The following is a 72,089-nucleotide window of genomic DNA, read 5'->3' on the forward strand; positions in this document are numbered from 1 at the left end:
ACCGTACATTTTATTAGTGAGAGTGACTCAACTCATACAAACTTAACAATATAATCTCTACAAGCGTGCTTGAATTCATAGCAAAAGGCTTATAGAGATATTAAAGATATTTTTTGAAAATTTTAGGAGGCACTTTAATGTTTTTAAACTATTGTTAGTGGTGTTTTTTTGTTTTGTTTTAATATATAAAGTAGTTTAATTGCGTATATATTTCATAAAAAAAATAATTACAGTGATTTAGTTTTTTGTTAATAATAATTCCTCATTGATGAGATAACGTAATTATTGAACTTTTATAGATGATCCACTGAATGTATTTAATTGTGGTTTTTCCAAAGTCTTGTAATTATTCTTTAATTCTTGAAGACTATGAGGTCTGACCTAAAAAGTTGAAGTATCATATTTAAGGTGTTTTTAAAATATGATAAAAGTTAATCACCCACTATGTCTTTATAGAGAAGTTTTTCTTCTCTTTATTATATAAAGGGAACTTATGAGAAGAACAACATAAAGAGTAAGTGAAAGAGTTGATATCCATCATAGTGTGAGACTAGCATTCCTAATGAGAGATTATAAAGACTTTATATTCTATCATTTTTTGGTGAGGTTGAGTGTTATCCTCTTAGAGAAAGAGAAAAATATTGTGATCATACTTTATATAATGTAGACATATCTAGAGTAAGTTTCATGGTCGTTTACTTCTCAATTTGATGAAGTTTTCACTACGCCATATATCGTAATAAACATTAGTCATTCAACAGCGCAATTTTGAACGATGTTGTTGAAAATGAGGCGGAAGCACATCAACAATACATAATAAAGCATGCACTGTTAATTTGTATAAAGTATCGAGTTTAATTTATTGAGCTCTTTCAATTTTCAAAACAGTCTCAGATTTCATAAGGAAAGTGACTGTTATACAAGATTTGCGTGAGATGAAGATTTGTATAGAAGAGTCGAGGAAAAAAATATTTCCTTTATTGAAATCATTTTCATTTTATTCTTCATATGACAAATCATTTAGTTCATTATATTCGCATGTAACAAACCATTTAGTTCATTATAATGTATTTTGCCTCTCTGAATGAATAATAAAACAATTATTTTGGATGTTAATTTCTATTTTTTGTTAATTATTTGGATGACTATTTTCTTTAATATTTTTGCTCTTCGTTATTAAAAAAGTAAACACAATAAATAAATTAACAATACTTAATAAATACAAAAAAAATTAACAAAATGTAATGTCTAATATTTTTCTTGTTTTGTATTAGTAAACACAATATAGTAATCTATTTCATGGCAACTTCATCTTAATTAACGTTAATTCATTTTGTATAAATATTTTCCAGTTATGTAAAATGTTAATTTAACAGCGCATAACTACGAACATGCTGTTAAATTGGAAAATAAGTTCAGTTTAACAACGCGTAATTAATATAGTGCTGCCAATTAGATTCTATTCAACATCACTACATATAAGTAGCTAACGTTGTTGAAGATGTGTTAATGAATAAGTAGTAAACAGCTGGATACACAACAACAACAACGCAAATCTTAATATGCATTGTTGAAGATGTCAATACAACAACACTACTTTCAAAATGCGTTGTTGAATATGTGTTAATGAAAATAAGTAATAAACAACTGGATAGACAACAACAATGCAATCCTTAACATGTGTTATTGAAGATGTGAATACAATGGTGCTACTTTTAGTATGCGCTGTTGAAGATGTCTATTCAACAGCGCTACTGTTAATATGCGCTGTTAATTTGGTAATACAATTTAAATATCTAAAACATGAATCATTCCTTCTACGCTCTCAAACTTAATCGAAAATAAATCCTCATACTCTCATAAACCTCAAAAACTGCATCAATGGCTTCCCAAAGTGGCAACCAGGCTTCTTATATTGGTGACGAAGCTACACCGATTCCACAAGACAAGAAAATCATTGCTCAAAAATGACCTCCATGTGGAATGACTTTCATAAAGAATGTCATTCGATCAAGAAGTAAGGATGTGAAGATAGAAGTTCAATGGAACTCTAAAGGCCAACCATTAAACTCGAAGGGTGGAAACACATTGGTAAGCTACATTGGTGTTGTTGTTAGGCAAAATCTAAAGCAAACATTCAAGAAATAGAGTGATGTAGGGAATACCATGAAAGAGCTTATTTGGAATGAAATAACAATAAGTTTATTTTTCAGTTTTTGTGTTTTCATGCAATATACGTATATGTGTTATGTTTTCATACAATGTATGTATATGTGTTATATTTTCATGCAATGTACGTATATGCATGTGTTTTCATGCAATATATAATGTATATGTATTTTTATTTCAGTGAATTTTTTATGTTGGTAAGGACCATAAGGATTATATCCTTAAATCGGCTGGCAAAACTCTCCGACAATTCTGAACTGTTGTTGAAAAATTACTCAGAGATGTTGATGACAATGTCAACCTAAAATCTCCAACTAAATATGCAAATATCATTGATGAAGGGGATTGGAAGACTTTTGTCACCCTACGCACACAAGACGAGTCTTTCTTGGTAAAATCGTATTCTTTGTATTGACTTTTGTATATATGCTATTGTATATACATATATATGATTGTTGATATTAATCTTGTTTATTGTTTCAGAAATTAAGTAATGAAAACCGCAAGAGGACATCCAAACCTTTATATTCATACCGAGCTTCTCGAGCGAGGTATAGAAGAATCGAGGAAAAAATTGTAAGTATTGTTAATTTGTAAGTACATTATTGGTTATGTTTTGTTAGTTGGAGAACAAAAGCGATATACCTATGACTCCACATGGAGTATAACTCGATGTTCTATGGGTGGGTACCCATAAGAACAAAGATGGTGTCATCGACAATGAGGAAGTTCAAGAAGGGCAAGACGTGTTGTAAGTGCTCATTTTTAATTATACTTAATTTCTATACTTTATTTATCAAAATATGATTAATTAACATTATGTTTTTTTCTTGATTTGTCAGGTTGCCCTAAAAGAAAAGGAGGCAAACTCGGATAGTCGTGTAAAACTTGATAAGGAACTAGGAATGCCTATCTACCCTGGTCGTATCTGAGGTGCATGATTTGGGGTTAGCCATCAGACATTTGTACTCCATCCAAAGCGTGCAACCAAAGCCTAAATGAGCTAGGTTTAAAATCAACTAGATGGCCTCAAGCAACGGTTCAACGAATTTGAGCAATCAATGAAGGCGAAGGAAGTTGTAGCAACGACTAGCTAATAATGCTAGCACTGTTCCTTCAACCGTCAATGAGAGTTGCACACCTACACCTTACAACATTCCCATTCTGATTCTCATTCCTGAGGTAATTTAGTTAACTAATTTTAATTTAGTTGTTAACTAATTATATGTTTTAATTTACGTACATGGAATCAGTTCTTGCAAACTTTTCTTGGATACCCCAACTAGCCGAGTAGTGTGTGTTGGGAAAGTGCACAAGTCGATCGATGTTATGCTGCATAATGCACGTATCTCACGTCATCATGTGAAGGTCTCGATTGACATTGCAGTCGATGATAATGCGTTGCTGCCAATTCCTCTGGAAGATGATATCTTCACAATTGGAGGGGCTATAGACACTTTTGTGGCTTGTCTAGTAGACCTTGTTCAAGTAATTCATCCTAAGGTATGATTTTTCATCTTATGCTCACTCATATTATATATATTGATCTATAATTGATATGTTTTTTATTGAATATTTCAGGAAAATGTACATTCCACCCCAGTAGCACCCAAAAGTCTAAGCCATCTTCGGGGGATGTGAGCTCAAAGCCATCTACTGGGATGTGAGCTCCAAGAAGACTACAACTACTGTACTTAGTGGTTGGAGCATGTACAGAAGTTGGGAGATAATATGATAATTATATCAATTCCCAAGGAAGTCTTCAGGGATGATATTGATGAATACTTTGGCATTAGTGAAGTCCAGGATGTATATAAATATGATTGTATAGGTGCAACTGTTGTATGTATATATGAGGTAAATTATATTTTCTTAACTTCTCACTTTTGCATGATGGTGTGTTATAACTAACTAACATTTGTGTTATATGTATTAGGTACTTGTATGAAAATTTTATTAAGGTAAATAAGAAAAATGTGATGTTCATATCCCCACACCTTACTGCTTTGGTGTCGGGTGACAAAAATGAGATTGAGGAAAAAACAGAATCAATTACAGATAATGTTCTCCATCATAAAGAAGATGCAGATTTATTTCTTGCACCTTTTAATACCGGATGAACATTTTTTAATTGTCTTTTATATTTCTTTATTTAGTATGTTTGTTGTGTTTAACATTTCCTAAACATGTACATATGTTTTGTTAGGAATCTTTGGGTTTTGGTTGCCATCAATTGAGTCATTGTAGAAATATATTACTTTGACTCATTGACATATGGTGATATGAACAACTACCCGCTATGAAAAAGATGTTTTCTAGGTAAGTGGACTACTCATAAACTTTTAGTTACACTTTCACTTTCTTTTTTTGTTTAGTAATTAAGTACATTTTCTATTGTTTAGTGCGATGAGAGATTATAGAAGCTATAATCGTGCTAGAAACAAGATACCAAATCTCAATATATGGTGGACTCGTATAAAGATATTGGCACAAATCATCTCAAACAATTATATGTGTAATGACCAACTAATGTTATACTTATATGTTTACTTCATTTTAATTGTAAACTCCTTGTCAAACAAACTAGGTAGATTGTGGCTATTACGTGCTGAAATTCATGAAGGAGATCATTCAACAATGACCAACTAATACAATCAAGATTGATGACAAATCATATACAGATGACGAAGTCAACCAAATTAGAGAATAATGGTCAAACTTTGTACTTATTTCTGTTGACAAATCATAGCTAAATGTATAGTAGATTAGTTTTGCACATATTGTAGCTTAAGGAATTCAATGTAAACATTACAGTATAATTAATATTCAATATATAAATTCGGATGCGTTCATATATTCATTTTGTTGTTATGTTCTATTTTTGTATGCATTCAGGTTATTTTCTGTTGTGTGCGTAACTGTGTATAATTAGGAATAATGGTCTTTGACAGCGCTTTTTTTATTGCGCTATCGTTATAACCACACAATAGCGCTTTTTTACCAATACGCTGTTGATTACATTGCATTCAACAACACATTCACCAAACAACATTGTTAATAACATTGCATTCAACAACGCATTCACCAAAAAAACGTTGTTGAATACTTATCTCTATTCTCTTTTAGCTATACAACAGCGCATTCGGTAAGAAGTGCTATCGATATGATCAACAAAACTATTTCCTTTATACGTAATCGCTTAACACAGTGCTTAATCGATTAATTTTTTTAATGTTATTTATTGTCATTATTAAGTGTTCTATATATTTAATTAATTGTCATTAATCGAATGTCATAATGTAATTATTAATTTCCCAGTTCTGACTTATTTAGCTTACATTATGAGTTAGGGTTCCCCCATATTTAATTACATAATAATGCATTTGCTCTGCTTGGTGAGCTTAACTCCAAGCTTTAGGGATTTATGCTCATTATATTTTTTTTCTTAATAGAAAATGGGTCGAAAATGGATCGAAAATGGATGAGTAATTGACGAATGAGTATGAAGAATGAGTGAAATCATTTGTTAGGTTTGCAATTGAGAATGTTGAAAACCCTAACAACATTGCACGTTATTGCTTAAGATTTTGTTAATCTAACTGAATTACTCCAAATGAGTTAAAAGTTCATTAAGTATGTCATAGTATTGATCAAAGTTACCCATGTTGGACAAGACATGATGAGATTCATATGAAATAAAATTACACAAATGCATATGAAGACGATTGTTTCGAGGAAATGGTCAACATTGTTGAAGAGCATCTTCAGGATTGTCCTGAGATGTTTTAGTGATTGATAAGTGATTTTGAGAAACCATTATATGATGGTTGTACTAAATTCACAAGATTGGCAGCAGTTTCAAGGTTCTATCAGTTGAAATCTATTAATGGATGGACTGATTAGAGTTTCACCGACTTGCTGCACTTCTGAAGAATATATTGTCGGAAGATAATGTGCTCCTTTCTCGAACCTATGATGCAAAACAAATGTTACGCTCCATGGGCATGGACTACACCAGGATACATGCTTATGAAAATGATTGCATCTTATTTTTTTAATGAGTATGCTTCATTAAAATTTTGTCTTAATTGTAATGCATCACGATATAAGAAGGAACACTTAATTTCCAAAAAGATTGTATGATATTTTTCCATCAAAGCAAGATTCAAGCGTATATTTAGCAATGTCAAAGATACAAAGAAGTTGACATGACATGATGAAGAAAGGATTAAAGATGACAAGCTTCGACATCCTGCAGATTCTCTTTAATGGAGAAAAATTGATCACGACTATCCTAGTTTTGGCAAGAATCGACAAATCTACGCATTGCATTGTCAACGGATGGAATTAACGCACATAGTATTCAACGTTGCTCCCATAGTACATGACCAGTGATGTTGGTGATATACAACCTACCTCCTTCTCTATGCATGAAGCGCAAATATGTGATGTTTTCTATGTTAATTTCTGGATCTAAACAACCATAAAATGACATAGACATATATTTGGCTCCATTAATTGAAGACTTGAAGCAAATGCGGGAGACAAGTATAAATGTATATGATGAATATAGGGAAGAAAGCTTCAACTTGAGGGCTTTGTTGTTCGACAGAATCAGTGATTTTCCTGCATATGGTAATCTGTCTGGATATAGTACAAAAGGACATTTTGCATGTCCTGTATGTGAATACAATACTCATTCAATGAAGTTGGAACACTATAAGAAGAATGTCTTCATTGGTCATCGTAGATTTTTGTTTTCAGATAATCATTATCGATGATGGATAAAAGCATTTGATGGAAACAATGAAGAAGGTCGTGCTCCTTTGTCGTTGACATGTGACCAATTATTTCAAAATCTAAAGGGTTTGAATACTAACTTTGGTTAAACTTTTGCAAAAGAAATTGTCATAAGTGGGTGGAAGAAAAGATCAATCTTCTTCGAATTGTCATATTGAAGTTCATTATATGTAAGACATTTCCTTGATGTTATGCATATTGAAAAAATGTGTTTGAAACTCTCCTTGGTACCTTAATCAATATCCCTGGTAAGACCAAAGATGGCTTGAATGCAAGACTGGACTTGGTTAGTATAGGAATAAGAAAGGAATTGAGGCCGATAATGAAGGGAAAACATACCTTTCTACCTCCAGCAGCTTATACTTTGTCGAGGAAGGAGAAAATGGAATTTTGTAAATTTATTCATGGGGTTAAAGTTCCAGAATTGTACTCTCCCAACATTCAGAACCTCGTATCAATGAAAGACCTCAAGTTAAAAGGTCTTAAGTCTCATGATTGTCATGTACTTATGGAACATTTCTTGCCTATTAGAATACTGTCAATTCTACCTAAAAAAGTTCGAGAAACCATAACTAGGTTATGCTTATTCTTCAAGTCAATTTGTAGCAAATTGATTGACCCTGAGAAATTACCTGCATTGCAAAGACAAATTATTTTTAATTTGTGTGAGCTTGAAATGTATTTCCCACCTTCTTTTTTTGACATAATGGATTATCTAAGGATTCATCTTGTTCGAGAAACACAACTATGTGGCCCTTCCTATATGAGATGGATGTACCCCTTTGAGCATTATATGAAGACATTAAAAGCGTATGTGAAGAACCGATCAAGACTAGAAGGTTGCATTGTCGAGCGATATGTTGTTGAAGAAGCTCTTGATTTTTGTACTGGAACCCTTACTGATGGTGATTTCATGGGCATTCCAAAGCCTCGATATGCAAAAAAAAACATTTGGTGAAGGTATTACTGGAATAAAATATTGATTATAACAAGAATCGAATTGGAGCAAACGCACTTATATATTTTACATAATGCCGACGAGGTTGAGCCATATGTTGAAACACACAAGGAGATGCTAAGGAAGTGTTACCCAAGTAAGAATGAAAATTGGATTTCCAAAGTGCATAATCCGTGTTTCGTAAAGTGGCTAAAAAATCACATTGATGAGGAGTTGAATATAAATGCACACCCGGTCTCCGAAAGATTGAAATGGTTAGCCAATGGTCCAATCCTTAATGTCTTATCCTACACTGGTTACCTAATTAATGGGTTCACATTTTATACAAAAAAAATAAGATGATCAAAGTAAAATGAAAAATAGTGATGTGACTCTTGTTGCTCGAACTTTACACATGTCAAGTGCAAAATATATAAACCCAATATATGCGAACATGTCATACTTTAGAGTGATTGAACGCATATGAGAATTGAATTACACAATGTTTCGGATGCCAATTTTTTATTGTATATGAGTTGATAACAACAATGACTTCCAAGTTGATGAGTTAAGGTTCATGCAAGTGGATCTTAATAGGCTAGAATATAAAGATGAGTCATTTATTCTAGCATCACAAGCTCAATAAGTATTATATGTTAGTGACCCAACTGATATGAAATGGTTCATTGTTCTTTTAACTAACAAAATAATCGTCAATGATATTGATGACCAAGAATATGAAGATATTGATGAAGATGATCTTTTTTTAAGACATATTAATCGCGTGAGAACGAACCAACTAAGGATGATGATTTATATACAAGAGATGATCACGACGAAGGGCATTGGGTAAATCAATATGCTCCTCCAAACATGGATGACCCTACAAGACAAAAACAATCAAAGAAAAAGAAAACGTAGATGCAATTAGTATTTGTATAATTATAGCTTAATTTTGATTGTTTGTAATTTGTATAATATTGTTTCTTTGTAATTTGTATAATATTGTTTCTTTGTAATTGTATAATTTTTTATTTGCAATTATGTACTCTATCAAAACATAATTGGCATGATATTCATTGTTTGTATTTTGTATTGTATTGATCTTTAATAAAACAAACTTATGGCGTGTATTATTGTGTCTATGTTGTTCAGAATGTATAAATGTCTATATTGTTGAGAATGTATGTTCTGTTAATAAATGTATATGCAGGTATTAATTTATACAAATCAACAGTGAATTCTAGGGGAAGCCCTGACATATGATGTTATAAAGGATAACTACAACAACGCTATGTGTGTGATGCGATGTTGTATTAAGGTGTTGTTTGAGAATATTTATGAATAATACAACAACGCTTTTCTGTTATTGCGCTGTTAAATATATGAACTTCAATAGTGCAATCATAAGCGTTGTTAATAAGACCTATAAAATGCGATGTTTATGTAAGACTATAAGACAACGCTTTGTGGACGACCCGTTGTTGTATTGAAGAACTATATGACAATATTTTTTATGTGTTGCACTAGGGTATATAATCAATACAACAATGTGTGTGAAACGTTGTTAATGATGACCATATACTACTGCGGTAAAAAAGAAAGCGCCTGAAAATGCTGTTATACATCTAAAATAAGCGTTGTTGAACGACATCTCTCGTGTAGTGTTTTCTTGTTAAAATTATTGGTTTCATTCTTCTACTTTTGCTCTATTTTATTTCTCCACTTGTCACTTCTCATGTGCCAATTTTGCATCACACGTAGGATGAAAATTGGTTCTAGATTTTGGAATAGTGATATTAAAGCTCATAGATTCATCCAAGGAGCGTCTGTAATCCAAGATGGAAGAAGTCACTAACATCTCATTTGGTAATTGACAACTATTCTTATTCAAAGTCCATTATATAGGATGACTTATACTGCAAGAATATGCATGACCTCATTTCTTGCAAAGAGAAGGCAAACGCCAAAAGGTAAGATTAGCAAAGATCATGAGCTTTCAAATCGATTTTTGTTTGCAATGAGTCAAAAGTATATTAATACAATTTTTTTTGAGCATGTGTCCACAAACACCAATACTTATGAGTTGTGGTCAAAACTTAAACCTATAATTCAAAACAAAACTCCCAGAAATAAAACATATTTTGTCCAAAGGCCGATAAAACTCGACTACATAGATGACAGAGTATGATAGAGCACTTGAATCCATTCAAGGGTATTGTCAATCAATTAAAAAGATTAATATGAAGATAGATGATGAACATCAAGTAATTCTACTACTCAGTTTGATGCCTAAAAGTTGGACACATTTGTGGTCATGCTCAACATCTCAATTCGAGATGGGAAGGTCTCAATGGATTTTATTTTGGAAAGTCTATTAAATGAAGAATCGGGGAGGAAAGAACGAAGTACATCATTTTAATCTGAAGCAAATGTTATGGAGAGACGAGAGAGAATGAATCTCGTAGAAGGAGCAAAAGCAATATCAAAGGTCATTCTCAATCTCACATATTGTCACTAATGTGTTATTATTGTAGCAAAGAAAGACATAAGAGATATGGATGCATGTCCCTCAAGAGAGACAAAAAATAGAAAATGTCCATGAAGACGTAGTTGACCAAAAATATGAGTTATAAGCCTACCATAGTCATCGTGGTAGACGATGATCTTCTGCTCGTTGGAGAATACAAATACCTCAATATTGCATATAGTGATTGCTCTTAGGTTGTTGATTTTGATGCCTCTTTCCATGTATGTTCAGGTGAAGGTTTCTTCTCAAATTATAAGAAAAATAATTATGGTACTCCGAAAATGGGAAATCATGTTACAAGTAAGATTGCAGATGTTCGTGATATTGTAAAGTTAATAGACACAAGAAGCAAGCTTGTACTAAAGGAGATGAGACATGTCACAGATATGTGTCCCGATCATATCTCAACATCGAAGTTGGATGATGTCGGTTTTGTAAGCCACTTTGATGCTGGAAAGTAGAAGCTGACAAAAGACAACCTAATCATTATTAGAAGTTCAAAGGAACAATATTTATTATACATTTTGCAAGAAAGAATTTGTTCAAGAGAAGGAAATATTGTTGACTCCAAATTTCTTCGGCATAGACGATTAGGTACATCAGTGAGAAAACGCTTCTAAGCGTTTTCCAAAGATGACCTTCTATGTATAAAATGTCAAATTTTAGAGTCTAGTATTAATTGTATTTATTGTAAACAAGAGAGAGTCAGTTTTTCAGAGATCAGATAATCCTCCTGGGAGAAATGAGCTACTTTAACTTATTTTTTCATATGTTTGTGCACTATATGCGATATCCATTAGATGAACCTATTACTTTGTCGCATTCATTGATGATAAATCTGTTGGGATATAATGTATGCCCAAGAACCAATTTGTCATGTTTATAATAATAAAGTTATATGTATTATCATCTTAATATAATATTCATTATTTATCAAAATAATTAATATGAAAGATCCTTGATTAAAATTAGAGATTTATTATTATAATTGAGATTATAATAATGAGAAATAAATCTTTTATAATTTTAATCCAAATCGTTCTTGATCATAGGATTATTGAGCTTAGGATACTATTAATATGGATAGATCAATATATGTGTAATGATCTTTATTAGATAATGATTAATATATCTCATTTATTAAATAACACATATAAATGGTGCATATAGAGATATGACCATTGAACTGACTCAAATGAGAATTCCTAATGGTTAATATATTACCTTTGAATTGTCAATAGGATATTCTTGTGAAGAAATATATATTTCCTTAGACTTGAGATCATCATAGTAATTAACAAGTTATTTATTATATTTTGATATCGGACACCTAATGCCTTATGATATTAGTTGAATGATTATTGGGTATAATTAAATCCTTGTAGAATTAGTGACTAATCAAGAAAGAATCCATCAACTCGTGGTAATGAGTTTGAACTCTATAGAAATAAAGACCTTGGCCAAGGGAAATTGAATGAATGAAGAAATGAGTTTCTTAAGTCATTCACTACGAGTTAACTTATTAGAATTTGACAATTATACCATATTCTAGAGTTAACATAGAGTTGTAAAGATGGAAGGAAATATTATATTAATCTTCTAATGGTTCTAAAGTAAAAGATATTACTTCATTTCTATCCGGTCGTTAAGGAGTGTTACTAGATGCCAACCTTGATTAGTAAATTAATAAGTTAATTTACTACTAGTTTAATAATGAACCTACGGAGTCACACACTAACGAGTGTTCTAATTTTTGTTGGACAAGAAAATATTATTGATTAAATTAAATAGTTTAATTTTGTATATTTACTTTTAAGTGGAATATTATTGTATTTTTTCTAGCACCGAAAATACAAATAATATTATTCAATCATCTTTAATATAATTAAGTGTGACTTAATTGTAATATTTCAAATGTTTAAAACTGATAGTCAATTTTGAAAACCAAAAACCAAAAAATTATGCTGAATTGATGAGTGATTAATTGACATTAAATGAGTTCCTGAAGTTTTGATTTTATGCTAAATTAATGTGTGATTAATTGGCAATAAATTGTTTGAGGGAGATTTAGGTTTTATATAAACCAAACCTCATGTGTGATTCAAAACACAAACACAAAGAAAAAAGTTTGTATCCTAATTTTTGGGTTGTTTGAAATATAGTAGTTTTGAGTTGATTTTTTTTCCACAAATCAAGTGTTGATACAACAAAGATTGGTCTCGGTATGGATACGCGTGTAGGACCTTCATACTTTTGAAGGATAATTTTCGAAAGCCATCGCAGTCTCCTGAGGTAATTTTACAAATCGTTTTGTCTAAACTATTATAGTGTATGTATATTTTAACACAAATAAATCCATAATTTTTCGCAGTGTATGTTATGAACATGCATACTAACCTTCAAAATCAAGAAGAGTATGTGTATATTTGTTGAAAAGCAAAAATTAAGTACTATCATCGATCAAAGAATTTCATGCACTAGTGGAGCGTGAGACTAGGAAGAAGATGAAGTGTCTAAAAGCAAGCAATAGTAGAGAGTATAGTGGTTAATTTGAAGCCTATTGTAAGACTTATGTTATTAGACTGGAGAAAACACCACCAAAGTCTCCTCGACTTGATGGAGTATCTGAGATGATGAACTGAAGAAAAAATCACATGTTTGTTGCAACATGACAATCTCCTTAAGTCCTTATGGGGCGATGTAGAAAAGATTGCAGTACATCTCAAAAACGTAATACCTTAAAGACCTCTGAACATAAAGATTCTAGAGGAAGTGTGATACAAGAATAACGCATCCTTCAACTACTTGAGAGTATTTAGATGCAAAGTCCACATTCACATTTCAAAGATGAAAGAAAAATGTTAATGTTAATATCAAGGAATGCATATACCTTAGGTCTCCAAAAGATGAATTTTAAAATATGGGATTTGATAAACAAAAAGTTTGTGATAAATAAATATGTTGTGTTCTTCAAGGAATGGACGATAAAAATATTCATAAGAAAAAGTACTGTAATTCCATAGTTCACATTGATTTATGTGGAGAGAGAATCCTCAACAGTCAAATCATGATCATTAGATAGATCCTGAACAAACAGATCTTGCTCACACACAACATACAAAAGTTGACCACATTAATGAACATTCAAACGTGAGATACATAAATGCATCAAGAACCTTAGTCAATAGAGCATTAGATGTAAATTGAACTAAGACACTCCAAAAGAGGCAAAATACCTTCTTCAAATTATAAACATCAAGAATACAATTTTGAGCCTTTGTAGTTTGAAACTAGAGATAATGGTTGTGATTTGCTTCACAACTCTAATAAGGTGCAAGGACAATAATTGTGTGGGGAATGAACTCATACCTATTTGCGATATTTAATAGGTTTAAAAGTTTCCAAATTTAATTATATATTTTGTAAATAGACCCAGGATGAGCTAAATAACAAGATTTGTAAAGTGTATAGTCAATCTTGGAGTAGGAGGGGAAGTAAGATCATAAAAATAGTGAAACATAATATTAAACATATGTCCACCTAAAATAGAGAATTATCTCATAAACAATATACTATAATAATTAATAAACCTAGAAAAATAATATTTATATGTATATGTATATACACATTTTTTTATGCAATTGTTAGGGTCACTTGAGTGTTTTATTGAGTAGTGACTTGTGAGTAAGGCTGAAAATTAGTATTTTGCAGTGGGCTGCCGGCTGAGGATAAGTAGGCCTGCAATTAGATTAAAAGGGTTAAAACCTGATATGAAAAATTAGGTTAGAAACATTGGAATGGGCAAGTTGGGCCTAACATTAGGTTATGTGTTAAATCTGGTATAAAATTATGTTAAAAGTGCTTAAGTTGGAGGATGGGCGAATTGGACGTACAATTGGGTCAATAACCCGAATCAGATGATAATTGACATGGCGCTGCAACTTGTCTTCTCCAGCACGAAATGAGCCATGATTCTGCGCTCCAAAGTTGTGCAAGCCTGCAAAGATATTAAGCATTAGTCAATGTGTGCAGTTGAATGAGTTTAAGGGGTCTCTGGCTGTTGGATCTAATTACCAGAATTGCGATTTGGTTGCTTACTACGTAGCAAGATATAAAACAAAAATATTGAACATATGGATGTGCCAATATCACAGTATCCAAAAGTTCTGCATTCAGTTAAAGCAATATAGTTTAAGGATATATATTGGAAACCACAACCATTGTTATTATGAGAAACTAGCATGTGAATACAATTCGTGGTGTCTGCCGACCCACATTTTTATTTTATAATATTAAATATTAAATTTATATTTTTTATTTTAGAGAATTATAATATTTTCATATTATAATTTTTGTATTTATTATAATATTTAACTTAAAGTGAAATGTATTAATTATAGTTATCTAAAATTATATGGTAGTTATTTCAAGTTTTAGCTTTATATACAGTATATATAATAAATAATTAATATGAAATATTGGATATTATTTAAAGGAGTTTGCAAAATCACCCCTTTCAATAAAACTCTTTAAAAAAACATTAAGGTCTAAATCACTTGGTGTACAATGCTAACATGTACTTACCTGGAAAAAAACATTCATATCAAATCCCTTATTAAAATAATTAAGATTAAAAAATAAAATGTATATGATATTTGCTCTTTTTTGCTTAAAACTCAATGACTACCAATCTTTAGCATTACTAGATGATATCAGCAGAAAATAATCTATATGGGCATCAAGTATGTTGAATTTCAAAAAAATTAAGTGGAGTTATTATGGGGGTAAAAGAAGTCCAATGTTAGAAAAAGAATGAAGAAATTTAAATGCATACAAGTGACAAAACTCAGAGAGATAAGGTCCCTTCCCTAGTTGTGTTTTAGAGATAAAGGAAGGAAAAAATAAGACTTGAAATCTTTTTTATTGCTCTCATCCAAAATTCAACTTACAAATGTTTATTGGTGTCTTAAGATTTTGAGTCAAGATGTAATGTAAGGTTACCTTTAATTTTTGCTAATTGGTGTAATGACCCAAAATCTTGTATTATGTTTTATTCTAAAAAAAGTTCATCTTATAATCTTTCTTTTGTATTGGGTTAGCACCTCTTATGTTGATTTTAATGCATTTTGCTTAGGAAAAAATGTCACACATTCGGCTCTCGTGTTCTTAACATGCTCACATATTGATTGCAATGTTATTAAACTCAGTTTGGTCTTGTCAATTTGACTAAAACATACACTTGACTAGTCTAAGTTTCTCAATCGATCGGTCATGAACTACAACATGTATGAACTAGTTCGATTCGACTATTTTACACATAAAATCGGTGACTCGGTTAGTCAAATCGACCGAATAATCAATTTTTTAAAATAAATGTCAAAACAACGTTCTCTAGGGAGAACAAGTTTTGTGTTCTTTATATCATTGTTGGAATTTTATTTGTCATTTGTTAGTTTATATTGTAACAAAACTTTAATTGTTTAATTTTAAACTTATTTATCTGTTTTTTTTTTTGCATTTAAAACATAAAACATATTTTATTTGATAATATTTTCAAGTTATACTTAATTTTGTTGTAGTAAAACCTTATTTACTAATTGTTTAATTATCTACTCGTCTGAATTTGATAACACTGATTAAATTGTCCAAAATTTATTAGAATAGAACAACATAGTGACATTGGTGTGCACGATTATATAACTAAGAGATGCAAAAATATGCACACCCTAATATGAGAGTGGACCCACAACGCTAAACAAGTAGTATTAGACCAAAGGTTTGACCAAGACGAGTAAGATGGATCCATGAATGTGTCGTCCATTATGTTGTGATTGAAACTAAGGTTTTAGGTGAATATATAAAGTATTTATTCACTAAAGTTTATTTGTCTAGATCTTCCATTACCTTCTTTTTACTTCAAAGTAAAGACAATGTTGTTATACATGAAAATTTGTAGTTTATGAAGTTTTCTTGGATTTAAGTAGAGATCCGTGGGATATGGTATATCATTTATGATTTATATCATAACCCATGACCTTAGCGGATGCGCAGCCTAAGGAGTGGGGTGGGGATATACGCTATCGCCTTATTAAGCCTTCTTCATCATGTTATTAATTATTATTACAAATAATGTATGTCCTGGTCTCCTCACACTCATTCATTAATTGACACTTGTCATATTTTATTTTTTGTTTTTTATTCATTTTAAAAATAGCTAAAAGATAATTACATGTCACTGCCTGATTGGTGTAAGGAAAGAACTTATCTCCTCACACCAGGAGATGCTCCATCCTCTTTAATTTTACTTCACTTTAATTTGCATGTAGTTCTTATTTTAGGTTTGAGTTATACAAATAAGAAATTTGACTCTTACCTTTTGAGCAAAGAGATATAGAACTTGTTTTCATACATTTTTGTAATTAAGTGTAGAGGAAGTCTAAAAATGACAAAGCATTCATTATAAAATTTTATAACATTCATGCATTATTTCAAACCATATTCGTATACCCCTTTTCTACAAAAAACAACAATGCTGAGATCTTATGCTTTATTTATACATGGAAAATATTTAGCACGTTTTATTTTTGACATAAAGTATTTTATATATTATTAAACCAATATAATCAATGTCAAATAAGTGTGAAGTTAAGATTAAATGTTCCAGCAGCATTCACTGGAAGGTTTTGGTTTCCATATATGTTCATTGAAAGCATTCATTATGGTCGAGTAAGTTTTTTTTCATTAAGGGAGGCTTAGATGTATGTTCACTAACTTCTTATATATTCATCATATAATAAAAAGAATGGGAATATATAAATATGTTGATCTTAAATAACCATTTTAGTAACCGACCACCAGCCATAGAAGGACACTCCAAAAGAGTCAAAGACATTGTAAAATAAACAATATTGAGCTTATCCTACAAGCAAAGCTAAAATCTTAATATCAAATCCAATCATTGATGGTAGTTGTAACTTGTAAATGATCGAGTATCTTTTTTTTTAGCATAACAACACATGATTATTTAAATGGTAGGAGTCATGTTTGAAATCTTCTTGATGAAACAAGAAAGATGAAGAAAAAAAAATATTATTCATTGAATATTAAATAAATGGATAAGCAAAATTACATTGAATCATTTATATAAAGGATAGAAAAACTAACTATCATAACCAAACTAACTAACCAACTAACAAAAACTTAATTTTTAACATTCCTCTGCAAGCTAGAATGTATTAAGCATTCCAAGCTTGAAATAATTGTGTTGAACACAATGATATACTCTAATACCTCCTTTTGCTGGTGAGTGAATCTTCATCTCCCAATCTTGAAATCTGAATGTGAAGCAACATTATCGCTTAACTACCATAGGCAGAAGCAACTTCATCCAAATCTTAACCATCTATTTGACAGAAGCTTAACCAACCAAACCAACCATAATGGATGAAAGAGAGAAAATAAAATAGACTTTAATCTTGATCCCAATATGTTGCTTCAAAGAAGAAAAAATACACACTTTAACAATATTGTGTGCTTAATGAGAGAGAAGGGTAAAGAAAATACAGTGGTAAAGAAAAAAAATATAATATAAGGTAAATGATAAAGAATATGAAAAGAATGTATGTGCACTAAAGCCAAGACTTTTCTGACAAATCAAAACCATTAGGCGGGTCAAAGGACTCAATGAACATCAGGTGCACGAAGCAAATGCCAAGATTTTCACTTTTGGGTCATATATGCATGGCCCTGGAACAGATATAGACACTTTGTGTGTAGGACCTAGACATGATTCCAGAGATGAAGACTTCTTTATTTAGCTGCATAGGATGCTATCCTAGATGTCAGAGATAATAATAGAGTTGCACTTTATTTCTTGATGAAGTTCTTGAATGGGTCTTGATAGTCCTATTTCTTATTAACTCTTGATGATATAAACTTGATTGAGCATTCTTCAACATATGATGAGAATTTAACCTCCAATGTATCAAGGAAGAAGAAAACTATTCTTTAAAGAGGAACATGAAGAGAAAGATGAATATATTCGAAGCATAAGTTGCAACTAGAACATAACATCCAACAGTACATTGGCATTAGAATGCAGTGAAAAATGGATTGATGAACTATTAGAAGGGTCTATGAGGCTTCTTGATATTTGTGGTACAACCCAAGATTACTTATCACCTTCTCTAACTTCTATTCTTATAAACAAATACTATATGAGAAGTGATATCAAATGCTACCATGTCTCTGGCATTGGGTGCAGTGCTCTATGTCTTGACATGGCTAAAAATCTTCTTAGAGTTGGCAAGAATCTAATGTTATCATTCATTGCACAGAGATTTTATCAACATGTTGATATTTTGGAAATAAAAAAATCCAAGTTGCTTATCAATTGCTTATTCAGGATGGGAAGTGCAACTATTCTTCTCTCAAACAAGAAAGAAGCAAAGCGAAATGCTAAGTACAAGTTAGTTAAAACACTCATAACACAGCTTTTGACGACACAACTTATCTTCTATGAAGGAAGAAATAATCAATGAGTTCTTTGTGAGGGTTGTGAACATGATGATGAATTTTCCTTGATCAAACTCCAACTTTTTTTACTTTGATGATTGATGTATGGTGATGATTTTTCATGAATCTTGGAACGGTAAAAGCATAAGCGAAAGCGATCAAAATAATAATTATTGCTTTGATACCATATTAAAATAGTAGGAGTCAATTGAAATCTTTTTGATAAGACAAGAAAAATGAAAAAAATGAATATTATTCATTGAATATTGAATAGATGGATAAGCAAAATTATATTGAATCATTTATATAAATGATAGAAAAACTAACTATCCTAACTAAACTAACTAATCCACTAACAAAAACTTAACTACTTTACCAATGAATGAGTTCAAATCATGGTTACATTAGAAAGCATCTCCAGGTATATCAATTTTGACCTTGAAATATATCGATATATATGGCATGTTATGAGATTAGGAATTAAATATCAACAAAAGCATTAGATTATAATTATGTTCAGCTGACTTCTAATTTAATCATTAGGCCACTTTTTCCTCTCTGCTACGGTTTTGACATACCTTACATCAATATAATTAAGGTAAAATAACTAGCCATGCCAGAAAATAGTCTATGTATCAGCCATGCCAGAAAATAGTCTATGTATGTATTGATACATTAATAATTTTTTATAATGTATGCACATCATTCATCATTGATATATTAATTATTATTGACTATTAAATAAAATTAATACACGACGAATGATTTAAATTTTGCATTATAAGAAAATCAATTCAAAAATTTTTATGAGATACTCCTAACCGACAATTTGATTTATAAACTATCAATGGTGTCACAAACAAGTAACAGGTAAGGGGTTTGTTATAAATATATTTATAGAGACGTACTAAATCTAGTCTTTCAACAATTAAATTATTATCCTAAGCTACTTTTGAAAGAGTTTTTTATGATGTTTGTTGTTAAGTGTAAAGTTAGAATAACTAAAGGTATTGGAATTTAGTTGTGGGATTGACTTTATATTCATTTTCAGAAACTTTGGAAACAATCAAGCAAATAATTCAAGAATAACTCTTATACAATGTTTGACCTAAAAACTACTAAAAATCAATATCTTAGTTAGCTCTATGTCTAGTAACCTTACACATAATATCAAGAATCATGACTCATATCACACCTCTATATATAGTAGTCTATGAATGTAAAGTTGAGTTAAATGAACATCTCAATTATATTACTTATCAATATTTTGGTCTATACTAACATCATCTAAGACAAACTATCTTTTATTTTCTAGTGACTGGTTTCTTTAAGCATCACAACTTTTGATAGTGTTCCGTATTTTCATTTGTCAAAAATGAACATATAATAGTCATGATTTGATAAGTTTCTTTTGTGAGAAAATTTCGCCATTTTGTGGCCACAAGGATTTAAATTGGCATCTTTTAGCAAAGTCTTCAAATTGGGATGCTTTTCAGGACAAAATTTGAAAATTTTATAATGTCTAAAGAACTTAGCTAGGCACCTCTTAGCAGCATGAGAACGAGGATAGGATGAGGATGAACATGAGGAAGAGGAGGAGGATGAGGACGAGGATAAGGATGAGGATCAGGACGAGGATCAGGATAGGAGATGGATGGGGATGAGGATAGGGGGAGGATGAGGAGGAGGATGAGGATAGGAAGAGGATGACGATAAGATGAGGATACTTTTCTTTTCATGGCTTTTACCACATTTTAACATGGTATCAGAGCATAATTATCTTTTGATAGCTTCCACTTATGGTTCCATGAAGGATTTCATGGAAAACATCAACAATCAGGAACATGGTGGTGCTTTCTTTTTCATCTCAATTGCCTTCATTAGTGTTATTTAGCTTCCAATAGGTGACAATGCTGCATGTGGCAAGACTATCTTAATTTCTTTGATTGCTCTAGCGTTGTTCTTGCATCCAATGTTTCTTTTCAACATATGACCCTAAATGTTTCACTCACCAGCTTGAAGAGGGATATTAAAGATATATGATAAGTTATTTTTGAAGATGATAGTTGGTTAGAAAGTTAGGAATTAGCAAGTTAGATTTATGTTAGTTACTTGTTTTACAGACTTTCTTTTCTCCTTTTTCTCTTGTATAAATAAATCATATTGGCTCACTTCTTATTCAATCAATTCAATTCATTCAATGAAATATTATCAATCTTTGTTTCTCATTCTTCTTTCTTTAAGCTTTCTTTTATACACTTTTTGATTCATCAAGAAATTTTCTTTTCATGGCTCTTACCACATTTTAACACAAGTCAAACATTGCCTTCTTCCAAGTGCAAAAAGGAAATAGAAAAGTGAAAGAAAGATGAAGAAAAAAATGTTCAACTCTAAATTATTGACTTTAGAAATCATAACTATTTGTTCCTAATGCTCAAATATAGAACTACAAATAGGTTGATTTCTTCACATGCATGACAAGGGCATGACAAATATTAGGAGTTATAAGGTGATTAGATGATTGAGCTGAAATATTTAAGAAATGAAATAATAAGGAGGTTAAATGTTTGAATCATACTCAATAAATATTAACATATTAATATTTACCTATAAAAATGGCATGACAAGTAGAGTACTAAGGTAAAAGTAAATAGATATCAATTTTAGTGTGTTTCAAAGTCAATTTTGATTTAGAAACTGAACATACAAAGTTAGAAAAGACTTGTAATAAAAAAGCATCATCAAATTGATATAAAAACTCTCCCCCAACATGGTTTTTACCATTTTGTGGAAAAAATATACAAGACTATTGAAATCATCATCACCTTTTACTTCATATGAAGGTTATGATCAATGATTCAATGAGATATCTCTCAAACTTAAAGAACTATATATTATATATTTAGTCCTAGCGGGTGCCATATAGCCACCACAGCAATTAGAGGCCATGTTGGTCAAAACTCATTCCTAAATCTACCTTTTTCTTTTCCCAACTCTAACAAGAGTGACAATAATACCATATAGTATACAATACACAAATTTTCATCTTATATTGGACCTTTAGGACTCTAAAACTGTCCTCCCTGAAATGTTTGTCCAAATTGCCAATTAGCAGGAGCAATATTGTTACTGGTGATAGTCCTTCCATCACTTGTAGTAACCTGAAATGAGAGACTTTGACCATTGAGATAGGAGTTGCTCTGCCAGTTCTGGCCCCAGTTCCTTGACATGGCTTGCCATCCAGTTCCAGAACCCTTGATGGAAACAGAATGAACATCTCCGGCGCCGCCGACATTTGTGATCAGGACCAAGTTGAAGTAAGAGTGACCATTTATTGTGAACCTGATTCCTCCTTTCTTCACACAGGAAATCCTGATTTAAGACAAAAACAAAAAAACATGTTAATGCAGGTTCCTTGTCCAAAACATACACCTTATGGTTTGTTCGCTAGTTGGATTTTCAAAGGTAAAAATGGAAAAAGAATGATTGGGAGCTATGAAATACACTTATGAGATGATTATGATGTCTTCCCTTTTCATTCCTTCCCCTCCAAAACTCAACTCGCAAACGGACCCTTAAAATACTTTATCCAAATACACATTTATGGAATTTACCTTCTGAATGAAACAGGAACAATTCCAGCTTTGTATTGAGCAATTTGCAAGAAAGCAGGTTCAGCCAAATCAAAGTGTTGTAGTGGAGGGTTGCACCATCCACCATTGTCATTAGACAAAGCAAAATTAGGGGGACAGAAATTTGTGGCAGTAACAATGATGCTACCAGGTAGACACCATCTAGCATCATTATCACATTTCATCTCATAGCAAGAACCACAACTCAAACCATTGTTGAATAGAGCAGTGCTAAGTGCTGCAGTGTTAGTACCATAACCTTGGCTATAAAGATTTCCATAACCACAAGCTCCTCCTGTAATAATAACAATATCATGAGATAACTATATCTTTGACTTGTAATAATAATAGAACAAAGAGTTAATGATTAGAGCTTAGGATCTCTTTGCAAGTTGAATTTTGAAGAGAAATGGAAGACTTCAGAACAATCTCACAAGTATATTTCATGGCTCTCAGTCCATTTATTTTCATTCATTTTCCTCTAAAATCCAAGTGGCAATCAAACCCTTAGCCCCGATATGCTAAAATAATAAGGCATAGTAGATGTTTAAGGGAAAAGGGTGATGTGGTGACAATGTTAATAAATTTTATATAAACAGTGTACACCAATTAAAACATAAAACTTACCCATTGTGCCTGTTGCATCTCCACCACCATAAAATGTAGCATGACCACCTTGCCATCCACCATCATAGTCACCAAAAGTGCCTTGAAGGCAAAGATTAAGAACAAAGAAGAGAAGAGAGAGGACATAGGTTGTTGCAATTGCCATTGTGTGTTACTAGTTCTTAGAGAAGCTAGCAACTAAGGATATGATAAGGTAGGAGAAGTTTGTTTTTCACTTGTTTGATGCTAATACTTGGCTAGGGTTGGTTTGCTTATATAGGAAAGTTTGGGGCATTAAAGACCTTCAAGTGGGTTCTTATACATATTTACATAATTCTCTAATTTATCATATATATCATGAACGAAATTCGTCACATTGTATATCATACATTATACTGAATTTATCATAAAAAATGTCTTATAAAATTGTATAAAAATTGACGAACTATGTACTTAATTAAACTATGTACTCATTGTTGTATAGAATTCCCTTACTCTTATCTTGGAAAGAGACAACTTAGTTATTCTCATTTATCATGTATAAGAGAAAGTAAAGATTCTCTCTATTAATGAAGAGACAAATATCATATAATAATATATAAAGAATAACATGAAATAACACTTTTATCCTTTTATTTACTATAATATTATTTTTTTGTCATTAAAAATATAAGAACACCTAACTTTCTATTAATAGAGTGAATCCTTATGAATTCATAAAAGAGGATTAAAACCACAAAATGGATTCACATTTTCAGAATCACTAGGCGCACATGCAAATGTTTGGGTTACACTACCAACTGCTAAATCTACGGTCCCACTCAGCACATGCATTTCTCAACTGTTTTATTATAAGTCCTAGGAAAAAATATTTTATACTCCTTGTTACTAGTAAGTAACATTCATTTTCTTAAAACAAATTTACTTTCATAGAAAAAGGAGTGATACAAATTAGAATTTATGAGTATAAAAGATTTATATTCAAGTTATACGCCCTTAATTTTATACCCTTTATTTATGGTAAAAAAACAATTACATGCTTATTTCAAGTGGTAGTTACTTATGAAAGTGTGTTGTTTTCTTAATTTTTCCTTAAATCATGCTAATCAGACTGCAGCAGAAAAAGGTCACTAACTTTGGGTTATCATACTTTTACACCTTAGTGTAATATTTATTTACTTTTGGTGAAGATTAATACACAGTTAATATATTATTATTTGTATTACTTATATTTGAGTAAATAATAATGAAATATAAATAGTGAGTGATAAAAAACTTTGAAGCTATCATTACATGCATTTCTTTTCTCCCTTCAAGTTCGTCCAACTTGGTGTGCACCACACTAGTAGAATGAATGAGATAATTGTCCAACCATAATTTTTTAATTGAGTTTATAAATCTTTTCTTTGAAGGAAGTTGAGTTGATACTGAAATATTAATCATTTTCATTTTTTGATTAGTTTGATTAGAAATTGTGAAGTGAGTTAATATGGATCCTTTTCCACCAAGAATATAATATATATATATTGTTATTGTAAATTTATATTCAATTGGTACATTTTGGATATCCGTATATAATTTTTATCACTTTCACCAATTGCATACTTTTTCATGAGGCCGTAGGCAATTTCCTCCATAACATATACCTACATTTTTTTCCTCAGAAGAGGAACAGTGTCATCTCTGCCTTCTACTTAGTTGTCTTATTACGAATGAATAGGACAAAACAGTTTTCGAGAGAAGGATTCTATAATGCACAAGATCTGAGCAAATAATAACATAAACTGTAGCAATCCACAGAACCAAGAGCTCAAATATTTTCATACACGTGTGTCACATACTGCTATAAGTTAAGAAGATTTAGAAAATCAATATTGCTTAAAAGTTTTGCAGTTATAACCAAACTTTAATAAGAGGAATAATAAATTTTTCTTTGTCCTTTTCTTTTGCATACCTAACTCCCCTAATAATCTATAGCATATATAATTAGTCCCTTCAAATTACTAATACTTTAAAAGAATCCAATATTTTATTTGTCGGTTGGTTAATATAGACAAACCGTATTCTAATAAGAAATTATATGACTAACAGCAAGTACTGATGTGATATTATATGCCATTAAAATAAATTAGATAATGCCCATTCTACAATGAAGGTAATGAGTTATTTTGATATAACTGATGATTCTCACTATAACAATAAAGAATTAATCCCTACGTACAGTGTTCTTCCCAAAACAATTTGCTTCCCAGGAATATAACGTTTGAACATTTGGCATAACATAACATGATATATGAAGATCCAATGTAATATTACAACAATGCATAGTTCACGAATCTAGTTGTGTAGTTGTTTATACTAGAAAACCCAAATACATTTAAATTAGAACTTAAAACAATTTACAGATATAAGTAATGTTGTGAAACATGAATCGGTAAACGAGAAGAGATCTTGTATTAGGTTTAATCGATTTAAACAGTTAAATTATTCTGTCGGACCAGATGATTTCATATATAATTATATATAAATATAAACTTGTTATAATACACAACTATATCGAATTAATATTTCTCTATTTTTGTTTGGACCGGAGCAAAACAAATATTAAATTAATATATTATTTTTTAATTTTAATTAAGATGTTTTGCATTAGGTTTAATTAGTTGAAAATTCTAATAAATTAAAACCTTATCATCTCATAATTGAATTAATAATAAATTATATTTATTACTATTAAATAGTATAAAATTATTTTGGGACCTTCAATGATCATCATGCCCTAGACAATTGTCTCAATTGTGATGTCACAACCTGTCTAAGTAATAAATATAATTCTATTACTGAAATCTAGTTTATTGTGTATTTGTGTAGGACCAATTTGATATAAACATTTTACCTATACATTCAAGTTGTTAAATCTAAATGTCAAATGGACACATGGTCGCGTTAAATCTATGGACTTTTGAAGTTTAAACAAAGACCATATTAATTAAAACAACATGAGGACACTTAACTTTTTTGTTTAATGAAACAACCTTTCAAAGTTTTCCAGCAATCACTTGATAATGTTCCCTTTTGTATGCATGTGGTAATTGGTAATTAATATGCAAAAAAAAATTGAGTATAAACTGTAAGTGTAAATATTTTTATATTATGCTTATCATTCATCATTCATTTATATTAATTTTTTGAAGAGTTAATAATATTAAACATAAATATTAGATAATATAATGATAGTGTATAAAATTCATATGGGTCATTCAATACATCTTTTTCTCAAAGAAGTTTTCCAATGTGTTGCAGAAAAATGGTGAGGAGATATGAAATTGGCCCTACCATGTTACGAGCACATGCACGTCCCGTTCTTTGTGCCCATTTCATTCAAGCGTCATTTTCAGAGAAAATTAAGAGGTCAAGAAAAGAAAAAGGAGTAAGCAATTTCAACAAATTTAGATATTATAATTCATAAATAAATCCTCTAGTGACTAATAATATCAGTAATGGGCATGTATTGTCACCAATAAATGGATTATTTTACTATTTGCTTACTTCCAAAGTTCGAATAAGTCTAATATTTGTTGTATAAATGTTTTTATATGGTGATTTAATTATTCAGGATCTTAAAGCATTGGTTATTTTCCATATTGAGAATAAAAAAGTGAAAATAAAATATAGCCCATCACAATTGGTAACTATGTTAAGGGAGGAATCTCGAAACTATTGGAGGGAGAGCCGGAGATAACATAAAATATACATAAATATAAGTAGTTGTATAAAATATATTTAAAAAAGTCAAACATATACAATATATATATAGTAAATATTTTAGAAAAACATTCTAAAAAAATTCAAAATACTACACCTTCTCGCCCTCCCTTAGATTCATCTATCACTAGCTTGTACGGCAAAATGAGTTTTATCATAATAAGAGAAATTAGACTATGAATATATTATGCACGGATAATATAAGACTTTTTAAAATTATCAATATATCATATATCATGTGCATGTTAATAATCGTTGAATAAATATTAAATTCTAATATAGGAGAGGTTGTATCTTGTAGACAACTCCATAATCTCTCACGAGAGTGATTAGTATCTGCAACTGTTTGGTTATTTATTTTTATTATACACTAATTTGCGGCGCATTACTCGTGAGATTTATTGATTGATCTAACTTTTGTGCCTGGAATCTTTATAACAAGGACATGGATGTAATAAATATATACTACTTCAATGTAAAAGAAATATATAATATTTGAAGAAGAAACCTCCTCTTGATACTTACTTAACAAGTTAAATAAATTAAAGTATAGTAAGAACAAAATGACAATTGAGATCTGCCATACTTTTGGCCACCAAATCTTTTTTTTTTGTTCCATTAAGACAAGCTTTGATTCGGACATTGATAAACGTTCCTTTTGAATCAGAGTAAGAAATTCTTTTTTTGAAGTTTTCAAATTTGTCTTATGAATTTTTTTGGGTATAATATTATCATCCTATAGTAAATGAATAAATTTATTTCAGGTGTGTAGCAATCCTATTCAACAAATATTGTTATCATCAAGTAAACCTTTGATCTTTGGCCTAATTTGATAGTTAAGGTTATCTTATAATATGAAATAAGTGTTTAATGAATTAGTGTCCTCATAATATAATACGTGAAGCTGCATTTTCTCACATCTTCCTTAAGGGTGTTATCACCTTTCGCTTGTCTCATCGTTATTACCCTTCAGATTTTCTATAACATATATAAAGGAGTTAGGATCTTCTTCTCTATCGGATAGAAGAATGTTGTTTTTTCTTTTAGATTTAAAAATAAAAGTATCTTCTTAAAATATAAAGAGCATGTGTAATGTGGATGGGCACACTATTTTAATTAGTCAATATTTGTTGTACCTTTACCATAAACTAAAAGATTGGAAGGCAACATCAAAATGGAAGGCTAAATCTTGTCATTCTTTTTAGCTGAAAGTTAATCTCTTTTTAAGATATAGAGATGAATACTAAAATAATTTTTGTCTCTAACAACAATGTATTTTTATACACACGACATATATTATAAACCTGAAAATTATAGTTGAAAACCTTGACAAAATCTGTCATTCTTTGATAGATAATTGGAAAGCTCCTGTCCAAAAAGCTTAAAACCAAAAGGGAAAACAATAAAGACCTCTCACAAGCCGCATCTTCTCTCTTAAAGTTTATACTACTTCATGTATTACTTGTTTTTGATTGGTTAAAAAAGTAAAATAAGAATTAAATAAATATTAACTTTATATTTTCTTACTAATAGTAATAAGATGATACATGGAGTGTTAACATATTGAGACAGAAGATGTGTTCCCGAATGACCTCGCAACAATCCACATTTTATTCGGATCACGCATATAAATGTTCAAAATGAAGAGATGATGTGAAAACAACATGATTAAAATGAAGGCAAAATTCTCATTATTATTATTATTATTAGTGCTTGAAAGATCAAACAAAGGGACATTCAAAGAATCTCCTGCAAGGATTAAGGGCATGTGGATTAAGGGACCATATGAATGTGCCCTTCACTAGGCTTGTCCCATGGTCCCACTTGAGAAACATGCAAAAACCTGCATATGGATTGAACTTGAACCACTGGGGTCACTTTCCAAGTGTAGTTAATTGCAATGGTCATATATGAACCATTGGGGAACAGGGTTTTTTGAAGGGTCACTTTCCTAGTGGTAGTTAACAGCAATGGTCATATGTAGAAGGGAGATATATACAATCTTCCAAATATTAAGTTTCTTGTATCGTTCATACTGGTAATACTAACTACATGTTCCAAACCCTACCATGTGCGTGTAAATGGGGTGCTGGGTTTATATAGCCTAGTAGCTCATCCATTAACCTTTGCAAGCTTCACTAAAATTGGAGGTGTCAATTCGTTCATAATCCACAATTTATCTAAATTCAAAAAAATTATATGCATCTAAATTTATCTATTAAAGTGAATGGACTTAAATGAGTATAATTCAATGAATAGTTTTAATAATAAATGAGTTCAAATTCATTCATTATACCCAATGTATATTATATCATTTGGATGGATATTCAATTCATCTAAAAAATAAACATTCACAATTCATTCACTTTTTAATTTTCTCCATTATCTTCACTTTCACTTTCTTACATATGCTTCTCATTCTCACGTTAGGATGTGCGAATGTGGTTCATGTTAAAGGTTTGTTCTTAAATACATAAGATATAGAAATATTAGTTAAAAATATTGCATGTAGAAACTTTAAACAATGCATGTTTATAGCATGTTGCAAAAATGATTTTTTTAAAAGTTCAAAAATCATTTTTTTTAAATGTTTCTTAAAAGAATAAAAAATAAACACAGTTTTTAAATGGAATTCATTTTCATAGATAAATTGAAATTCATTTTCATACATAAATTGAAATTCATCTGTTAAGTTTGGATATAAATAAATTAGATAATTTAAAATATCATTTAATAAATTTATATGCATTTGTGCATGATTTTTCATCCTATTAATTAGATCCAAATCTATATCCATCAAATTCATCTATTTGTCACTCATATCTAAAATTGATTATACAAGTTTGGTGTCCATGTATCTATTGAAATGATATGTTATCAGAATTTAATGAGGGGTTAACTGCTCTGGATTGTATTGGCTGTTTAAGAGCTCAGGTAGGTATTGTTAATAAGTTTAGAATTAGGTATGGGATGCGGATACAATCTTCATCCACATCAGAAAAGGGAAAAGGGAAAATGGTTAGGGGTTGCTTATAGTGAACAATGGCTATCCATTGTAGTCTAAAAACAACCCCTTTGGTCATTTGTCAAACAAAAAATTAACTTGACTTTGAGTGCAATCAGAAGTGCTTCCAAAAAGTTTCTTTGGACTCATGAGTGCATTTTATGAAATTAGTTAGGTCTTTTCTATAAACTCTTTCTTTCTTTTAATTAATAAAGGTTTAAATGAGTTGGAGTTTGATTCCACAAGCTCAATATAGTTAGGTAAGCCTTACAAGTCTATATGTCTTAGAAATTACTTACCAAATAGGCCAGTGAGATTATAATAAGCTCACTAAATAAGTATGAAAATAAAAGAAAAATTAGCTTATTTCAAAAAGACTTATTAAATAACCACTTAACTAAGTTGTTTAGGCAAACATACCCTTAACATGTACTTTACTCAATATACACACCAATCAGGTGGTCAAGATTCTGAGTTTTAGATTCTTTTCCTTGTTCTGTTGATCTGCTTCTGGCTTTGGATAAACATAATGCAACTCTTTCCTGCAACCTTATCAGCAAATGTGACATAGAAAAATGCTGACCAGGTTAAAATTGAAATGGCAAAAGAAATAAAAAGACAATAACGGATAAAAGAAAAGAAGGGACCATCTCAATAAGAAGTGTTTGCCATTCATTTCCTTCATAAATCATACATGAGGCCAACTAGTAAAGATATGAAAACTGGATCCTCTCCAGTATTGGAGGAGATTGTGACATGTGGCATTGAATTTTTTTAATGATACAGACTTTAAATTGTTTTTAAATAAAGTTTTTTTTTTAAATCATCAAACCAATATAGGCCTTACATCCAATATTGGACTGTCCAGTACCGGAGAGATCGAGGCATTGGAGGTGCTCATTCACTTGACTTCTATTGAAGTAACAGGAGAATTAACCAACAAGACATGTCTACTTTATGTATGGATATAAATAAAACATGATGGTCCATCCATTCATGGAACACCATCTCCATTTGTATAAACTGTTGCAGCTGAAATTAATGACAAGTGGTTCTCAATGCAAAGGGAAATTGAGAGCTGCTATAAATACCTGCTAGTCTGGGCCAAGTGCAAATAGGTGTACACACAGAATGAGAATGGTTGTGTTATTGAATAAAGGGTTCAATTAAGTACATGTTTTCAGAGTAATAAATAATGTGCAAAAAGGGCCAGAACAGATCATGTAGCTTGAAATTACAACTTCTCTCGCATTTTGAGCTCAATACATTAATTTGAACTCTAACAAAACAAAAAAGGAAAGGGGGAAAATAAAATAGCTCCCTTATAAAGCCACCAAAAATGAAATTTAATCAAATAAAAAGTTGAATAGAAGGAAAAAATCAATACCTCTAGCTCTCTCAAGCATGTCAGTCTATGAACAATTCAATAAACAGGTCGGTGGTGACATGTTGGTCAGTCAACTTTGCATCAAAAGGCATTGTTGATTTTATTAACAGAAATGGAGGGACTATCATGCATCAGATTGTGAGAAGCCATGTGGCTTATGTCCAGCCCTTGAAATTGGTCAATAGAATCACTCGACAACATTTCTGACAAATCATATGGAGTGGCTGGATCAAGCACAGGCCGATGGGAAGTTGACATATTAGATGAGGGTGCATGCATCTGTGGCATTTGCATGGCGTGATGCCTGCCCGGCCACTGTTGTGGCTGATGTGAGAAGAACAGAGTTGGAGAATACGAAAATTGGTGCATTCCAAAACCATAGGTATCAGCATGAGTTACTGTTTCCCCAGTAGCCATCTTCAGCCCATCGACTTCTTTCTTCAGTGCTTCATTTAGAGCTGCAATTATGAATTTTTAAGATGGGAGGGGCAAATCGTGCAAGTGAATTATAAATGACAATATATTAACTGAAAGTTTAACCTACAGGCACGCACACACTAGTAGTAGGTGCGATGGTCCACAATCTTTCATATATTTTTTTCTGGAGCACATGCAACTTAACAGTTCTAAAATAGCACTTAAGAAAGCACCAAAACTTTAAAGATATTTCCAATAAATTCTCAGAAAATAACAATTCCACTAGGCATGCAAAAACCAGTAAAATTTCTGAGTATCAATTTAACTGGAGTCTAAGATAAACTTGTATAGCAAGTAACAAGTGGAAACAGGGACATTAAAATCAGCAGATTTTGTTGGTATGGTTGAGACGTACCATCACAAAACTTGGCTTGTTGCTCCATAGCTTGTAACTGAAGCTTAAGCTCAGTGTTTTCAGATGAAAGACCAGTTGTATCTCTCTGAAAAAGATGTTTCAGAATGAGTAAGTCTCAGGTAGAGCATAATATGAAAGCCTGCCATTACATACCAGAAATTTGACAATTATAAACCAAGTGCAATTAAGTAAAAAAAAAGCATATTTATTTGAAGAAGAATAATTGACGACAAGAAACAAAACAAAATCAAACCAAAAAGCCACGAACATAGAACGAACTGGATCCTCTCTCATTACATATGAGTATATGACCATCATGTTGGAAAGAGAAGAAGCAAAATAAAGCATCTAAAACCCAGTGTTTCAATTAGAAAAGCAGGCATTTTCTGCATGAGAGGAAGCAGTCCCATCCAAACTATCATAAGTAATGACTTTTCAAAATTTTAAATATCTGCATCGAGCTAGGTTTGTATGTGTGATTGTGTGTATAACATAAATACGTAGTAACATGGCAATCTGTAATGACTTGCATTGACTCCCTGTCCCCAGTTCTAAAGCAAGGGAGCCAAACATTTCAATCAGTGCTGTTGGAAATCTAAAAGTCCCACGTCGTTGGAATAAGAGAAAGCTTAAGGTTATATATACGCTTCAGTGTTATGAGACCAAAATAACTAACAAGAGCCTAAAGTGAAAGCCCGGTTATATAAACTCACTAGCTCACTCTCCCATCCAAGACATAAACAGGCCCCCTTCTCAAATTCTAATATGGCAAATCACAACTAGATCAATGTTGTGTATACGAGTCCAAAATCTCATGGTATTTTGGACAAACAAGCAACTCAAAGTTAAAACCGAATAATATAAATTCATTAGTACACTCTCCCATCCAAGACTTAAATGGGGCTGCCTCGAAAATTATAATAATTGCATATTTTATTGTAGGACATTATGGCGTCGTTTGATCAATATAGCTGACCTCACCAAGTGGGAAAAGGCTTGGTTCCTATTGTTATTGTAGAAATTGACTGACGTGATGTGAGAGTTTTTGCGATATTATATGCAAGACATAAGTCATTCTTCTGTTCATACCAACATACATATTTAAAAAAATACAACAAACTATATTGATGAGCATGAGAATGACCAAGAGAAGTACATCTATTATAAAAATATTTCTTAGGTGTAGTGCAGCCAGCTAGATTTGTTCAATGTAGTCATTTACAAATCAAGCAAGGCAGATTTATGCTTCAATAATAACCTGGAAAAGATTTAACTGAGCTGAAAGAGTAGTCGCCTCTGTTTGAAGAATTTGAATTTTTCTTTCAAGCTGTAATACATAACCAGCCTTTCTTTCTTTTGAGCGTGAAGCAGATTGTCGATTGGCCAAAATCCTGCATCAAATGCACAAGCCTCCTTAACTAACTTCCAACGATATGAATAAATAACTACGGAATAAAGGAAATATTATGAACAGAGTAGCTCAACCTACCAGTGTGCTGGATGAGCAATGCAAAACCCCTCATACCTACCCACAGTTACTAGGAATGGCTACAGCCCTACACATACATAGTTCCTCACCTTTTACATTATTATTAGAAGATTTACTCTAAGGTGAACATGATAAGTGGTATGCAAGGTTAATGACAGAATCTAGTAACTATGTGCCGCCTACCCAGAAGAGGCTATGACCTGTCGCAATAAGGCATACACAGACATTTGTTTGGGCTAGAGTGCAGCAAAGAGTGTCCCAAGAATGGGGCCAAACATAGTGAACCCCTTTTAATTTTCTAAGAAGCAAAGGAAATCAAAATCTGTCCATCATCTAAAAATTGATTTTTTCTCTTCCTAATAACCGGACAAAGGTAAAGAGCTAAAGCTATAAGAGCAACCACAATTCGACATTCGTTCGAAAATCGACTTGTTATTTAGCTCGATAAACTTGGTTTGTGGACAAAAATAGTCAAATTTGAACTAAAGATTAAGATTGTAAAATAAACGAGCTGAACTTGAGTCAAGAACAATCCGACTCATTAGCTTCATGTGTTGGCTTGATTATGTACATGTGTATAAATATGTATATATACTGTGTATATATGTGTATATAAATATGTATGCATATATATATATATATATACGTGTAAGGAATATTTAACTTTATATATTAAATAAATAATCATCATTTGAGCTAAGGAAGTGAACCAATCAAGCTAACGAGTTAAACTAAACAGTTCACAAACTCTTGACGAATCAAACCAATTCGAGCTGATAAGTTGAATCGAACCGTTCAATTGAGCCAATTCGAGCTGAAAACATAACTAGTTTTGTAACTCGAGTTGAGTTTCGAGCCGAGCAAATCCTAATCGAGATGAATCGATCTGAGCTCTAATTCGATTTGGTTCGGCTTGTTTCAATACCTATCCACAATGGTTTCTTTTTTAAGAACGTCTCAATGTCGTTCACCATTGTGTTAATGCTCTTATTAAGAATTAGTTCCTATTTCGCAACTAGATCTCACGTGTGTTCCACAACGAACGACAAAGGTTCACAATTGGAGTTAATGTTATTAAATTATTGGAAAGTTTAAACAAATATAAAAAAGCAGCACTACCCATCTAAGAACGGAAAAGCCGTTCAACACCGTCGATGCTCTAAAAACGCAATGCTATATATATAATATACGAATGAATGATGAAAATGGAAAGAAACCTCTTAGCTCGTTTAGGATCAACGGTCCACAATTCAGCGAGCTTATCAGGTGACATAGCCTTCTTCGCCTCAATCCCTTCCATTAACGAAGACAACGATCCATCATCAGAATTGCTTCGCCGGTGACCGGCCCTTCCGGTTTTGCTACTCGACGCATTACCCGTTCCGTCACCGGTTTCTTCCGGTTTCGGTGGTTGGACATTGGATCCAGAATTATCGGAATCAATGTAAGCGGAGAGAAGATCGTGATTTGAAGGTTGATCTGGATGTTGAAAATGGAGCGAAGGAGAATCGAAGGGATCGAGTTCGAGATCGAAGTCGTCGGGGATTCGGAAATGGAGCTCCGATTGAGATCGACGGTGGTGGGATGGAAACGACATCGTTTTAGAGGGATGAGAAAGTGAATGAGCCTGTTTCAAGATTCAAAATTTGAACGGATCACAGCACCATTCATCCTCTATGTTCTGTCTCTCTCACACACTCGCCTTATTCGCTACTACGGTATCTCCCTCCCCTATAAAGGAAATCCTATATACAGTTTCTATTCTATACTATCAAATGAATTTAAAGTAATTGTGTTTTTTATAGATAAATAAATTAATGTACTTCAGAAATAAAAAAGTTAAAAATATATATACTTTAGATTTTAGCTAAGGAAATATAATAATTTGGATTAAAGGATAAATCTGAATTACTAAATTTTCCTAGAATAGATAGCTAAGATGTGAAGTAATTTTTTTTAACTTATTTCTAAAGTAAGTAGATCACCTCCAATAAATTAAATAAAATATTTTTGTTGTCTAATTATTTTTTAGTATGTTATTTATTTCATAATATTCACATTACTATTTCCAACTTGAGATTAGAGAGGAGAAAAACCCGATTGTATTAATAAAATGTTGGGTTTGGATTCCGTGCATATGTGGAGAAAGACTTAATTGGGGAAGTCTATTTGTTCCACTTAATCTAATGAGTAGGAGTCAGATGAGGCAATAGAAAAGTGAGAGAAGTTGAAAGAACTCAACCCATAGGAACTCATAGCAGTTGTGTGAAATTTGAGAAAAGTTAACCGTTGGATCAAGCTAAAATTTGGACAGTAGGTTCACAACTTCTAGTACTTCATTCTGAACGGTTAGATCGGTGAGAAGTTGTCTGAAGTGGTATAAAACGAGCTATAACAGTGGTTATTTTTTTTTTGGTTTTTTCTTCAACTTTGTGTTCTCATTTTCATGCTTGTTACTCTATTGCATGTCGTACTATTGAGCACATTTTGTGCTGTATTTTAGAGACACACTTGTATTCATATTTTGATCATAGTGGAACTTGATTGACTAGCTTGCGCCCATGGTTTTTACTTCTCAAATTGGGAAGGTTTTCCACCTTAAAATTTTGTGTGTCCCTTGTGTGTTCTTAGTTACTGCATTATTTGTTATTACTCCTTATAGATTCTAGCAAGTTGAGGAAATTATTATCCGCTACATATACTCTGTTAGAGTTTTCATTGTTATTATGTTGAATTTTCTATCAGAGTGGCATTAGAGCTATTTGGTTTGAGGTTATTTGACTTGCTTGAATGATGAAGACAAATACACATAGAATGATATGCACTTGTGGAAAGGAAAAATGAAAGATTTATTATTTGTGAAGAATTTGCATATTCTTGTGTTTGTTAGTGAGAAGCCAAAGTGGAAGTCTGATGAGGGCTGGAGTTTTCATCATCAACAAGTTTGTGGTTTCATTCGACAATATGTAGAAGACAATGTCTACAATCACATTGAATCTTCGTATGCTTCTAAATCATTGAATAATAAATTATACTTGTTGAATTCCTTGATGAATTTGAGATACAATGAGTGAGCTTCTATTTCAGATCACTTGAATAATTTTCAAGGGCTCTTAGATTAATTATCAAGAATGAGTATCAAGTTTGACGATGAAGTGTTGGAACTATGGCTACTGAATAATGTACCAGATTCTTGGAAAGCATTTCGATTTTCAATTACAAATTCAACCTCTTATGGTATTGTCACTTTGCAAAGCATAAAAGGAAATATTATTAATGAGGAGATGAGAAGGAAGGCACATGGTACTTCATCTTATTCTGAGGTGTTTGTCACTGAAAACAGCAGGAGAAGTCATAGAAAGGAACCGAAAGGTGATAGAGAAAAGGACAGAAGTAAATCCAAGTCCAGATACAAAAATATGGAGTGTTACTATTGTCACAAAGTAGGTCACATAGAAGAATAGTTTTCAATGAAAAGGGAGAACAAAGACAAGAAGGGCAAGCAAAACGATAAGAATTATGGTCATGATGATCGTGTTACTACTATTACTTATGACAATCTTATTAGTTTTAATGACCATGATTCAGTTAATCTTGTATTAGATGAGAGTATGTGAATAATTGATAGTGGTGCTATACTACATGTTACACCAAGGAAGTAGTTCTTTATATCTTACACTTCTAGTGATTTTGGAGTGCTGAAGAGGAGTAATGATGGTGTGTCAAAGGTAGTTGGCTCCAGATGTTCGTTTCAATTTAATCTCTGTGCAGATGCTTAACGATGGTGGTTATGATAATCACCTCGGTTATGGAAAATGATGTGGTCAAGAATAGAAAATTTCTAAACTGTATTGGACAAAAGTTTTGGTTGCTAAAGAAAGTCTAAATGCCATGGATATGCATGCTTCTTTGTGGCACCGTAGACACGGTCATATCAGTGAAAAAGAGGTGGATTATTTAGCCAAAAATGATATACTTCAAAAAGAGCATAGTTGGAGAAATGTTCTCATTGCATGGATGATAAGCAGACCAGGGTACCCTTTAAGAAGCATCCTCCCTCAAGGACGTTGGAGTTGCTTGAATTGATGCATTCCGATGTTTGTGGTCCATTAAAGATAAAGTCATTTGGTGATGTACTTTATTTTGTTACTTTTATTGATGAATGTTCAAGGAAGCTTTGGTTCTATGCTTTGAAGACAAAGGACCAAGTGCTTGAAAAGTTCAAACAATTTCATGTTTTGATTGAGAGACATTGTGGCAAGAAGCTGAAATGCATTCGTACTGACAACAGTGGTAAGTATTATGGACCATTTGATATTTACTGCAAACAACAAGGTATTAAACATGAAAAGACTCCTCCTAAGACTCCTCAACTTAATGACTTAGCGAAGAGGATAAATGGGACTTTGAGTGAAAGATTAGGTGTGTGCTTTTTGAAGCAAAATTACTTAAACATTTCTGGGTTGAGGCTTTATACAAGGCATTGCATGTTATTAATCTTAGTCCTACAATTGCTTTGAATGTTGAGGTTCTAGAGAAGATTTAGTTCGACAAGAATTTCAGATATAATCATTTGTGAGTCTTCAGTTGCAAGACATTTTCCAAAGGATAAAAGGTCCAAGTTGGATGCGAAGCAAGACAATGCATCTATATTGGTTATGGTGATGTGCATGGCAGATCAAACCATTAAAGACATTGATAAGATGAAGAAGTCTATACCCGATAAAGATAGTAGATTATCTGATATTGATCCATTTTGGACGCCTATACATTATTTGGATACAGTTGAGAATAACATTCAAAATGGTGAACAACATGATTATGTTGATGATCAGCAGCTTTGAGATGATTTAGATATTCCCATTGATATTGGTAAAGATGAATATGAGATGTCACAAGATGAGAATCTTGGTGATGCTCCTAAACCACCTCAAGTTCAATTTTAGAGGTCTAATAAGCAGAGGAAACCATCTACCAAGTACTCTTCTGATGACTATGTTGTTGTGACAGATGGAGGAGAACCTGAATATTAGCATGAAGCCATGGAGAATGAAGAAAAGAAGAAGTAGTTGGATGTAATGCAAAAGGAAATGAAGTCCTTGCATGATCACACTTTTGATTTGGTCAAATTGCTAAAAAGGAAGAAGGTTTTGGAAAACAGATGGATTTACAACGTGAAGCCACAAAATAATTTTATATCTTCAATGTATAAAGCCAAATTGGTTGTTAAAAGTTTCAAACAGAGAAAGGGTATTCATTTCAGTGAGATTTTTTCTCCCTTGGTGAAGATGTCATCTATTAGAATTGTATTAAGTTTTGCTGCTACTCTTGATTTGGAAGTAGAGCAAATGGTTGTAAAAACTGTTTTCCTTCATGGTGATTTGAAGGAAGAGATTTATCTGAAACAACCTGATGGTTTTCTTGTTGAAGGGAAAGAAGACTATGTGTGTAGGTTGATAAAGAGTCTATATGATTTAAAGCAGGCTCCACGATAATGATATAAGAAGTTTGAGTCTGTTATGTGTGTAAGGCTATAAGAAGACTACCTCTGACCGTTGTGTCTTCATTAGAAAGTTTGTTGATGTTGATTTAATCATCATGTTATTGTGTATTGATGACATGCTTATTGTTGGGAAAACTATTTTCACGATTGACAGGTTAAAGAAGCAATTAGGCAAGTCATTTGCCATGAAAGACATGTGAGCTTCTAAGCAGATTCTTGGCATAAGAATCATGCGAGATAGGCAAGAAAAGAAACTTTTGTTATCACAAGAACACTATATTAAGAGAGTGTTACATAAGTTCCATATGGAAAATGCTAAGGTGGTAAACACTCCTTTTGCTACTCATTTTAAGTTGAGTGCTAAACAATGTTCTTCAAATGAAGTTGAAAATCAGATATGCAACGGGTTCCTTATGCATTTGTTGTGGGCAGTTTGATGTACGCAAATAGTGTGTACAAGATCAGATATCGCACATGTTATTGGTACAGTTAGTAGATTTCTATCAAAACCAGGTAGAGAGCATTGGAATGTTGTGAAATAGATTTTGAGGTATCTTTGTGGTACTACTAGTTTGAGGCTTTGTTTTGGAGGTGTTAAACCTACTCCTGTGAGCTATACTGATTTCGATATGGCTGGAGACATTGATTCCAAAAAGTCCACTTTAGGCTACTTGATTACAGGGGGAGCTATAACATGACAATCTAGGTTGCAAAAGTGTGTTGCATTGTCCACTACTGAGGCAGAGTTTATTGTCATTACAGAAGCATGCAATGAGTTGTTTTGGGTGAAGAAATTCTTGCAGAAGCTTGGTTTTGTCCAAGACAAATACTTGTTATTTTGTGATAGTCAAAGTGCAATTCATCTTGGGAAGAATTCATCTTTTCATTTTAGGTCCAAACATATTGATCTGAGGTATCATTGGATACATGATATTTTGGATGCTAGGTTGTTGGAATTGGCTAAGGTTCATGCATATGATAATGGTGTTGATATGATGACTAAGGTTGTATCAAGTTGCAAGTTTGAAACTTGTTGTGAGATCGTCAATTTGGTGATTCTCTCCACATCGTCTAAGGAGAGGATTTCTTGGGTTTTGGCTCCTTTTCTATGTGGAGAAAGACCAAATTGTGCAAAGTTCATTTGTTCTACTTAATCTAATGGATAGGGGTCAAATGAGGCAAGTTGTAAAATTAGTTTAGGCAAAAGGAGATAATAGAAAAGTGAGAGAGAAGTTGAAAGAACTCAACCCATAGGAACTCATAGCAACTGTGAGAAATTTGCGACCGCGTCTTCGTTTACCATTGGATCGAAGTAAAATTGGGATAGTAGGTTCACATCTTTTGGTACTTCATTCAAGCTTGTTGCTCTGTTGTATGTCATATTGTTGAGCACATTTTGTGTTGTATTTTGGAAACACACTTGTATTCATATTTTGATCATGGTGGAGTTTGATTGATTGACTTGTGTCAGTAATTTTTACTTCTCATATTGGGAAGGTTTTTCACGTTAAAGTTTTTGGTGTTCATTGTGTGTTCTTAGTTACTGCATTATTTGTTTTTGCTCCTCATAGATTCTAGCAAGTTGAGAAAATTATTATCCGCTGCATATACTATGTTAGAGTTTCATTGTTATTGTGTTGAATTTTCCATCATAAAATTCATACAAGTATGGGCAGAGGTCATAAAGAGTACCTACAGGTTTTAGAAACAGACTTTTCAAACTACTCGCAATATGTATGAGCAGGTACCCGTAATATGTATGAGTAGGTATGGATATAGTGATACTCATGCTCGCCTGTACTCGTGTAATATAGGAAATTACTTTAGTATCTTATTCAATTTGAATTTTTAAATTTGTATAACTTTTTGGGACTCCACATTGCACACTTTGTTGAAGAAGTAATGTTGTTTCCATTATCTTTTTATTCAGCTAACAAATAAATGACTTACAAAATGTTCAAATTTTAAAGCATCTAACATATATTTGTGGGTACACGTTCTACACGCAAGTATCTGTCAGAATTCGCAAGCAGGTACCATGCAGATATGGGTAGGTATGGATAAATTTTGTAGTGTATAGAGTTGATAGTGGATAGCTGTTGTTCGTGCCCGTCTGTGACTGTTGGCAGAATTATTTGGGATAAAATTTATGGGGTATATGTGAAGGATGAAGAGTAATCGTCCTAACCGTTATCCCCTCAAAGTCGCTGTTTTTCTAGTGGGTTCCAGTTAGCTTGCAATAGAGTTTGAACTAGATTAGATTGAGCTTATAAAAGTTAGATTATAATTTATTTACACTAAATTACTATGTATATTTGCATTGAGTGGGTCATCGTTGCATAACATTCATAAAAAAATGTAAGTGCTAAAATAGTAAATTGCTACAACTGGTTATCCTTTATAACAAACACAATTCATAATTTGATTATTAGTCCTACACCATTTAGCTATAAAATATTTTTAAAATAAAGTTCAATACATTGAAGTCCACAAGAATAACCATCCATTAAAGTTTAAAAGCAAACTCAAAACACCACGATAATAACTATATGATATTTCAATAAGAACCTAAAGGCTAAAGCCCAAATAGAAAACATAAGTAGTAAAAAAAAGACAGAATAATTCAATCTTTCAGACTTTCCTCTATTATTATCCTTCAGACTTTCCTCTATTATTATCCTTCAGACTTTCCATACTTGTAAAATTGACAAACATAAGCATTTTAATAAGGTAATATAACTAATAAGTTATTCCTGAAACTTGGATCACTTCAAAATAGAACTAAATAACACTTATCACAAAATGGACATATTTGTCTCGTTAATTAATCCTCCTTCATTGGCGTCTTCAATAACGAATTCTAAATTTGCAAGAGGAAGCTTTATATCTTCATTGTCGGTGGCATCCTCTCATTATCACCATCATTTTCATTATCGTAAAATTTGATTATGTTAATAAATTATCAAATAAAGAAAAAGCTTATTTGAATCCTGAAGATGATTACACTTGCTAGTTGTGAAAAATAACTTACTTTATAATTATAATTGAACATTTTTTATTCTAAAAGTTAAAGAAATGTTATTCATACTTTGCATCTTAATGATTTATTGTATAAATTCTATCATAAGAATTTTTGTTGGAATTCTTTATGATTGATGAAATATCAATCCTAGGATTTTGAATCTTGTGATTCTCATACACATATGTGAAACAAAGGGTGTAGTGTCATAACTAAATCCATGTTCTTGGATGTACTCCCGTGATCTGTGTTTTCTGAGATGAGTTTCGAGTTTTGGTATAATGGTCTTCCTCAACTAAATCTCTGATTCCTCTTGGGACTTGCGTTTTCACTCTGAAAGGGAGAGGAGAAAACTGAATTTTTGATTTGGTGTGTTGGTGACCATAACCTTCCTTATGTGTTAACTTATAGGGTTCCCATTATCCCCTGTAGGTTAACCTGATGGGTATCCACCCATTAAGCCCATATCTACTATCATCTTTTAGAAATCTATGGGGCGCCATTAATTAGATCACTTATAATGTAACCCAAAATAAATAGTTGATATCATTGTATCAAATATATGATGCTCACCTTAATTAGAAATTATAAATTTCTAACAATCTTCCACTTTGGCTTCATATCTTCCTGATACACTTATATCACAGGTTCTTTAGGCGCGCATCCGTATGCTATTTACATTTAGACTTCTCCTTAATACAATTTGGTCCATCTTATATATCAACTATGGAACCACTGCGACTTTCATCACATGCAAGTGTGACTTGACCACGATGATCACCATATTAATATACTCAATGACATAGATCAAATATGGATGAGTGACATGGAAATTTCATGCAATGTGATCTCAAACATGTCTATTTCCAACTGGTCATTTTTTATTCTTTAGTTAGATCAATCCAATTGCAACACAATAGTTACAATGCACAATTTTTTAAAATGGAACAATAAACCATCAACTTTATTATGCATAAAAAATTGTACACAACATCCAAAGTAAATCATAAAACATATAGACTCTCACTGAACTAAGGTACCCTAAGGAACAATATCCATATGAGAAACATGCTCATGAAAGACTTTAGGTACCAAACCCTTAGTTAGTGGATTAGCTAACATAAAATTTGTCCCTATATGTTCTATATAAAATTTTCCATTTTGAACACTTTCTTTAACAATCAGGAACTTTATGTCAATGAATTTTGACTTTGTTGAACTCCTATTATTGTTGGAGTAAAGAACCGTAGACTTGTTGTTACAATAAATTCTCAATGATCTTCAATACCATTGACCACACGTAAGCCAATGACAAAATTCTGCAACCATATGCCATGGTCTTATGTTTCAAAATAAGCCATGAACTCTGTAGCCATGATTGAAGGAGTTATAAGTGTCTGTTTCACAGACTTCCAAGAGATAGCATCTTCAACCAATACAAACACATATCTAGAGGTGGAGTGTCTACTGTCTAGACATCCAGCAAAATTAGAGTCATAGTACTCAATGATCTCTAAATTCTCATACCTCCGATAAGTGAGCATGTACTCTTTTGTTCTCTTCAAGTAACGCACAACATGTTTGACCGCCTTCCAATGATGCATTCCAGGATTACTCAAATATCTTCCCAAAACTCCCACGACAAATGCTATGTTGGGACGTGTGGAAACTTGTGCATACATTAGACTTCCTACTGCATATGCATAATGAATCTTTTGTATCTCTAATCTTTCAAGGTCATTTTTGGGGCACTGTCTTTCATGTCAAATCTATCCAGGACTTTATCTATATAGCTTTCTTGTGATAACCTTAGGATACCTTGAGAGCGATCTCTCAGTATCTGAATACCTAGTACAAAATAAGCTTCCCCAAGATCTTTCATTTCGAAATTCTTCGTTAGAAATCTCTTGGTCTCATGTAATAGTCTCATATCATTGCTAGCAAGCAGTATGTTATCGACATATAATACCAGGAAGATAAATTTACTCCTACTGAACTTATGGTATACACAATCTTCAACTTTATTTGCCTCAAAACCATACGAGGTAATAACTTGATGAAATTTGTGATTCCATTGACGAGAAGCTTGTTTAAGCCCATAGATGGATTTCTTTAATTTGCATACCATAGACTTTGAGCCATCTGACACAAAGTTTTCTGGTTGCACCATATGGATCGTTTCCTTAATGTCACCATTAAGAAACGCAGTGGTCTTAACAACCATCTGATGTAGCTGTAAATCAAAATGAGCTACTAGTGTCAATATTATTCTAAAAGAATCCTTCGAAGGTATTGGAGAGAAGGTTTCTTTATAATCAATGCCTACATTTTGAGTGAAACCTTTAACAACTAGACGAGCTTTATATATGTCAATATTAACCTTTGAATCCCTCTTGGTTTTAAATATCCATTTGCAACCAATAGGTTTCGCACCTTCAGGTAATTCGACAAGATCTAAGACGTCATTATCATGCATAGACTTCATCTCATCGATCCACTTTTTAGAGTTATAACTTTTCATGGCTTGACAGAAGTTTAATGGATCATGTTCTTTTAACCCAATGTCATCCTCATGTTCTTGAAGAAATACAATATAATCATCAGGAATTGTACTTCTCCTCTCTCTAGTGGATCTCCTTAATGACACTTCTACTTCTTGAGGTTGTTGAATTTGTTCTATAGGTAATTGAGGGAAAACCTCATTGTTGTCTTGTTCTGGAATATTGTCCGAGACAATATTCAGAACATTATCTTCTATTATTTATTCCTTGAATGGTAATGGACACAAGAACTTGTTCACTATCAGTGACATGTTCTTCCTCAAAGACAACATTCCTTATGTTCTCTTCCTTTCCAAAATCAACTTCCCAAGAAATCTTGCATCTCCCGTCTCAAAAAAGTGTCTTGAAGTGGGGTCATAAAATTTATAGCCCCGAGAGCGTTTAGCATAGCCAACAAAATAACAATTAACTGTTCTTGTGTCTAGTTTTCTTTCATGCGGTCTATAAGGCTGCGCCTTAGCTGGACAACCCAAAATGTGCAAGTGTTTTAAGCTTGGCCTTTTATTAGTCCAATGCTCATATGGGGTTTTGTTACCTGCTTTACTTGACATCCTATTAAGGATGTAAACTGCGGTCTTTAAAGCTTTCCTCAAAGAGACTCTAGTAAGGAAGAACGACTAATCATATTTCTCACCATATCCTGAAGAGTTCGATTTTGTCGCTCAGCAACACCATTCATGCTAGGTTTGCCTGACATAGTGTAGTGCGGAACAATTCCACACTCTTTGAGGAAAAGTGCAAATAGCCCTAGACGTTGTTCTCTTGATCCATCATATCTGCCATATTATTCAGCACCACAGTCAGATTTGACAGCCTTAATTTTCTTTCCAAGTTGAAGTTCAACTTCAGCCTTGAAAGACTTGAAAACGTCCAAGGATTGGGACTTCTCATGTATAAAATCTAGGTAGTCGTACCTAGAGAAATTGTCTATGAACGTAATAAAATAATGTTATCCATTCCCAGAAGCTATAAGGAAAGGACCACATATATCCATATGTATTAGCTCTAAGACATCTTTAGCTCTTTCGACACCTAATTTCCTTTTGTTTATCTATTTTCCCTTTATGCACTCAACACAGACTTCAAAGTCTGATAAATCTAAAGGGTCAAGAATTTCATCCGACACAAGTCTTTTAATTTCATCCGACACAAGTCTTTGAATTCTTTTTTTAGATATATGACCTAAACGCTTGTGTCATAAGGTGACAGAATTCTCTTTTAATTTTTGTTTTGTACCACGTAAATTTTTTTGCAGAATTTCATTAGTGGGACTAGAAACATGAAGCATATATAAATTATCAATTAAAGAACCATAACCAACAAGATTTGAATTTTGATAGAGACTAACTTTATTATTTCCAAAAGAACAAGAAAAACCAAATTTGTCTAAGCTGGAAATACTAATTAAATTCCGCCTAAAAGACGGTACAACAAATGTTGTTTCTTAAACATAATCTAAATGTTCCAATAGCCTCAACTGCAACCATTTTTTTGTTGCTTACAAAGATGAATCTTTCATCATCACTTGGATGTCGGCTCCAAGGCAACCCTGCATAGTGATACTAATGTGAGTAGTAGCACGAGAATCTACACACCAAGTATCATTGAGTAAAAAAGCCAAATTAATTTCAGAACAAACAAAAGTGAGAAATTTATCCTTCTTTACACGCCATGAGGCACATTTAGGACACTCTTTCTTCATGTGTCATTGCTTCTTATAGAAGTAACAAGTAAATTCCTCATTACTCTTCAATTTATTTTGCTGAGAAGACCCTTTTGCAACACCCTTATTGCTCTTACTTTTCTTATTTTGAGGGGTCATAACCAAGTGAGCACTTTCAGTCTTATCTCTTTACAACCTCTCTTCCTCTTGCACACATTGAGTTATAAGCTCATTAAGGGACCATTTGTCCTTTTGAGTGTTATAACTCACTTTGAATTGCCCAAAGTATGCAGGAAGAGATATCAAAACCAAGTGCACGAGCAGGTCATCACCAAGCTCTAACTTAAGTGACATGAGTTTTGATGCGAGATTAGACATCTCCATAATATACTCCCTTATGTTTCATTTGTCTTTATGCTTCATGGAGATGAGTTTAGCCAAAAGGGTACTTGCCTCCGCCTTTTCATTCTTGGCAAAGAATTGTTATATTTCTTCAAGGAACTTCCTTGCACTTTCACCCTGAGATATAGAGCCCTGAAACGCATCTAGAATAGAGTGTTTCATGATCATCAGACACATTCGGTTATAGCGTTCCCATTTCTTAATTTTAGCCTCATCGAGGTTTTCCACAGTGGAAATGGGTTTCTCCACACAAAGTGTTATATCCAAATCCATACAGCCGAGAATAATTTCTACGGCTTCCTTTTAGATCTTCAAGTTTGTCCCATTCAGCAATGGGATGTTACTGGTTTGAGTAGAAAATTTTGCAGCATTTGTAAAAGACACTGAATCTACAGAAGAAAGAATTAATAACATGTTCAAATCTAATCAAACAAGTCATGTAATATATATAAAAACAAGACATGTTCACATAATAGATCCATCACAAGATACCTAGCACAACATCAATTTCTAGTCTTTAGACAGAGAAATTAATTTGTAAGTGGTACTCTTAATGTAATGATCAAATATTTACAATTAGTTCTGTCAAACAATAGTCTTTCTTTGGACCGACTATTATTCACATGAAAAAGAAACTATATAATTGTTACATATTTATCATCACATGTATGTTATCATTTAGCCAAATTGTGTCTTCCTTTGGGTCGAACACAATTCGCATAAATAATTTCATACTCATCTGTGTAATTTCAATTAATTTCCATAATAGAGGTTACTTTGGCAACATATTATATTAATTAATTCAAAATAATTATCAGACAGAAGAAAAACACAATATGAGTCAATTACAAAAAAATACAATCTTGGAATTAAAACCTTCAGATTTGATATCTTTTATAATTACTAAATTTAATCCCACAATATAATTTTAAATCAATTATGCTCATACATATTTTAAAACATATAAAGCATAACTAATATATATATATATATTTGATCAGACCTTGATAATATGAGTAACATATATATGCAGATCAAAACATAATACCCAATTACATCAATTTAGATATTCCCATTTTTCATGACATTACAACGAAAGCAAACAAAAAGTTCTCAAATTAAATTTAGGGTTCATACAAAATTTGGAAAAACACTCTTTATGAATAATCATAAAATTCAGAACATATGCTCTCATATCAGTTGTTGGGAATTCCTTATGATTGGTGAAATACCAATCGTAGGATCTTGAATCTCATGATTCTCACACACATATATGAAACAAAGGGTGCAGTGTCATACATGAATCCATGTTCCTGGATGTACTCCTATGATCTGCGTTTTCTGAGATGGATTTTGGTATGATGGTCTTCCTCAACCAAATCTCTGATTTCTCTTGGGACTTGCGTTTTCACTCTGATGGGGATAGGAGAAAACTGAATTTTTTATTTGGTGTGTTGGTTACTGTCGCGCCCCGATTTTAGCTGCACGACTTATTTAGAGTCGCCACTATATTTTATAGTTAAAAATGTAGCAAAATATTTTAAGTCCAATTACCTTGGGCTTTTGGATTTTTTATATTCAGGTTCGGGAGTCGGTTACAAGTTAGGTAAGGTATTAGCACCCTACTCGCCCGCCTTAAGCGGTACCCTTCATTAAAATATATGATTTTATTATTATTATTATTATTATTTTATTATTAATTTATCTGGTTAATTAATCAACTATTAAAAAGAAAAAAATTATTTATTTTTATTATTGTGCGTGACAAGATGGACGTTGGTCCTACTTATCCTTATTAAGGGAATCAAGGCTTACGTAGTTCTTTAGGTAGAAAAAGTTTTGTTGGTTGAGTGCATTTTAATTAAAGAAAATATATTTTTTAGTCAAAAATATCTATTTTGCAAGTTTTGTTCATTATTGAAAAAAAATTTTATTTGGTTAATTTTTGTTATTTATTTAATTAATTTAATTGATTTTGAGATTTAATTGATTGAAATAGTATCATCCTTTCTTTTGGACTCTATGAAGGTTTATTGGAAAACTACCCTTTCCCTAGGTTCATAGTATTTTTAAAGGTGTTTCTTTCTAGAATGAACTTTTTTCTTGTCATCTTGGCTCAAAGGGGTGACTAGGGATATCTTCTAAGTGTATTAGAATATCAAGAACACCTTGTGTCATCAAGATGACCTGTCTGAGGTATACACCATATGGGTTTTATTTTACATCATTCTCCCTCGCGCAAAACGGTAAATACTGCAACCAACATGAATGTTTTTTTATTTTCTTTTTTGGAAGTACCCCCTAGGCATAATACTTCTTCACTGAATCTGAATTTATGGTGAGATGCAGATCTTCCTCATCGATGTCTGTTAAGATTAGGGCTCCACCAGAAAAAGCTTTCTTGACTACATAGAACTCCTCATAATTTGGAGTTCACTTCCCTCGGTTGTCCTTATGGATTAGTAAGATCTTCTTTAGCACCAAATCTCCTTCCCTGAACTAGCATGGCTGAACCTTCTTCGCATAAGCCTTCATCATTCTCTTCTGATATAACTGTCCCTAACAAATGGCAGTTAGCCTTCGACCATCTATCATATTCAATTGATCATGTCTAGCTTGAACCCATTCCGACTCATTCAGACCGACCTATGCTAAGACTCTTAGGGAGGGGATTTCTACTTCAAGTGGAAGAATAACCTCCATACCATAAACCAAGGAGTATGGAGTAGCCCACGTAGAAGTGCAGACTGAAGTACGATAACAATGTAGGGTGAATGGTAGCATTTTGTGCCAGTCCTTGTAAGACACCACCATCTTCTGGACTGTCTTCTTCATGTTCTTATTGGTTGTTTCAATGACTCCATTCATTTTGGGTCTGTATGGCGAGGACGTGTGATATTTTATTTTGAATTTTTCACACATCTCGGTCATCATCTTGTTGTTCAGGTTGGTCGCATTGTCGATGATGATCTGGTCCGGTAACCCATATCGACATTCCAAATCCCTCTTTATGAACCGATGTCCATTAGAGGCTTTCAGTTCTATGGGTCCGATGACATCCATTCCCCATATAGAAAATGGTCAAGGTGACGTTAATACATTCAAGGGATTCAGAGGTGCATTGATGTTATCAGCATATATCTAGCACTTATGGCATTTTTTCACATGGTTGCAACAGTCAGTCTCCATTGTCAACTAGAAATAACTCGCTCTCATGATCTTCTTGGCCATAGCATGTCCATTCGCATGGGTTCCAAAAGTTCCCTCATGTACCCCCTTCCACTATTTTTTGAGCTTCGTTGGCTTCCAAACATCGGAGAAATACCATATCATAATTTCTTTTGTAAACGACATCCCCACTCAAAAAGAAGTTTATGGCTAATCTTCGCAGTGTTCTTTTGTCGTTTTCTGAAGCATTGCGAGGACAAGGTGGTCAATGCATCAACCAACCTATTATCTTCTCTAGGGATGTGATAGAAATATAATTGGTCGAACTGGTTAACCAACTTCAGGATGTAGTCTCTGTAAGGAACCAATTTATTGTCACGAGTTTCTCATTCTCCTTTTATCTGATGGATTACTATAGTGGAATCCCAAAATACTTCTAGGATCTTGGCTTTTGAGTCAATAACGGCCTTTAGTCCCAAAATGCATGTTTCGTATTCTGCCACATTGTTAGTACAGTCGAAACATAGTCTAGCAGTAAAAGGAAGGAACTTCTCGGTTGGAGATACCAAAACAGCACCCACTCCATGTCCAAACGCATTGGAGGCCCCATCAAAGACTATGGTCCATTTTTCTTATTCTCTTGATTTATCGGATAAGGGCATGATATCCTCATCTAGAAATTCATACCTCAAATGTCCTAGTTTATCTAAGGGTTGGTTGGCCAAGTAGTCAGCAATAACACTTCCCTTTATCGCTTTTTGTGTCACATAGGCAATATCATACTCAGATAACAGCACCTGCCATTTAGCAATTCTTCATGTTAGTATGGGATTCATGAAAATATACTTGATAGGATCCAATTTTGATACCAACCAATTGGTATGACTCAACATGTACTGTCTTAGTCGGTGGGAGGCCCAAACTAAAGCGCAACATGTTTGTTCTAACAAGGAGTATTTTATCTCGCAAGTTATGGATTTCTTGCTCATGTAGTATACGGTTTGCTCCTTTCTTCCACCCTCATCATGTTGCCTTAAGACGCAACTCATTGATTCATCGAGTACAGTGAGATATAGAATCAAGGGTCACCCTAGAACTTGAGGCATCAATACCAGAGGTTCTGTCAAGTACTGCTTTATCTTTTCAAATGTTGACTGACACTCATCGTTCCACTTCACAACATGATTCTTCCTTAGGAGCTTGAATATAGGTTCACATGTGGACGTCAGTTGGGATATGAACCGGAAGAGTAACTCAGTCTCCCTAAGAATCCTCTCACTTCATTCTCTGTTCGAGGTGTAGGCATTTCAATTATGGCTTTTACCTTTTCTGGATCTACCTCGATACCCTTCTAGATGACTATGAAACCCAAGACTCGGCCTGATTTCGCTCTAAAGTTGCACTTCGTTGGGTTCAACTTAAGGTGGTACTTTCACAATCTCTCAAACAAGCGCCTCAAGTTGTCTACATGCTCTCCTTTTGTCTTGGACTTATAGATAATATCATCCGCATAGATCTTTATTTCCTTGTGCATCATGTCATGGAAAAGAGTTATCATGGCTCTTTGATATGTGGCCATAACACTCTTTAATCCAAATGATATAACTTGGTAGCAAAAGGTGCCATATGGGGTAATAAACATGGTCTTATGTACATCCTCTGGCGCCATTTTGATCTGATGATACCCCAAATACCCATCCATGAATGAGAAAAGAGCACGATCAGTAGTGCTATCAACCAAAACATCTATATGTGGCACCGGAAAATCATCCTTCGGGCTGGCTTTGTTGAGGTCCCTGTAGTCAAAACATATTCTCAACTTCCCTCCCTTCTTTGGCATAGCTACCACGTTTGCTACCCAATCTAGATATTCAGCAACTTTAACGAACGTGGCGGTAAACCATTTTTCTACTTCCTCTTTGACCCTTAGGGAGATATCTGGCTTGATTCTTCGCAATTTCTGCTTCACTGGCCTAAAGTTGTGCATTAGCGGTAGTTTGCGATCCAATATACTTTGATCTAGTTTTGGCATCTCTTTGTACAACCAAGCAAAGACGTCCTTGAATTTGTGTAGGAGTTGAACTAGTCGTTCTCGTTCCTTACCATCCATTGTGGTGCCCACTTTCACCTTTTTCTTATCTTCCTCAGATCCTAGGTTGACAAGCTCGACGGGCTCTTGGTGTGGTTGAATTTGTCTAGTTTCTTGCTCTACCAATCTGAGCAGCTCGGGGGAGGCCTCCCATTCATCATCATCACTGTCATCCTCCACACGGTGGACAGGTTGATCAGGACTTGACGAGGGCTCAATAACATGGCCCTCAGTTTTAGAGTCTCTATCGGATCTACAACGTGGGGATGACTAAGTCAGCTCCCCATGGATTTGGTTTTTTTATTTTATTTATTTTTTATTTGTTTTATTTTGCTCTGATCTTTCAACATGCAATAGATAAAAACTGCAAAACAGACACATGGATATGGTCGAAAAGATTGATCTTTATTGATTTGATTGGAAATACTTAAACAAATGAGCCATTATTATTGAAAAACATAAAACGAAAATGTCTAATAGCCTTGGGCATGGCTAAAAAAACTACATTAAATTATTACTTTGGTCCTAAAGTAACTGATGCATGTGACTCCTTGCACCATTTCTTCAAGCATGTGCCTGGGTGAAACTTGTACACGAACCCATACTCTTCCTTCATTCTTTCTTCATCCATGGTGGCCACCATTCCTGAGGACGGGTGCAACCGCTGATAAAGCATTGGCTGATATGTGGTATAAGAAGCCTTGCCACATTCTCATGTCCAAATTGCCCTAGCCGAGTCAGACGCTCACATTTCCTTGCTTTTGTGGTTTGGAACTTATCTTCCCGTGTCGGTCTATACCCTAAACCACATTTACCTTTATTAGCCTTGGGCATTATGATTTCCCTGCAGCCTTGTCCATACTTTCCCAATCATTTCCCGGATTGATATCTTCCGCGGATCATCACTTTTGCCATCATGAGAGAAACATCTGATGGATATGGGTTTAGCAATGGCGCACCTTCCATCACAAATATGGTGTTTGCAATCTCGAGGCCCTGGAATGATGTTTCCAATGCCTCCTCAGTCACTTCTATGTAGCAAGCGTCAAACAGCTGAGACACTATCACATCATCTTCTCCTGAAACCGTAATCAGCCTTCCGTTCACTATGAATTTCACCTTTTGATGCAAGGTAGACGGTATTGCTCCTGAGGAATGAATCCAATGACGCCCCAACAAGCAGCTATACGTTGGATTGATGTCCATCACGTGGACCAATATGTTGAATATAAACGGCCCTATCTTGATGGGCAACTCTATCTCCTCCATCACGTCCCTACGAGATCCATCAAAACCTTTGACAATCATTGAGCTAGCCCTCAAGTACGAGGTATCCACCGACAATCTGAAGAAAGTTCTATTTGTCATAATATTCAGCAACGACCCATGATCTAGGAGGACTTTTCCAATCACACAATCATTACACATTACCGAGATGTGCAATGGACGAACATGTCTGGTGCCTTCAGAAGGTATCTCTTGGTCACAAAAAGATATATAATTGTCTGCCACAATAATGTTGATTATGCCACCTAATTTATAAGTTCTAATGTCGTGGCTGGCGTGAGCTTGATTCAATACTTTTAGTAGCACATTTGTGTTAACCTCAAAGCCCGTTAGTAAAGATAACAAAGATATCCTTGTTGGAGTCTTATTAAGTTGATCCACTATTTTGTACTCATTTTGCTTGATGAACTTCACGAACTCACATGCCTCTTCGTTCGATATGCCTTCAGGTAATGCCACTTCGACATCCTCTTCTACGTGCTTTGGAACTTTTTCTTTACCTTTAGCGCCCTAGATGGATCCCTCTCTATATCTGGTGGAACATAAATACGCCCAGTCCTCGTAACCCTACTATTTCCGGCAATGTTGGTAACCACAGAAAGACTCATCACTATCTCTTCTTTGTAAACCCAAGGCACTGCCTTCTTCGATTCATAAGGGAATGGGGTCCCCACTCCTGTTATCATGGGCTCCATCTACCGGATGAATGGTTCCCATTGTCAATGAGAAAAATATGTCTGAACACCCCCGCGTGGATTTATGACGGGTTCATACGTGCATATGAATACAAGTATTTCCTTTTGACTCTTCTCTATGACATTGATCCCATAGCATGAGGACCTTCCACCTATGACAATCAGTTCCAAGTCCATCATTTTCTGAAGAAGCGACTTGAATTATTTACACTATTCTAAATTGTGACTTACACGTCCATGCATTTCACAAATTTTCGTGTCACTATCATCTGTCTCATGGGTAATAACATCTACCAAACCTTGTCTGCACATTTCTCGGAAGATGAACCCCATGGGCATCTTTATGTCTTCAACCTTGTCGATGACTGCAGCCCCACTCTTTGTTTGTATAGAGTTTACCTCTTGATTTCCATGGTTAAGTAGAGGATTTCCATTTACGTTGGGTCTAGTTTCCCTAAAATCAATTCGCTTGGCATTGATGAGATCTTGAACCTTAAATTTGAAAGCCCTGCAGTCTTCCACCAGATGTCATGCTGCCCCAGAATGATAGGTGCAATTGATGTTTTCATTATACCATGGTCCATGGTTTTCAGGTATTTTTTTGGGGATCGGTGTGATCAAACCTTGTCTTTGGAGATAGGCAAACAAATCAGTGTATTTCATTGGGATCCGGTCAAACACTGACATCCTCCTTTCTTATTGATAATAGTTGTTGTTTCCGGGATATTGTGTGTCACCTTGTCTAGGCTGATATGTGTTGTTATTTTGGTTTGGTGGGGTTATGGGGTGGTCTTTGATTTTGTGTTGGATTTTAGTTTTGTATGTGGTTTTGTGCAAACCGAGAGGGCGCATGATAATTGTTTTGGTTGTTGTTTCGGGAAAGGAATCTTTTTTATTATGCAGCAATGAAATGGGTCTCTGCATCTTTCTTCTTCATGAAAGTAGGCTTCTTTCCGGAGACTGAACCTTCTTCAGAAATTTTCCCACTTTTGATTCCTCCTTCCAACTTTTCTCCTACTTTAATGAGAGCATTAAAGTTGGTTGTCACGTTACCCATGAGACGTTCATAATATGGGCTTTGCAGGGTGTCGATGAAGATCGACAATTGTTCCTCTTCATCCAGCCTTGGAAGGACCTGAGATGCTAGTCCTCGCCATCCTTGAACGTACTCTCTAAGACTATTTGATGGTTTCATAGCCATGTTCTGTAGTTGAGTTCTGTTTGGTGCAGCATCCTCACTGTATTTGCATTGTTTGACGAAAACATTAGATAGATCCAATAAGGTTTGGATCTGAGTTTTCTCTAGCCGGATGTACCAGCTCATAGCTACCCCAACCAAACTGTCTTGAAAGCAATAGATCAAGAGCTTATCGTTTCCATGGTACAATTGAGGAAATATTGAAAGCTATTGAAGGAGCCAATTGTTCGGACCTCAAGAATGCTTTCGAGATGTGATTGGTGCCCGATGTGGTACTCCCACCCAAGTTCAAAGTGCCTGAATTCGAAAAGTATAATGGGACTACTTATCCTAAAAGTCATTTGCACATGTACCGACTCCTTGATTGGGAGTTCCGGAACCTGAATGAGGTTGTGGCCTAGTAGTAGCATTCTTTTATTTTTCGTTATGGATAGCTTTTAGGATGTGAAACATCTCTGCCATCTGCTCTTTCAAACCAACTAATTCAGTTCTGGTGTTCTGGCTAGATTCTGTAGAGTCAGCCATCTGTCTAGCTCAGAGTCGGGTGTAATAAGGGTGTTGTAGAGCAATGCTGGTCTGATGAATGAATGCAATTTATTTTAAATTACCGATTTGTAACAAATGACAAATTTATAAGAGAGATCATTTTGCATGTTTCATATGTATGACCCCCACAGTTAGAACTTAAGGAGTGTAGTCCATCAACTTAATATGTGGTTGATGACAACCTTTAGAGTAAGAATTTTTAGAACAAGATTGCATCGTTAATTCTAGCAGCATAAAACCCCTCTTAAAGTTATAAACTCATGTATCCTGCTAACTAAGGAGCATAGTCTCTTAGTTTGTTTATGTTTGACAACAATCTTTAGAATATTGGAAGACCAAGGTTGCGTCCTTTGAATGGTTTAAAAAAAATTCTTTTTTTTTTGTACTTCTTTTTTTTTTTTTGAGTTTTACTTGGTTGAGAGAGACATTATGGAAAACAAACCCTTTATTATGAAGGAAAATATCTTTCGAGGAAGTGGAATCACATATGTCGATTTCCTCCATTCCTTCTTTTATTCAACAAGAAATAAAAATGAGAATAAATAAACAAAACCACATAGTCTTAACTAGAACACCCTATTGCACTCCAACCTCCAACGTCTGAGCTTCTTGGCAACCTGAGTGCAGCTACTGAAAATGGTTCATGTAGCTGGACGTACATCTGTATTAAGATGCATAAGAAACTCTTGTTGGGCCTCTTCGAATGTTACTAACCAATTATCTGTGATGTCCCTGAACCCCTCAATGATATTGTGGCATCTTTCTTTCAATTAATCTTTTTCTCTTTCGCATTCTCCTAGAATATTCCTCCAATTGTCATCCCATATCTGTTGATTCCCTTTTAGGTGCTCGTACGAGTCTATTAACTTCTTCAGTTGATCCATTATTTAGGCTTCTTTGGCGAAAGCTTCTTCCTTCACTTTCTCTAATGAACTTTTGTAGTCATCATCTTTCATGTGGGACTGATCCAAGGCCTTTTGATAATCTCTTATCGTAGCCACGGCTTGTTCTAGATCCAGTCTAGTCATCCTCTTTGACTCTGTTTTATTTTTCAAGGCTTGTCCCTAACCCTTGAGTCGTTCCTTCGAATCTCTTATCTCTTCCCCCATCCTTTGATGTTGTCTCATCATAGCCATTTTACTGGAATTCGGGCACAAATCGACATAATCTCTCTTTAGGCTTTTGATCTCCTCCCTGAGTGCAGAGGTGATGTTGCTAGACTTTTCTAAGGTTATGTCCTTCATCTCGTTCTGATCACTAGATTCCTAAAGTCAGGCCTCTAACAGTTTGTTGTTTGCCTTAAGCGTGACTTCCGCTGGTGTGGGACCTCCCTTGACTTGTGGCATCACTAGCGAAAGTCTGTTAATGCCCTTCATCTTGTTCGCTCTCCAAGACTTATACTCATCAGAATAAAAAGTTATGTGTTCTCCAAACTCTTGATGGCCACATAAATGAATATCTTTAAGAGCTCTCCTTATGGACTGGACCATTTTCGAGGATGCCCCCTCATCTTTATACCAAAAGTAGAGACCTTAAAACTGCCTATCAAATATGGGAGCCACTCCCCATTTCAGTTGGCCAATTACCAAGGCATGTGTGAAAGAGATACACCTTCTGGGATCCATCAATACTAGATTCTGGAACTCCCCGCATGAATACATGACTTGTTGATGCCGATCATATAGACAACACTTCTCAGCGAAGTTCCTCGGAGTGACATCTTGGAATAATTCCTTCCATTTGAGCAAAGTCATGTCCTCGATATAAGTGTTGAGAATACATAGAAATTAAAAATACATAGAATAATTCCTTCCATTTGAGCAAAGTCATGGTCTCTCCTTTAATGTAAAGTGCACATACTAAATTAAAAATACATAGAAATTAATTATTTATACACAAAATATGATAATGCATGAATGAATGGATGTATATGAATCCGTTTTCCAAAGCCATGAGCCACATTTTGGGATAAGGTAACCATCATTACAATTAATGAGTATATATATATTAAAATAATTTATATTGTTCCGGCTAACTTATGGCAAAAGTGGATTGTCCTATTTATCTTTGTAACAATCCCCTTGGTGGGGAACAAGACTTCCCCTCAAGGATGCAATATTTTAATGATTTTTATTTTATACGACAAAATTCTAAACAATGTGTTATAATACAAACATTACACACATCACAAAATTCACAACAAGTATAACGTCCTAGTACAAGGTTCGAACATATAATGGACGCCCTTGGCAAGTTCTAGACTCCCTATAAAGGTGTCCATATTGTATCTCTCTCAAATAGAGAAAACCAAATATTATGATGTTAGAAACAGGAAACCAGCTCGAGCGGCTAACTCATAATAAAAGGTAACAATATGAGTGGTCCACATCACCAACACTTAGAAGCAGCAAAGACCGCGACATGTGAGGCTAGTGTCACTTCTATCCAAAAAGGTATCACTAATACACACGGTGTAGGGCATATGTGTGTGCCTAAAATGTGTACATTATATATCACATAATAACAAAAACATTACATACATGTACATATAATTCATATACGCAACATATAATTAATAATTAAGCATGCAATTCCTACAATTAATAACTAAGCATGTAATATATATCAATATATACAACTAATAATTAAGTATGTAATTCATACAACTAGTAATTAAGCATGAAATTTTCATATTTATAACATATAATTAATAATTAAGTATGCAACTCTCATATTTTTACATACAGTTAATAATTAAGCATGCAATTTTTATATTCATAATACATAACTAATAATTAAGCATACAATATTCGTGTTGTTGGAAATTAAATAATTAACCAAATAGAAAAAAATAATAAACAAATAGTTACACGTTGTATTGATTATGAGTCAGACTCTCTAAAAAGATCCACGGTAGAGTCGCCAACTATCACGCCCCGATTTTCGGTTGCACGACTTATTTAGAGTTGCCACTATATTTTATAGTTAAAAATGTAGAAAATTATTTTAAGCTCAATTACCTTGGGCTTTTGAATTTTTGATATCCAGGTTCGGGAGTCGGTTACAAGGTAGAGAAAGTATTAGCATCCTACCCGCCCGCCTTAAGCGGCACCCTTCATTTAAATATATGATTTTATTATTATTTAATCTAGTTAATTAATCAATTATTAAAAAGAAAAAATTATTTATTTTTATTATTGTGTCTGACAAGATTGACATTGGTCATACGTATCCATATTAAGGGAATCAAAACTTACGTAGTTCTTTAGGTAGAAATGGATGAGTGTATTTTAATTAAATAAAATATATTTTTAGTCAAAAATAACTATTTTGTAAGTTTTGTTTATTATTGAAAAAAGTTTTTATTTGGTTAATTTTTGTTATTTATTTAATTAAGAAAATGAAATTTAATTGAGTTTGAGATTTAATCGATTGAAAGGAAACAGCGTAACGTCATCTTTCGAACATCATCTAAGAAGAAAGAGGCATCCAGGGCGACCTTCTCTCCATCTTTGATTAATTCTCAAAATTATTTTCATTTCAAAAAAATATTTTTATTTATGTTGGATGTGTCTTATTTTATATAAAAAATCACAAGTTCATTAATAATGATTTTGATTAATTATAGAATGAAAAATAAATTTTATTTGGTCAAATTATTTAATAAGATTTTAAATCCCTTTTTATAACGGTAAAAATAATTATGGGAGGTTATTTAATTAGAGGATGGATTCACTTAATCCAAGAGTAAGTTTTTTAAATTTACTCATCATCTTAGCCATCAAAATCTATGGATATCTAATGGTTTAAATCTACTCACTAATTCAAATCATTGGATTTCCCTAGAATTGGATTTCCCTAAAAAACTTACTCTTGGAGTAAGTGAATCCCTCCCCATTTAATTAATACATGCACAAGATGTTTACTAACTATTATTAATGTCATAATATGTGAGTATTAACAATATAAGTATGGTTCAGATTTATAAATAAAAGTGTAATTTATGTGGGATTGATAAAAAAAATACATTGATGGCAAATGATACACTTGAATAAGAAAATATACATTTAAATAAGGCTATCAGCACTGTGCAGAGCCAAGAGAAACGTTGGGAATGCTTGAGGACACATGGCAGCAGCGGGTTGGATGAGGCGCTCCTGCTGGACGTCGATGGAAACGTGTCGGGACGTGATTGGCTAAAGCAGGCGGGTGCAGGGTACCAAAAATGACCTGGTGCGCAGGGGTTCCATGCTGTTGTCAGTGACGCGGATTGGGTGTAGGAGAGTGCAGGGAAGCAACATGCACACTTCGGTTGGGCAGAGGCGAGGCTGCATAGACAGATCTGTGTACGATGCTGTAGGGGAACCTGTGTTCCTGTAGGTGCAGCGTTCAGGTGTGGACGGCTTCACCGAAACCAAACTTGTTTCGTGACGTGATTGGTTGGTTTATGAAGTCAATGGAGGGGCATGAAAAGTATGCGGAATGGGTGGCTACGATTCAACCACGCTGCAGGAGAATGGAATGGCTATTAGGCACGCCCGTACTGGATCATAGCGCTTGGAAGTGGTTTTTTTGACAAAATTTCTTTTATGTTTTTCAGTGTTTTTAGTGTAGTTTTTATGTTCACCCTAGGCTCTATTTATAATGAACTTTCAATCATCCAATCCCAAAAATTCGGTTAACAAAATTTAAATTTCGGATAAACTTAATCTCTTAATTCTAGGAGATCTTAACAGAGTGGTTTGTTCATCTTATCTTAACATTTTTTCATAATTTTCTATTATTCCCTTTTCAAATTTAAATTAGGTTGTTAGTGTATTTGATTATTTCATTATTTAAATTATTTTTTTATAGAATATGGACAAAAATAGAATTAGTTATTTCCTATACATTAATATTAAAAATTTCTAAAAATAAAAATAAATAAATAACAAAACATTTTTTCTCTCTCTTTTTTAGAAAAAGAGTATGGACTCATAGTGGTCCATTCCTAATTCAAAATTTTTATTTTCTAAAATCATTTTCTTAATTTAATTTAGTTTTGAACCTTAGGTTAACTTAACCCCTTGGATTTAGGAACTCTAACAACAATAATTTATTATTATTTTGAATTTTCGATCAGTCTAAACACTTAGATTTAGGAACCCTAACATCATTGATTTATTTATTATTATTCTTTGAATTTTCAGTTAGTCCAATCACTTAGATTTAGGAACTTAAGAACTCTGATTTGTTTATAATTACTTTTTGAATTTTCAGTTAACCTAATCACTTAGATTTAGGAACCCTAACAATATTAATTTAATATTATTATTTTGTTTTGTTATATTTTTTATTTTTGAAAATGAAGCATCTAAAAGGATATTATCAATAACTTAAATTTAATTAATTTAATAATTTCGAAAATAATTATAAAATTTTATAGAAATAGTTTAATTATTTTTATTCATTCAACATTAAGATTTCGGAAAATACCAAAATAAATAAAATGAAGCCAACTTATTATTTTTATTTACAAAGTTTTTGGACTTTTTTTGAGCTGAACAAAAATGGATGTTCACAGTAACCATAACTTTCCTTATGTGTTAACTTATAGAGTTCTCATTATCCCCTATAGGTTAACCTGATGGGTATCCACCCATTAAGTTCATATATGTTATCATATTTTAGAAATCTATGAGATGTCAGTAATTAGATCACTTATAATGTAACCCTCGAAATATATAATTGATATCATTGTATCAAATATATGATGCCCACCTTAACTAGAAATTATAAATTTCTAACATTTTCATGTCATTTCTGAATTAAAGAGCAAAAATTGGTGTCATGCAGCTAAAGGATTAGATAAGCATACCTATGCCCAAGGCAAGAGTCACGCTTAGCACATCCATTATAAGCAGAGAAGTTGCGTCCAACTCATCTTCACAAGCTGAAAGGTTGAGGTCAGGTGAAGAGTTATGCTTAGTATAGCTTCCAGGCGTCCATTGAAACGTTAAAAAAAATAGAAATGTTAAAAGGGGATAAAAAATCAGGGTCCAAAATTGTTTCCTTTAATTTAATTTTCGGTTAGAATTATAATGTTTTCCATTTATTATATTTCTAGGTTCGTTTAGGCTAGAAATGAGATGTGAACCAAGGGGGAAGATTATAAGAGTTGATATATTTTTGGATACAATATAGGAGTTGATATATGCTTATTATTGAGTTAATCCCTTCTAATATGAGTTGTATTTTCTCTCTTTTTATCTTTGTCATAGTTTTCATGAAAATATTTAGTCAAACTCCTCCTTTATTGGGATTGAGCTTATGTATAACACTTGAATTCAAATTTATGTTTAATTGTTGTGTGTTGATTTTTATGACCTACATTTGTTGTCTGATGCTTCTTTAGATATTGACAATCTCTTTTGGATGATTTGTGGATGGATGAACTAATGAAGAAATTCTTGTTCTAAGAGCCTAAAATTACGAACTCGTCTCATTGGTATGAATCTAGACTACTCGTCTTGTATATTATATTATATTGCATTGCGTTTTTTTGTCCTTTCGTGTTCGAGTAGAAACTTATTTATTAAGCAAACAAGATTTTACGAAAATGGTTAGATTTGTACTAATTTGTCATTTCATGCATGTTGTTCTGGTTGCTAGACATAGAGGCGATTCAAAAACTAAATAACTCTCAAACTAGTTAGCATAAATTGTTAGACATAAAGGTTATGTTATCGGTTCATATATCTTCATATTGTTATTATAGTTGCTAGACATAGGGCTATTTTAATAACATACTAATATGATCAATACATTAGTGATTGGTACATTTGAGGTGTTGTATTAAAACTCAATTTCACAAATATAGACTACTTGATATAAAAGTATATTTTGTAACTCATAAATCTACTTGATGTGAACACCTAATTTTTATAGCTTATTTTTACAAATAAAAAAAAATCAAAAAAACAAAAACTGAATTTTTAGATGTCGTGTAACTAATTTTATCTTCAAACCATAATCAACAGTCAACTAATTATCGATAGTTTCATTCGAAGTTTTAATTGTATATTTCACTTTTAATATTATTAATTGTCGATTTGGGAATTTTAATAAAAAAATCGCTAGGCAGTTCAATTTTAAATGAAAAAAAGTTCTTATCAACTAATATTTTAATTTAATTTCGTAATAATTAAAAAAGGTTCCAAAAAAATAATATAAGAAAGAGAGAAGGTTGCGCACCCTCTAAGTTACAACTCTAGGAATGACAAATGAGGTAAATTAGAAACTCAAACTCAACAAGGTTGAAATTAATGATACCATTTCCGAATCCAATAAAAAACCTGACTCAAAAAACAATTCAAGGAGAATAACATATGCTTATTGGACTCAATCGCATGCTAGTATACTCAATGTAAACAATCTATTATTCATAAAAAAAACAACATAATTGATTAACTCAATGTAAATCAACTTTGATTAAACTAGGCTATTCAACATAACTAACCAATAAAGATAAATGGTAGAAGAGAACTAGTGTTAATCGGTTTGGGGTATGGGATGGGGATCACCTGTCCCAGTTTTGTGTCCCAAACTCTTCCCCCTCCAATTAAAATGTGTCACGTCAATTAAATATGTCATCTCATTTATTAAGATTTACTTGTTGTTCCAATTTTATCCTTTCCTCATCCTGATCTAAATTCAATGCAGGAACTTTACCCCTTCCATTTTATTTTTAGAGTTGTACGAGACCTTTTAATCCCTTCCCTTTTATCTCCTTTTTTTCTTCTTCTTCTTCCAGTGACAAATTTAAGAACAAGTGCGGATAAGCATAAGAATGTCAAACATTGGTTGGCTCCTGATTCACAATTGAGATATAGGTGTTACCATATATATCATGGTTTGTTTCTTGAGTTGCTCTTAATCTCCTTTAACAAAGAAAATCCTCCCGCGACAGTGGTGGCATGAAAGGATGCCATGAAGCAAAGTGAAATCTAATGGAAAAGGAGAACTAAAAATGGGGAATTTTTTAAGAGAAATAAAGTAGTTGAACCATGTGAGAAAAATATTAGATAATAGGTTGTGGATTGAAACCAGATATCACTACTGGATTTAGGAATTATAATTTGCAAATTGGGACCAAGGTAAGAGGAAGGGGAAGGGGTAAAGAGGTTCCTCCATTGAGTTTTGGACAATGAGAGGGAAAGGAGAAAGGGTAAAAATGGAACAACAAGCAAATGGGATAACTTCCAAGAAAATGAGGTGGCAAATTTAATTGATGTGTCAAATTTTAATTTGAGGGGATAAGATTTGGGATACAAAACTGGACAGGTGATCCCATCATTGGGGCATGATATGTGTTATACTGAATCTGAATATTAAACTTAAGTAAAACTTCAACTCAATCACAACATGTTTTCCTTATTAAATTTGGATTGGATTCATACGAATACTTCATAAATTTGGTTTTAAATCATGTACGGCTCCACATGTGACGAGGGATTTGTGGTTCAGTACATCAAGACAAGACAAAATTCCCTCTGTCAATCATGCTTGTGACAATCTCTTGCTGACATTGAGCAACATTACTAACTGATACATATGGTGGATAACGTGGTTCAAGTCCAGCACCACACATTGTCTCAATTTTGGAATTTGGTGCAGTAGGAGATGCGGTTCCACTCCATCACAAAATCCTCTTTCTGTTCCAAGCCTGAACCCCTTATCCATATAGAGTGAGAAGCAAAGAAAGAAAAAAGCAACTCATTCAAATCTCCTAGCCCACAAACCATGACGCACCCAATTCATTATATTTGTGCAATGGTTTCAAAGAGAAGCTTCTATTTGTATCTCAGATCCAGAATCCCATCTTCATCTTCTCGTGGTTATCTCTTGAATCTTCAACTTTGGGCTCAGTTATTGGAGTTACTGGTGATGTGTGGGTATTGGAATTGGGGCTTTTTTATAATAACTTTAGCTTCCTCACTTCGTTATGTTACCCTTGCATCTTACCGCATCGAAAGTAATGGTGAGAATTACTCAGGTTATTGTTGTGGTTTTTAAGAACAGAAAGGTAACACTGTCAGGGTCTACTGAAGAATTATATGAGATTAGTGCTGACGATGCTACTCTAGAGAAAGTTGCACATACCAGAGTGGTAGATTTGATGTCCATAAAGGGTTTGGGACATGATTTGATGTCTGATATGATTTAGTGCAGGATAGAATTTGAACTTAAAAAATGGTTTGAGACAGATTTAATATATCTTTGTTCCTCGAGGAATTAAACTTAAAAAAAACGATGTTATTGTTCTGATCGATGGACCGTGTCTCTTCCCTCAATCTTGTATGCTTGCCATGTGGGTTGCTGATATGTCAGTCTTCATTTGCAATTGAGGGGTTATATCACAGTTCCTTGTTTGAACCATCTGCTGGAGCATTTATTACATCAAGGATCACTTTGATATTGTTATCTTGCCTTCACCCTAGACCATCCAAATCAGGTAAAACTCTTTTGTCATTCTTATTTTCAACTTGTTCGTTTGATAATTTCCATTTGCAAAAAGTTAATAAATAATTTTTTTACATATTGTTTAAGTAATTAAAAATTAAAATGTTTTCTGTTATAGAATAAAAATCTTTTTTAATTGATAATAGTATAATACTTTGATAGAATAAAGATAAAATCATAAGCAAATGTTATATAATAAACGGATTTAATTGAATTTTTATAGTCCAATAGTTATGGTTTTTATCTTCTCTAACTTGTTAAAAATGGGAAGAATGATTAACATCATATCTTCTCTATTGATTCCATTTAAAAATAAATAAACAAATTTAATGAAATTTTTTTAGTATGGTTATGACTCACTCATATCTGACTTCTCTGAAAATGGGAAGAATGTTTACAACTAACATTAAATATTCACTATTAATTTCATTTAAAAATAAACAAACAAAATTTAATATATTTTTTATAGTTTGATAATGATTTGCATCGTCTCTAATTTCTCTAATAATATTGAGAAGGTTTACGATCAACACCATCTATTTGCTATTAATTTCATTTAAAATTTAATAATGGATATTTTCATTAATTATTTCTTTCACTATTAAACAAATTTAATAGAGCTTTTATAGTCCGATTATATTTCACATCCTCTCTAACTTCTTCGAAAATGGGAAGAAAGTGTATAACCAATCGTATCTCTTTGCCATTAACTCCATAAAGTCAAAACTATATATTTGAATATTCTTCGATCTATAAAAAGCCAACTCAAATCGAATTAAGCAACAAACATTTTTTAACATAGAATTACGTAGTCTTGATTTTTCTATTGCACCTAGGGATACGTATGAGCAAAATGAGCTCTTATCATACACAAAAATAAAAAATAAAATATTTTGTTTAAGAGTATAAAAGTTCATGTTGTTAGCGAGGGTACCGTTTTAAAACGGACGGACGTGATTTTTATACCTTCCCTGACCCGTAATTGACAGGTCAAGACTAAGTTTAAAAGACCATATTATCCAAATTGAGCATAATATAGAGTTTTTTATGTTTTAATCGCAAAAAAATGTAGTGACAACTCCAAATCATTGAGAGAGTTCAAAATCAACTTCACATCTTTCAAAGTCTCAGAGTCGATATTCCAACCGAAAATCGAGTTGGATCTCCCAATAGTCAATTGATTAAGTAATTGCAAATTACTTTCCATTTTCCATCTACTCTACACCAACCAAAGTAATTCCAAACATATGAACTTTGTTGTAGTTGGGTTTCTTCAGTATCATTTTGACTTCAAATGTGAGATTCATCTTCAATTGGAGGTACATCTACATTTAAGATGAAAGTTGACATTCAATAGATATTTGGACTTGCTCAATAGGCATGCTGCAAAATTAGTTAATGAAAGTTTTCTATAGATATAAAATTTTAGACTTGAGTAATGTTAGATAGATGTTATAGTTTTAGTGTTTATGGAGAATAAAATGGATTAATGACTACTTTATTGGTATTGACCAATTCGTCGGTTATGTTTTCTTTGTTTGAATAAGGCTATATATAAAGTCTCAGTTGATGAATAATATGTATACAAGTTTTCTACCTTTATACTATTCTTTATTTTCTTAGTTATAACAATTGGTATCAGAGCTCCGCAAGGGGCCTGATATAGAATGATAAGAGTGTGTGTAAAAAGTTTGAGCTAAACACAGAGAGAGGTAAGATGTCAATCTCAGATAAATTTATGCAACCATCCATTCTGAGATTCGATAGCCATTATGATTATTGATAAATGATGATGAAGAATTTCCTCAAGAGCAAGGAGATGTGAAGCCTGGTGGATGAAGGGATCCTTGCTGCGGCAATTGGGACAACACCAACAAGTGAAATGCATAGGAGGGTTGTGGAGGAGGCCAAACTCAAAGATCTAAAGATCAAGAACTTCTTATTCCAAGCAATTGGTAGAGAAATCCTGGAAACAATTCTTAACAAAGGGGTGTCAAAGGCAATTTGGAATTCAATGAAACATAAGTATCAAGGATCCACGAAGGTGAAAAGGGCACAACTTCAAGCCTTGAGAAGGGAGTTTGAGTTGTTTGCCATGAAAGAAGGAGAGAAGTGGACAACTTTTTGGGATGAACCTTGACTTTGGTGAACAAGATGAAGTCAAATGATGAGACAATGAAGCAGAGTATAGTGGTTAGTAAAATACTTAGATCATTAACGGCTAAGTTCAATTATGTTGTTTGCTCAATAAAGGAGTCAAATGATCTAAGTACTTTGAGCATTGATGAGTTGCATGGTAGTCTGCTGGTTCATGAACAAAGAATGTAGTGATACCAATAAGAAGAACATGTATTGAAAGTGGCTCAAGAAGACAGATCAAACAGAGGAATGAGTCAATGTGTGTTTCATCTCACGTCAATGTTAGAAAATTGTTAAGGGTATTTTGCCATATAAACATATATAATCATTTCACAAGGTGCACCTTTTTATTTAACTAACTCATTTTACAATACACATTACATCAATGTTAACAGTGTCACACATTGTATCTAACCCAATGATCGTGTTAAACTCAGCACCTCTATCAATGTCCAACTTACACCATACATCCAAGTCAATGTATGATTTATACTTTGCATCAAAACCAGTCAGCGTGCTCTAGTGGATCCTCTAGCCATTAACATCCTTATGCATTGCATTGCATCGCGGAAACACAATAATGACTCAATACTTTTCTTCTCATAGAAGACCATCCTTTCTGCTAGTGAGAAAGCCATTCTCATCACTTGTATTAAAATATGATGCTCTACTTAGGTCCTAATCCAATAAATGATTTTTTGTGGTTCTAGATCCAACATGTTTGTGACTCCTACCACAACCCCACAATGTTTCCTTTCCGTTTAACTCTCTAACTTTATTATCACACATTGCATTCCATAAATCTTGTCCAACCTAACATGCATTTCACTCTCCTTTGTCACAATCCCTAGTTAGCATTTGTATCAATTTTCTCCATCATGAATATGACATTTGGGTTATGAGTCATCTATCAATTCACTATAATGTCAAATGTTGGAGCAGCAAAGTCAATTGTTGTGCAACATTGGCCAGAAACAATCAAAAGATATTTTTTTAATGAGATTCGGCAAATTGTGCATAATACACTGGGAACATTGATCAATTATCATTATATTATTAAATAATAAAGATTACAAGCTCTAACATATTTTATGGACCCAACGCCTGCTTCTAATTGGTGCGGACTATAAAAAAATATTTTTTTGAGTGCAATATATAAAATAATATAGTAAATTACTTTATCACTTATAAGTTTTAGTAAAATTACATGAATCACCCTCCATTTTTTTATACTTATACAAATTACGCCGAATTTATATACATACATTATAGTCATCATTACACCTATAAAGGGATGAATGTAACCTTTTAAATAAAAAAGATTTTTTGAGTGTAATTAAGTTAAACTTCAATATGTATTAGTATAATCTACTATTAATTAATTATGCATTAGCTAAGATACATATATGATTTTTAAATATGCAAAATAGTCTTTCATTATGAAATCTCTATTCTCTTTTGTGTATTTAAGCAATGTCTCCTTAAAATTATTGATGTATTTTATAAAATGAGTTTTTACAATTTGATATGTTTTTGTTTCCCTTTGAACTATCTATCACTCATCATGTGAGGAATGATGATTAACCAAATTTTGACACATTTTATCTTATTAATTTTGAGAAGGATCAATTATTACAACTTAATGAATAAAATAAAATTCAACATTCATTGAACCAAAAAAGAAGTTCTCTTTTTTTTATTACCCACTTAAACATTTTCAAAACGTACTAATTATACAAAATAATAAATATTTGAATATTAAGATAAACACAAATGTTTTATTATTTCTTAATAATGATATTTTAATATAAAATATATTATTCTGATATTATTTACAATACTATCATTTTTATATAAAATACAAATTTTTATTTGATTTCGAGTTGTCTACTTTATCTTTAGGTTTCTCGAATAAGTCTTAAAATAATGATAATAAAATGACAATATCTGCATCATTGTTTCATTTAAATCATGTTTTGGTTCTAGCCTAATATCTTTAGCAATAACTAATTTAGGTCTTGATATAAAGTATATTGAGATTGACTTTGAGTTTTTGTATAGTTATAAACTTTTATTTATTTTGCAAACAAATATATATGTCCATGACAATGGTCAAAGAAAAGAAAATACAACTTTGTTTAATTCGACACAAGGTTTACTAAAATTGTGATATATTATGAAACCAAATCCAAATAGTATAAGATTTACTATTTACTATTTTTTATTATAAAACGTGTCAATAATTTTAATGAAATATTGTTTAAATACACAAAAGAGATGATGAATTCGTAATCAAATTCTATATGAAAATTTATAAAGATAAGATATTGTATAATTAATTATTACACCTATACTTAGTGAAGTTTAACTTAATTATACTCATCATTATTTTTGTTTAAAACATTACTGTCGTCTATTTTTTTTGTAGGAATAATTAATGTAATAATGTATATATAAATTATTGCTATTTTGTATGGGTGCAAAAATAAAAATAGCTTATGGTCACGTCTGAGTGCCTATAAAAATATTTTCAATGAGTACTTACAAAAATAATTTATGGATAAGAACAAGTATCATGATATTTGCCCAACACATAAATGCATATTTATAAATTTGTTTTTAATTAAATATTAAATATTATATATAGTATATATTTTTAATTATTTTTTAATATATTATATATTTTATTATTATTATTATTTTATAATGAAATTTAATTATTGAAATAATATAATGAATTAATATGTATATAAATTTTATCATTCATGTGATAATTTTCTATATATATTGATTACTATAAAATATTAAAATATATATTTAAACTTAAAAATCTATTGGGGACTCGTATATACCCGCTACTCATACAATTATGCAAAATAGTACGAGTATGAACACACAAAAAATACTACCTGCACTAACCCAATTGTCATCCCTAATTTCAATGAGCTCTAATAGTGGAGAGACAAATGTACAAAAAACAATGAAAAAATAAAATCATATAACAATTTTATTATACATAACATGAATGTAATATTTATGCATTGTTAGTTTAAAAATTCATATATAATTACTAGGTCATGCATAATTTATTTATAATATTTTTCTCAAAGAATCAATAATAATTAAATATAAATGATAAATAATATAATGATTGTTTTAAAACTCATTTATTGTGAACTTAAATGCATGTTTTTCTAATCCTAGTATAAAATAAGACTTTTACCTAAAAAACAAAACTTGCTTAAGTTGATATGATTCTATTCCATTTGAAAGCAGCACAGTCCAAATTCCCTAACATAATAAATTAAGAAAAATGATATATTTTTCTATCTAAAAAAATAATAACATATATCATAAATCAATATTTTATTTATTAATGATTGATTTACAAGTTATATATGTGATTTTTTTTGTGTGTAAGGTTAGTAAAGGACTCAAATTAAATTTTTTGGTAGGATAACATTTTCTACCGTAACACAAGTACTTTTTTTTTTTTTTTTTAATTCCCACCTAATTTTTCCACAAAACTTCTTAATCTCAACCCATAAGTTCCACCTCCTTTTTGTTCTCCTTTTAACAATTAAGAAATTTCCAGTCCCAATAGATCTAACTCTTGTAGAAAAGGACGCAACTTTGATAATTTGTTTATCTTTTTGAGATGGGTTATGTGAAGGTTGATCTTGAGGTTGGAAATGATGGAGTTGCGCTCATCACTATTTCTAATCCTCCTGTTAATGCTTTATCTATTCCAAGTTAGTGTTTCACTATTTCTTCTATCGTTCTGTTTTTTAAATTCTGATTATTGTTTTTATTTATTTATTTTGATATCATGTTTTTCTCACATGATGTGATCATCAGTTATCGCGGAGTTGAAAGAAAAATTTAGAGAGGTGACAAGGAGGAATGATGTGAAGGCTATAGTTTTGACTGGTAATGTTTCTTTGGATTGCAAATATTATATTTTGATTTTGATTTTTTTTAATTTTTTTCTAGAGGCAGAGAAAAATTTGTATGCGAAATGATTACGAAAGATTGGACATGATTTGTGATTGGGTATTATGTCATCGTTAAATTCATGTAACCGAGTCTATCTGATGGGACTAAGACTTATTGCTGTTGTTGATTTTGTTCATAGATTGGATGACTATTTGATTGTTAGAAACTTTGCAATTTGTCTAAACAAATTTACCCTAAATTCAGGCAAAGGTGGGAGATTTTGTGGTGGGTTTGACATCAGTGTCATGCAGAGGATTCAGCAAACTGGTGAGTTATGATTACATATTTGTGTGTATAATTGAGTTAAATTAAATATTTAGTTAAATTATGCTGTTTAAACTTTAAAGTACAATATATGCTGTTTTCTTTGCAGGTGATGTGACATCTAACCCTGAAGTCTCTGTGGAACTGGTAGTCAACTTAATTGAAGGTTGTAATTGTTCTTTAAGCCTACATGAGAGAAGAATTTATCTTGATGTCTCTGTTAGTATGAATGTTACAATATTATTAATCAATTAATGTTGTCGATAATTACAGATTCGAAGAAGCCGGTTGTTGCAGCAGTTCAGGGACTTGCTCTTGGAGGTGGCTTAGAATTGGCCTTGGTCAGTCTTTGTCCTTGAAACAATAATGTTATTTATACATTTGTTTTGTACA

General features: G+C 32.6%; 3 protein-coding genes and 1 long non-coding RNA gene across 6 annotated transcripts in view; 2 read left to right on the plus strand and 2 right to left on the minus strand.

Moving 5' to 3' along the window:
* Positions 21,676-23,455, minus strand: LOC109343441 (expansin-A8-like). The gene is made up of 3 exons (XM_019581714.1): positions 23,210-23,455; positions 22,565-22,877; positions 21,676-22,322 (listed from the first exon to the last, which is right to left on the minus strand). The coding sequence occupies exons 1-3, from the start codon at positions 23,352-23,354 to the stop codon at positions 22,019-22,021; spliced, it is 762 nt and encodes a 253-aa protein (XP_019437259.1). The 5' UTR covers positions 23,355-23,455; the 3' UTR covers positions 21,676-22,018.
* LOC109343443 (transcription factor RF2b-like) lies at positions 30,164-35,439 on the minus strand. Of its 3 annotated transcripts, none has more exons than XR_002107213.1 (5): positions 34,883-35,439; positions 33,435-33,567; positions 32,177-32,261; positions 31,345-31,802; positions 30,164-30,499 (listed from the first exon to the last, which is right to left on the minus strand). XR_002107213.1 is itself a non-coding variant. In XM_019581715.1 (4 exons), exons 1-4 carry the CDS (start codon positions 35,260-35,262, stop codon positions 31,426-31,428), a joined length of 975 nt encoding a protein of 324 aa, XP_019437260.1. In that variant the 5' UTR covers positions 35,263-35,439; the 3' UTR covers positions 31,344-31,425. The 3 variants fall into 3 exon arrangements, 1 of the variants encoding a protein (XP_019437260.1); XR_002107212.1 differs by having other exon boundaries at positions 30,164-30,506; XM_019581715.1 differs by lacking the exon at positions 30,164-30,499 and having other exon boundaries at positions 31,344-31,802.
* LOC109343444 lies at positions 30,834-31,251 on the plus strand. Its single transcript, XR_002107214.1, has 2 exons — positions 30,834-30,941; positions 31,129-31,251. It is a non-coding gene; the product is annotated as an uncharacterized LOC109343444 (long non-coding RNA).
* LOC109343445 (peroxisomal fatty acid beta-oxidation multifunctional protein AIM1-like) overlaps positions 70,912-72,089 on the plus strand; it is an 8,599-nt gene continuing 7,421 nt past the window's right edge. Inside the window, exons 1-5 of the mRNA XM_019581716.1 lie at positions 70,912-71,188; positions 71,295-71,366; positions 71,637-71,699; positions 71,806-71,862; positions 71,970-72,037. Coding sequence (XP_019437261.1) covers positions 71,095-71,188; positions 71,295-71,366; positions 71,637-71,699; positions 71,806-71,862; positions 71,970-72,037 — 354 coding nt within the window. The 5' untranslated portion in view covers positions 70,912-71,094. The remainder of the gene's footprint in view (positions 71,189-71,294; positions 71,367-71,636; positions 71,700-71,805; positions 71,863-71,969; positions 72,038-72,089) is intronic.

This window comes from Lupinus angustifolius, chromosome LG03, assembly GCF_001865875.1.
Source record: "Lupinus angustifolius cultivar Tanjil chromosome LG03, LupAngTanjil_v1.0, whole genome shotgun sequence".
NCBI classification, from domain to species: Eukaryota; Viridiplantae; Streptophyta; class Magnoliopsida; order Fabales; family Fabaceae; genus Lupinus; species Lupinus angustifolius.

Excerpts from the sequence above, each read along its gene's own strand:
- LOC109343441 (XM_019581714.1), bottom strand. The coding sequence starts at position 23,354 with ATGGCAATTGCAACAACCTATGTCCTCTCTCTTCTCTTCTTTGTTCTT. Across the intron at positions 22,878-23,209 it reads AGATGCAACAGGCACAATGG|GAGGAGCTTGTGGTTATGGA; the intron begins GTAAGTTTTATG and ends TTATTATTACAG. Across the intron at positions 22,323-22,564 it reads GTTCCTGTTTCATTCAGAAG|GATTTCCTGTGTGAAGAAAG; the intron begins GTAAATTCCATA and ends GTCTTAAATCAG.
- LOC109343443 (XM_019581715.1), bottom strand. The coding sequence starts at position 35,262 with ATGTCGTTTCCATCCCACCACCGTCGATCTCAATCGGAGCTCCATTTC. Across the intron at positions 33,568-34,882 it reads GATCCTAAACGAGCTAAGAG|GATTTTGGCCAATCGACAAT; the intron begins GTTTCTTTCCAT and ends CATTTGATGCAG. Across the intron at positions 32,262-33,434 it reads CTCAGTTAAATCTTTTCCAG|AGAGATACAACTGGTCTTTC; the intron begins GTTATTATTGAA and ends CATCTTTTTCAG.